Source organism: Erythrolamprus reginae, chromosome 5 (assembly GCF_031021105.1).
Source record: "Erythrolamprus reginae isolate rEryReg1 chromosome 5, rEryReg1.hap1, whole genome shotgun sequence".
In the NCBI taxonomy this organism is placed as follows: domain Eukaryota; kingdom Metazoa; phylum Chordata; class Lepidosauria; order Squamata; family Dipsadidae; genus Erythrolamprus; species Erythrolamprus reginae.
In genome coordinates, this window is record NC_091954.1 from 106,179,844 (window position 1) to 106,251,932 (window position 72,089).

The window sequence follows — 72,089 nt, forward strand, 5'->3', positions numbered from 1 at the left end:
GTCTCCAAGTCAATGACAGCTCAATGAAGATGTCAACCCAGTGCGCAGCAGCAGTTAAAAAAAAAAGCAAATTCCATGCTTGGCATGATTAGGAAGGGAATCGAAAATAAGTTAGTAAGTGTTGTATTGCCTCTGTACAAATCAATGGTGAGACCACACTTGGAGTACTGTGTACAGTCCTGGTCACTGCACCTTAAGAAGGATATAATGGAACTGGTTATGTAATCAGGTTGCAACACATTGGTCTCTTCAGCCTTGAAAGACAGCGTTTAAGGGGTGACTTGATCAAAGTGTATAAAATCATGCATGGGATAGAAAAGGTGGATAGAGAAAAGAATTTTTCTATCCCATGCATGGTTTTATACACTACTATTATACAATATCAGGATGAGGGAATTTATGGAATTCACTTCCAGAAGAAGTCGTGACAGCTGTCAGCCTTGATAGCTTCAAGGCAGGTTTAGACAGATTCATGGATGCCAAGTGTATCAGTGGTTATTGAAACGGCTGTCCATGTGCCGCCTCTATGTTGGTTAAGGCAGGCAGGATTCCCTTGAATACCAGTTGTTGGGGGTCAAGGGAAAGGGAGGGTTTTGCCTTTTCTTTCTACTCAAGATCCCGATGTACAATTGGTGGGCCACTGCGTGACACAGAATGCTGGACTCAATGGGCTTTGGCCTGATTCAGCATCTCTCCCCCTTTTTTTTTGCCCAGGATCTCATGTGACCCTATTCATCAATAAACCTTCTTACCAAGCAGCTTCAGTGTTTTTCTCCCCACTTGGAACTGAACTCAGCTGGCTATTTCTTCCGATAGTAACATCTCAACAGTAAGATGTTACCTCTTTTTAAATGCAGCAGGGATTCAATGCGGGCAGCAACAGAAATAAATTTGCAGTGATCTTAGCAGAGGTTTTTTTAGGACGCTGCATAACATTAAGTAAGATCCGTCTGCTGGATAAAATGCCTGAGGGATAATTGATTTAGAAGGATAAGATTGGAAAGAAAGGGATTTAAAAACACACACACACAAAAGTATAAAACAAGTGACTTTGCTGTGACAGCTTCATTCTGATGCCATTGTTGGAGGGCAAAGCATTGGGCTAGTAATCCTGGAGTTTCGAACAATCCATTTTCCAATTAGGATGTATCTTTGTCTATTGTTTTATTGTTTTATTATTGAGAGCTAGTTAGTTAATAATAGTTAAGGCCCTTGGCTAGAAAACAGGAGACAGTGGCTTCTAGTCTCACTTTAGCCGTGAAAGTCAGCTGAGTGACTTTGGGCCAATCACTAGGACAGTGTTTCCCAACCTTGGCAACTTGAAGATATTTGGACTTCAACTCCCAGAATTGAAGTTGAATTGAATTGAGTTGAAGTCCAAATATCTTCAAGTTGCCAAGGTTGGGAAACACTGCACTAGGAGATTGTGAGTTCTAATCCCATTTCAGGCATGAAAGCCAGTTGGGTGACTTTGGGCCAATCATTAGGAGACTGTGAGTTCTAGTTCTCTCTTAGACATTTATTTATTTTATTTATTTATTCTTTGTCCAATATACAATACATATGGAAGAGAATAGACATTACGTAATATATATAAAGATAGAAAGTAAAAAAGAAGAGAATATATATGATATAAGAGATATGGAGAGAATATATATATATATATAGATAGATAGATAGATAGATAGATAGATAGATAGATAGATAGATAGATAGATAGATATAGATATAGATATAGATAGATATAGATAGATATAGATAGATATAGATATATAGATAGAAAAGGAGAGAATATATATGATATATGAGATAAGGAAAGACAATTGGACAGGGGACGATAGGCACATCAGTGCACTTATATATGCCCCTTACTGGCCTCTTAGGAACCTGGAGAGGTCAATCGTGGAGAGTCCAAGGGAGAAATGTTGTGGGTTGGGAGTTGACACTATTGAGTCCGGTAATGAGTTCCACGCTTTGACAACTCGATTGTTAAAGTCATATTTTTTACAGTCAAGTTTGGAGCGGTTAATATTAAGTTTGAATCAGTTGTGTGCTCTTGTGTTGTTGAGGTTGAAGCTGAAGTAGTCATTGACCGGAAGCCAATAGGTGTTGTTAGTGGTCCTTGACCAACTCTGGTAATGATAGATTCTGAGGAGGATGAGTGAGGCCCATCTTGGTATACTGGGCCAGGAGCTTTGCCAGCTAATGCAGAGAATGAGAGTGAGGGAGAAATAGACAGAATGAACCTTAAAGACCACCAGTGGTGGCAGATATGTCAATGACAGTAGGGTTTGACTTAGAGGAAGAAGATTTAGACTATGAGCCTTTGTTAGATGCCAGCTTTAGAAGACTAAGAAAAAGACAAGAATACTTGTATGGGAAAAGGAAGTAGTCTGTAGTTTGTTAACTCTAGGGAATTCTTCTGCCGCACGGATTCTTCTGCCGCACAAACCCCAGTGACCGGTTAGGTCCCACAGAGTTGGCCTTCTCCTGGTCCTGTCGACTAAGCAATGCTGTCTGGCGGGATCAAATTGTTGGAAATGACAGATCAGTAGTGTTAGCGTGGTGTGGTCAAAGCAGCCAAGATGGTGGCTGTGACAGTGTGACTGAAGCGCTACCTGTTGTTTATCTGTGCTGCATATGTGATAGCACTAGCACTTAGATCTATATACCACTTCACGCTTTACAGCCCTCTCTAAGCAGTTTGCAGAGTCAGCATATTGCCCTAACAATCTGGTCCTCGTTTTACCAACTTTGGAAGGATAGAAGGCTGAGTCAACCTTGAGCTAGTCAAGATCAAACTGCTAGAAGTAAAGGGAGTCAGCTTGCAATACTGCATTCTAACCATGATGGCTTTGATGCACATAAAAAACAAACAGATAAAATTTTGCAGTTAATACATTTTTAAAAATTGTACATTGAAGACATATCTGGCAGAAATATAGAAACATAGAAGTCTGACGGCAGAAAAAGACCTCATGGTCCATCTAGTCTGCCCTTATGCTATCCCCTTAGAAATAATATGAAACATCCTCTTAGAAATAATATGATAAAGAATTAATTAAAGCTAAGAAAAAATTAGCAGTCCTCTTCTCTTCTCTCCTCCCCTCTCCCCTCTCCCCTCTCCCCTCCCCTCTCCTTCCATCTCCCCTCCCCTCCCCTGCTCTCCCCTCCCCTGTCTCTTCTCTCCTCTCTAAATTGATTGCCTGCAGAAGGCTTTTAAAATTAGATGAAAATCTCTTGAAATCAAGGTCCTCAAGCAGCCTTAGGTCATGAATTGACCACCCAACCTAATTCATTCTGCGTTTTATAAACTATTAGCATTGGATACACTGGCCTTCTCCCAGCTTTGAAGGCAAAAAAGAATGATTATCTGAGTTCAGACAATGACAACTGTAAAAGCTTTATTTATTTTGCTTTGATTTATAAGCCAACGGGGGCCATTCCTGGGGCTTGGGTTGGGACAGGTGAAAGAAATTGGACATTAAAAGATGGACCTTTGCTCCTGAAGGGGCTTACCCACACAATTAAATGGGACACAGGGGAAGCTGAGGGAAAGGAAGAAATTAAATTTTAATGGGTTGTATATCAGAAAAAATCCTAATCCTTCTCAATAATTTGAATTCTTTTTTTTTTAACCTTCAATTTACAACCTTTCACAGAGGAGCTGGAACAATTTTCTAACCTAGGATATGTTCTGCCGGGCTCTCTGGTAGGAGCCTCCCGAAAATTCAACGGTACAAATTTCAGACACACACCCGTTTGAAAATTCAAAACAATGTTCTTTATCCCAAAATTCAAAATAAACTAAGCACTCTTTTTGTATTGCAAAGAGCACTCATCCCAAAACAACCGGGTAGTCTGTACAATTAACCTTAAGCAGCCATTAAGTATTTAGCTAACAGCTGTAAAGAAACTTCACACCCCTTCTTCTTCCAACGAAGTGACACACACACACACACACACACACGTTGCTCTGCTTTGTTTTCAAAGGCGTGAAAAATCAACAAGCAAAGTCTAGAAACCAGCAACCCAGGATTCCTGACCAACTGTGTGCATGTGTGTTTGTGTGTGTGTGTATTCTTCCATATTTTCACCATATGTAATCTTTTATTTTCTCAATAAATAAATCTCTACTTCCATGATAAAGCAAAAGTTTATATAGAGCTGTTTTTGAAAAGCTTTCCTAAGAGACTTTTGTATCACACTGAAATGTCTTGCAAACATTGATTTTTCTTTTCAAGACAAATAACTGTTCCAGAAGTGAACGAAATGATTCCGTTTTTGTTCACATAAGGGAAAACCCCCCTATCATTTCAGTATTCAGTTTTTAGGAAGCAAACAAAAATGTGTCCACAAAATCAGCAAAATTATCTGAGCAGATAATTGTTGTGTCCTCCATGTTTTGCACAAAAATCTTTTTGTGAGATATGGAATAATTCTTAGCTTCTTGTGAGCTTACGATAGCCAATAATACAATTGCTCAAAGTATTACAAAATGCAAGATTAATTAGGGCTAATAAAGTTTCCTGAAAGTGGGAGGGAAAACACCAACAGTTTGAAAAGAAATATAAGTCAAATTAACATAATTAAGGAGCTGTTATTGCTAAGAAGATATGCAAAAGCTTCATAAAATGCTAAACCTATGGTGAGTGGGTGTGGGAAGCACTGCAACTGTTACTCATTTGCAAGTTGTTGTGAACTGATGATGGAAATTGAGATTTTTTTAAAAAAAACAACCCCATATTTTTGACAGGGCTCAAACTGGTGAACAGTGATGGATATAGATTTTATTCTTTGAGAGAACCACTGTGATTGCAATGGATAGATTAAATGGCCTTGATTTATCAGCTCCAGGAAATGATATTGTACCATTAAAGAAATGTTATTGGTTTTTTTTTTACAGAACAGGAAAAATAGTTCCAGAGAGGGGCATTAATTTATTTATCATATTTATAGGACTGTCTATTTTTCTAGTGAAGCTCTGGGCAGCGAGCAACAACTATGAAATTAAGAATTGTAACAACACAGGGATACACTGAGACAAACAAACGAAGGGCCTTCATGAAAAGTATCAGAAGACAGAATAGAATAGAATTCTTTATTGGCCAAGTGTGATTGGACACACAAGGAATTTGTCTTTGGTGCATATGCTCTCAGTGTGCATAAAAGAAAATATACATTTGTCAAGAAGATTCCTATGCCATACATTCATGGCAGTACTTCAATAACAAATAGTCTAACTGCAAAGTCTGGGTGAACAGTCAACTCTACAGATTCTGGTGAAATGATGGAAGAGATGGGATCATCCATATCTTTAGCGGGAGGCTGTTTTAAGGAGCATACTTCCTAGGAATCAGAATTGCTTCACTATGGGGACCTGTTGAACATAGAAATATAGAAACATAGAAACATAGAAGTCTGACGGCAGAAAAAGACCTCATGGTCCATCTAGTCTGCCCTTATACTATTTTCTGTATTTTATCTTAGGATGGATATATGTTTATCCCAGGCATGTTTAAATTCAGTTACTGTGGATTTATCTACCACGTCTGCTGGAAGTTTGTTCCAAGGATCTACTACTCTTTCAGTAAAATAATATTTTCTCATGTTGCTTTTGATCTTTCCCCCAACTAACTTCAGATTGTGTCCCCTTGTTCTTGTGTTCACTTTCCTATTAAAAACACTTCCCTCCTGGACCTTATTTAACCCTTTAATATATTTAAATGTTTCGATCATGTCCCCCCTTTTCCTTCTGTCCTCCAGACTATACAGATTGAGTTCATTAAGTCTTTCCTGATGCGTTTTATGCTTAAGACCTTCCACCATTCTTGTAGCCTGTCTTTGGACCCATTCAATTTTGTCAATATCTTTTTGTAGGTGAGGTCTCCAGAACTGAACACAGTATTCCAAATGTGGTCTCACCAGCATTCTATATAGCGGGATCATAATCTCCCTCTTCCTGCTTGTTTCCACCAGGAGGAGGAGGGGGGGAGGAGGAGGGGGAGGAGGAGGAAGAGGTAAAGAAGGAAGGAGAGGGAGAAGGAGAAGAAGAAGGAGGTATGATTCTGCTGTAGATATTGTGGAGTTCCTAGTGCTCTCTGAGCTTGGTTTTCTTGCAGATGTTTCATTACCCAATTGGTAATATCATCAGTACTAGAAGGGAAGGCATTTGATCTCCATTTATATACATCTTGTTTGCCTTGTCAGTATATATGGTGGTGTTCTTGGTGACTCCTTGATTAAACTGTTGTTTTCTCTTTGTTTGTGTTTGTAGTTCCTTGTGTTTGAGTCTTTTGAGAGGGACGGCATACAAGTCTAATAAATTATTATTATTATTATTATTATTATTATTATTATTATTATTATTATTACTATTATTGATTGGGGTATTGTTTACTGCTTGATTGTTGGTCTACAATTTTGTTAATCTCTGCTTATCTGATAATGATTGCTGGTGAAGAAGTGTTTGATCTTTTGTTTCCATATTCAAAAAGACAGGACAACCTTAACAGAAAGTTGCACAGGACTTTCTGAAACCTGGTAGGTTAAAAAAAATGCCCAAACGGGCAAACCGGAAGTTTGGAAAACACACTTCCGGTTTGCCCATTATGCTGGTTTTTTGCACTTCAGGGCTTCAGGAAGTTTCCCTGAACCCTCCAGAGTGCGAAAAACAGCAGAAAAAGGCAAACCGGAAGTGCGTTTTTCCGAACTCCCGGTTTGTCTGTTGGGGGATTTTTTTTTGCCTCTGGGGCTTCAGGGAAGCTTCCCTGAAATGTACGGAGGACGGCCTTGGAGATGAAACATGCTAAAGTCTTGCATGTCCTTGATATGTCATCGGGCATGGGGGAATTTAAATTTTCCCTTCCCCCTAGGCTTATAGAATTTATACATGGTATGCTTGTATGTATGAGTGGTTATTTAAATTGGGGTTTTTAAGATTATTTTTAATATTAGATTTGTTTACATTGTCTTTTTATATTGTTGTTAACCGCCCCGAGTCTTCGGAGAGGGGCGGCATACAAATCTAATAAATACAAATACAAATAAATATGTCTTCGCTTGCCGCAGGTTCGCCATTGTGGCTATAGTCTCTGTATTATATTATTATTAATAATAATTTATTAGATTTGTACGCCACCCCTTTCCAAGGAATATATTGCTTCTGTGAATACTACTTCTGCACTTCTGGATTCTGAGTTCTGGTTCTGCCTTCTGCTGTATGGTACTGTATTATAAAGAAGTTTCTTAGATAAATGAATCCTGCTGAGTTATTTAGTTGTGTGTTGGTGAGATGGCTGCAAACTCTGACAAAAGGTGACCTTTCTGTAAGATCTGATCTACTGACAAATCTGTTGTGATTTTAGCCAGATTAACACTGCCACTTTCCCCCCACCCGGCAGATGGGAGATGTATTGTTATCTCTCCCATAGGCTCACTGAAGGCTACAGTGTATGACAGTCATTTGGTTTGGGTGATGTGCTGGTCAACAGGCGAGAAGTCTCTCTTTGCCACTTATTAAGATGTATAGAACAGCTGCAGCGATACTGAGTAGTTAGCTTAAGGGCCAACACAGAGAAACACCTGCTGCCAGTCATATTGAACAGTTCCATCCTGACAGATCATCTTCATCTTAGCTAAGTTCTGCAATTCTTTGTTGAGAGCTTCTGTTTTTACAGCTGTAGGAAATGCTGGTTTGTTTTAGAGGGGTAATATTCCTTTGGCCCCTTCATCACATTGTTTTGTCACTGGTCAAAATGTTCCCAAAGGTGCAACAGCAAAATTCAGTGAAGACAACCAGTGTTTGTTTGTTTGTTTGTTTGTTTATTTATTCATTCATTCATTTATTATTTTATTTATTTTATTTATTTTATTTATTTTATTTATTTTATTTATTTTATTTATTTTATTTATTTTATTTATTTTATTTATTTTATTTATTTTATTTATTTTATTTATTTTATTTATTTTATTTATTTTATTTATTTTATTTATTTTATTTATTATTTTATTTATTTTATTTATTATTTTATTTATTTTATTTATTTATTGGCTTTGTATGCCGCCCCTCTCCAGAGACTCGGGGCGGCTAACAGCAACAATAAAACAGCATACAACAATAATCCAATACTAAAAACAGTTAAAAACCCATTATTATAAAAAAAAACCAAACATACATACAGACATACCATGCATAAAATTGTAAAGGCCTAGGGGGAAAGAGTATCTCAATTCCCCCATGCCTGGCGGCAGCTTACGAAAGGCAAGGAGGGTGGGGGCAATTCTAATCTCTGGGGGGAGTTGGTTCCAGAGGGCCGGGGCCGCCACAGAGAAGGCTCTTCCCTGGGTCCCGCCAAGCGACATTGTTTAGTTGACGGGACCCGGAGAAGACCCACTCTGTGGGACCTAACTGGTCGCTGGGATTCGTGCAGCAGAAGGCAGTCCCTGAGATAATCTGGTCCGGTGCCATGAAGGGCTTTATAGGTCATAACCAACACTTTGAATTGTGACCGAAAACTGATCGGCAACCAATGCATACTGCAGAGTGTTGGTGTAACATGGGCATATTTGGGAAAGCCCATGATTGCTCTCGCAGCTGCATTCTGCTCGATCTGAAGTTTCCGAACACTTTTCAAAGGTAGCCCCATGTAGAGAGTGTTACATTGCATGCATCATGAATTGGATTTGTATGCTGCCCCTCTCCGAGGACTCGGGGTGGCTCGCAACAAGTTTTGCAGGAACTCAGCAGAATGGCATGGAGGGGGAAATAGGTGATGGAGGCATTGCAGTGGCTGCAGCTTTGAAACTATGACAGTTATCCAGAAAGTAAGGTTAGAAGGCACGTATCTCTCATGAGGAATGTCCAAGAGGGAAGTTGGCATTACTATTGTGTAGTGGGAAGCCAGCGGAAGAGAATGAGCAGTGCCAATAGTGAGAAGACCATCAACTGGGGTTCGGGTGGAGATGGGCGTCCTCATTCCATTTCCCTCCAAGTGCGAAGTGTGGACCGTAATATGCTACCTGAATGTTAACGGCTGCGGTGGGTGCCCAATATTTTTCTCGCCAATCAATAAATTTTGAATTATTTTGGAGAATAAGGATGGTGCCACTGCATTGATTGATGTTTGGGTTAAGCCCAAATTTCATCTCCTGTCACTATACATTTGAGAAAAGCCTTGCCTTCAATCTCAAAATGGTAAAGAAATCTCCGGGACCGCCTTCTGCCGCACGAATCCCAGCGACCGGTTAGGTCCCACAGAGTTGGCCTTCTCCAGGTCCCGTCAACTAAACAATGCCGTTTGGTGGGACCCAGGGGAAGAGCCTTCTCTGTGGCGGCCCCGACCCTCTGGAACCAGCTCCCCCCAGATATCAGAGTTGCCCCCACCCTCCTTGCCTTTCGCAAGCTCCTTAAAACCCACCTCTGTCGTCAGGCATGGAGGAATTGAAATTTCCCTTCCCCCTAGGCTTATAGAATTTATACATGGTATACTTGTATGTATGAGTGGTTCTTTAAATTGGGTTTTTTAAGATTATTTTTAATATTGAATTTGTTTACATTGTCTTTTTATATTGTTGTTAGCCGCCCCGAGTCTTCGGAGAGGGGCGGCATACAAATCTAATAAATACAAATATACAAAATACAAATACAAATTCTCAGATGGCACTGACACTGTTGATTTTGTGCACTTCAGTAAGCATCTTGGGCATGCATCGCAACAGTGTTCATGCCCTTAACATTCAGTAGCATATTACAGCACACGCTTGACACTTGAAGGGAAACAGGATGAGGACAATCATCTCTAACCTTCACCACAACTCCGTCAATGACCACTGGCACTGTTCATTCTCTTCCGCTTGATTCTCACTAAATGATAGTAGTACCAACTTCCCCTGCAAACATTCCGTGTAAGAGCCTTGCAACCTTACTTTCCGGATAATTTTCGTCAGGAGCGGGCTACCATTACCAGCCCTGCCGGAATGGGCTGGGATTGTGCCCCTGCTTTCCACCCTTGCACACAGGTCCACGTGCATGCGCGAGCACAATTTCCACGTTCAATTTCCATGTTCAATTTCCATGTTCAATTTCCATGATCAATTTCCATGATCAATTTCCATGTTCAATTTCCATGTTCAATTTCCGGACATGGGCAAACAAGTAAGTGCCCACTCGCCACTGCCCACCGCTGTTTGCCCCCACCCACCCACTTGCCACCATTCACCTCACTCACTTCTCACTCTTGGGGCTCGCCTCTCACCTCGCTCACTTCTCGTTCTGGCTCCCCCCACCACCGACGCTGCCGCCATTCACCCCAAGAGTGAGAGGCGAGAGAGGCAAATGGCGGCAAATGGGGGGGGGGCAAACCGCGGCAGCCAGCGGTGATCAGGCACTTACTTGTTTGCCCATTTCCGCCTGGGTGGTAGGGGAAGCGGGTGCGAGAGGCGAGCAAGGGGCGAACGGTGGGGGAAAGCAGCGTTCGTGGTGGGGCAGGGCAGGCGTAGGTCCAAGGAAGCGCCGGTGGCACATGCATGTGCGCGCATGCCCAGCATCGCCACCAGAGCTAGGCTACGGACTACATGGCTGCCACCGGAACCGTGTTCTCCACCATTTAGGCTGGGGCCCACCACTGACCCTCGTAGATCATAAGTAGCTTTTGAAAAGGCCTGTTTTAACTTTGATCACTCACTAAGCGACTGGTTGTAAGTCATGGACTACCTATAGTTCCTTCCTGAAGATTACTTGTGGTTTGCGGTTAGTATTCTCCAAGCATGATTGATTGATTGATTGATTGATTGATTGATTCATTCATTCATTCATTCATTCATTTATTTATTTATTTATTTATTTATTTATTTATTTATTTATTTATTTATTTATTTATTTATTTATCTGAATGCCGTCCCTCTCCGGAGACTCGGGATGGCTAACAACAATAATAAAACAATGTACAATAATAATCCAATAAATACTAAAAATGATTTAAAAACCCATTACTATAAAAACCCAAACATACATACAGACATACCATACATGAAATTGTAAAGGCCCAGGGGGAAAGAGCATCTCAGTTCCCCCATGCCTGGCGGCAGAGGTGGGTTTTAAGGAGCTTACGAAAGGCAAGGAGGGTGGGGGCAATTCTAATCTCTGGGGGGGGGGGTTGGTTCCAAAGGGCCGGGGCCACCACAGAGAAGGCTCTTCCCCTGGGTCCCGCCAAGTGGCATTGTTTAGTTGACGGGACCCAGAGAAGACCCACTCTGCGGGACCTAACCGGTCGCTGGGATTCGTGCAGCAGAAGGCGGTCCCTGATGGCTTTCCTGCAAAACTTTTTTTACAAGGAATATGAACACCCAGCAAATGTCAATTTCCTGTATATTGATATTATGTAGCCTGATAACAACACGTCTTCAGTAGAACAAACAAGTTTAGAGAACCCAAGAACTCAGCAGTTCAACCCTGAGGTGCATATATTGTCTAGTGTAAAATACTCTTTTTAGAAAAAAACACATCTAATGAAATTTATCTTGAGCGTGCAGGTTTAACCAGGTGCTGTTCTCTGGTTTACAGCAAAGGCTCCATTGTATTCCAAATGATTAATCTGGCAACAGTCTACGCATTGTGTAGTTGTCATCTGGAAGGCCTGTTTTGTCCTCCGAATATAGATGGAATGGCTCTTAGCTCTGATTATTCAGCAATTTTGTTGTTCCATATATTTAAAGATAACCCAGTTAAGGGAGAATTTAAATCTAGCACATCCGTACCTATTTTTTCTGTTGAATGAGGCAGGGGGCGGACAGGATCACCGCCTCTTGGAAGAAACCAGTTCACAAAAGATACATCTGGAGTCAAATTCTAGCCCTTTAAGCAGGAATTAAGTCTTATACTTTGATCTCAGATGAAAAGGACTTTCATTGACTTCAGTTTTATTCCCTGGGTTCCATCTCAAGAGAATGCAGGCACGTGCAAATGTTCTGTAGGCAATTCTCTACCTACAGATTTTCACAAAGGTTACCCAAGTTGTACACCACCACCACCACCACTCGACAGAAAAACCCCACAGTTCCTATTTGGGTAGAATAACAATTTTAAGAATTCAGAAATCTCAGGAGACGTTTCAGCCACTCGATTGTACGAAGCTTCCAGTGCTGTTCTTTTGCATATTAAATGGATTCAGCTTTGAGTCTATGTGTATATGTGTATGAAAGAGTGCAAGACAGATGGTAATAATCTTTAGCCAATTTATTTATTTATTTATTGGATTTGTATGCCGCCCCTCTCCGTAGACTCGGGGCGGCTAACAACAGTAATAAAAAGCATCATATAAATCCAATACTAAAACAACTAAAAAAACTTTATTGTAAAACCAAACATCCCTACAAACAAACATAGCATGCGTAAATTGTAAAGGCCTAGGGGGAAAGAATATCTCAGTTCCCCCATGCCTGACGGCAGAGGTGGGTTTTAAGGAGCTTACGAAAGGCAGGGAGGGTGGGGGCAATTCTAATCTCCGGCGGGGAGTAGGTTCCAGTGGGCCGGGGCCACCACAAAGAAGGCTTTTCCCCTGGGCCCCGCCAAACGACACTGTTTTGTTGACGGGACCCGGAGAAGGCCCACTCTGTGGGATGGATCATGCTAGCTGGGAAATCAGGACTGGGGTTCCAGATAAATCCAGGAAGCATCAGAAAAGGGAAGAGGGATGCTGTTTTGTACCATGGGTACCATTCAGTGATGGGCTCCTACGAGTATGGTCAGATACGCAGAACCGGTAGAAAAATTTTGGTCAGCTATGCAGAACCAGTAGAAAAAATGATTTTTTTCTTTTTTTCCCCCCTGCTGGGTCCTGGGTATGCTTTTCCTATCGCAGTAAATGAGGTTGAGATATTGACAGCTTTCCATCTGACAAGCTCAGGGTCTTTTAACTGCTGAGATATCGCACCCCTTGAAAAGCCAAATATAAATAAATAAAAATAAAATAAAATAACCTATGTCTCTATCCAGCGGTCGGCTACGAGCCAGAACGCTAAATTGCGCTCGCCGTCGCAGGTCATAGGTTCTTGCGGGACCAGGGTGATTTTGCTGCTGCACCTGTGGAGGAAGCAAAATCGCGCACAGAATCACAGGTGCGCCCATGTTTCGACAAGGGTTTTTTTCTGGCATGATTTTGCTACCTCCACAGGTGCAGCAGCAAAATCGCGCTGGTCCCACAAGAACTTACGAGCCATGTCGGCGAGCGCAATTTAGCGTTCTGGCTCGTAGCCCACCGCTGTTTCTATCTCTGTCAAATGCCTAAAGGAATAGAATGATCAAGTATAGCCAATGACATTTTAGATGGATGGGGGGAATGGTACATGGTGTTGCGACCAATTTAAAAGTCGTCTTCAAGCAAGCTTTTTAATTCTTTGGGAAGAGTGATTAGCTGGTATCATCCCGAGAAAAAGAAGAATACCAAACAACAAAAATTTGAGGGGCTGCCACAGAGGGGGGTGGGTGTCAGCTATTTTCCAAAGCACCCAAAGGCCAGACAATTTTCCAAAGCACCCAAAGGCCAGACAAGGAACAAATGAACAAGGAGAGATTCAACCTGGAAATAAGGAGAAACTTTCTGACAATGAGAGCAATCAACCAATGGAACAGTTTCACCTTCAGAAGTTGTGGGAGGTTTATCACTGGAAGTTTTCAAGAAGAGATTGGACTGCCATTTATCGGAAATGGTGTGTTAGTACAGGGTACATGTGTGTTAGGGTTTGCCATTGTAAACTTGTACTATCACTTTAAACTTGTACTGTTACTGTAAAAGTGTACTATCACTTTAACTGTTAAATATTCTAGGCTGGTACATCATTAGAGGGCGTCAGTACTCCTTCCCTCAAATGAGCTGTGACACACATTTCTGCTCAGTCATTCTCTTTATTACTTTGCCTTGGAGGGGGAGTGTATTATGCTTTGTGCCTATTGTATTGTATTTGCTTAGTGCTTATTATGAATTGTTTCTATCTTTTGTCTATATGTAAATAGTACTGATTAAGCATAACTAAGTCTGTGTCTTTGTTTCTTTGGCTTTATCACACACCCACACTCTGTTAAAATTCTCTGCTCGGTGTATGTTGAAGGTCTCATAGCCTAGCTATACCGAGACATGCCAACATGGTGCATGGTGTCCTGTTTGGGTGGCGGGTTGGACTAGATCAGTGATGGTGAACTTTTTTTCCCCTCGGGTGCCGAAAGAGCGTGTACGCACACTATCGCACATGTGTGAGTGTCCATATGCATAATTCTATGCCCGGGGAGGGTAAAAACAACTTCCCCATCCCCGACAACCCTCTGGAGGCCAGAAACGGCCTGTTTCCCAACTTTGATAGACCCAGTAGGCTCGTGTTTTGCTATCCCCAGGCTCTTAAGGCTTATGTGGAGCCGGGGGAGCTTAAAAATGCCCTCCCCCATCCCCTGGAGGCTCTCTGGAAGCCAAAGATGCCCTCCCAGAGCCTCTGTGAGAGCCAATAATCAGCTGTCCGGCACACACATACACATTGGAGCTGAGCTAGGGCAACGGCTCATTTGCCAGCAGATATGGCTCCGCGTGCCATCTGTGGCACCCATGCCATAGGTTTGCCATTACCGGACTAGATGATCTACAATGTCCCTTTCAACTCTTTTAATCTGAAAGAATCTGAAAAAAGAAAGAGGTTTACAAAGAAACAACCACACATATAAATAGGAAGCAGCAGGGTTGACTTCACCACTGAATTGCAGCTCGCTATTATTCTTAAGGAAATTTATTTATTTATTTATTTATTCTTTGTCCAATACACAATACATATGGAACAGAATAGACATTGGGTAGTATATATAAAGATAATATGTAATATAGAAGAGAAAGTATATGAGAGGAAGAAAATATATATGATATATGACATAAAGGAAAGACAATTGGACAGGGGACGTTAGGCACACCAGGGCACTTATGTACTGGCCTCTTAGGAACTTGGAGAGGTCAATCATGGATAGCCTAAGGGAGAAATGTTGGGGGTTGACACTATTGAGTCCGGTAAAGAGTTCCATGCTTCGACAACTCGATTGTTAAAGTCATGTTTTTTACAGTCAAGTTTAGAGCGGTTAATATTAAGTTTGAATCTGTTGCGTGCTCTTGTGTTGTTGCAGTTGAAGCTGAAGTAGTCGTTGACTGGAAGGACGTTGCAGCATATGATCTTGTGGGCAATACTTAAATCGTGTTTTAGGCGCCGTAGTTCTAAACTTTCTAGACCCAGGATAGTTAGTCTATTTTCGTAGGGTATTCTGTTTCGAGTGGAGGAGTGAAGGGCTCTTCTGGTGAAATATCTTTGGACGTTTTCGAGGGTGTTGATGTCCGAGATGTGGTATGGGTTCCAGACAGATGACCTGTATTCGAGAATGGGTCTGGCATATGTTTTGTAGGCTCTTGTCAGTAGTGTGAGATTGCCGGAGCAGAAGCTACGTAGGATCAGGTTAACAACTCTGGAAGCCTTTTTGGCGATATTGTTGCAGTGGGCTTTGGCACTTAAAGTCATTTGAAATGTTGCAGAAAAGTTGCCTACAAACCATGAAAATTGTGCCAGGAACCAACGGTGGCAGTTATGTTACCCTATAACAATTTCAGCTTCCTTCCGAACATATCCAATGGCTGGGTATGTTGTTTACACTGCTGTTCAGAAAAAGACCATCTGAAGGAGCCGTTTTGCAGCTCTCCGGAGATATCTAAATTCAGCTCTTGCAGATTTCTCCAATTTTATTTTAGTAGTGCGAACAACACCACCTGCCCTGAGAGTCAGGTATTTAGCAGAAAAATCAATCCTTCTCTTTTTTTTTGCATGGCAGACTGGTGATGACTCTGACTTTTATTGCCGTGCCTAAATTGGGAATTCATAATCAGATTAAAATTTACAGTTTCAGCCACTGACAGATGCTGTTTTCTTCCAAGCCTCACTTCATTCCTGAAACTCACTCATAATTACAGGAATCGTTTGGTCTCTTCTGCAGTCTCTGCTTCCCCCAAGAAGATTTAACACACACCCCACCTCCCGCTTTGATAGATTTCACTGGTAATCATATCTTGGATACAAAGATTAATAGCATCTTTTTCAGTTGGAAGAAGAGGAAGGAAATAGGTCTGCAAATGTAGCCTTTGCAAAGAAGACTCTATTAGCCCGATTGTCCATGAATAGAGATTTAAATCATTTGGAGCATTTCAAGACTCTGAAAAGGAACGGAGGAGGTTCTCTTTTGATTTAGAAACACGTTCTTACTCCTTGCCTGTAGGCAATATGTCTGTGCACTCCACTGGCTTGAAATAGGAATGTGTGAGAAAATTCCATTTTAGTGAATTCCAGTGTGAAATCACCAGATCTATACCTCTTTATAGATGAATATGCCTTGGGGGAAAAACTCTTTAAATAACATGTATACTTGGTAAGACACACACACAAGCACACACAAACAAAACACATTTATTTCTATATGTATTGATGTTTATTTACATGTATTTACACACAGAGACACAAATTATATATTGTTTTGCATGTGCTTCTTCAAGGAAAGATGCACAGCACCTTGTAACTTCTCAGTAGTGGAAGATTATACAGTGATACCTCATCTTACAAACGCCTCATCATACAAACTTTTCAAGATACAAACCCGGGGTTTAAGATTTTTTTGCCTCTTCTTACAAACTATTTTCACCTTACAAACCCACCGCCGCTGCTGGGATGCCCCGTCTCTGGACTTCCATTGCCAGTGAAGCACCCATTTTTGTGCTGCTGGAATTCCCCTGAGGCTCCCCTCCCTGGGAAACCCCGCCTCCAGACTTCTGTGTTTTTGTGATGCTGCACAGCAATCCCAGCAGGGGACTCCCAGCAACACAAAAACGGGCGCTTCGCTGGCAACGGAAGTCCAAAGGTGGGGTTTCCCAGCGAGGGGAGCCTCAGTGAAATTGCAGCATCGCAAAAACACAGAGGTCCGGAGGTGAGTTTGCGATGCTACGATTTCACTGATGCTCCCTTCACTGGGAAACCTCACCTCCGGACTTCCGTTGCCAGCGAAGCGCTTGTTTTGCGATGCTGGGATTCCCCTGCTGGGATTCCCCTGCTGGGATTCCCCTGCAGCATCGCAAAAACACAGAAGTCCAGAGATGGGGTTTCCCATGGAGGGGAGCCTCAGGGGAATCTCAGCAGCGCAAAAACGGGCTTGCACGCATTAGTCGCTTTTCCATTGATTCCTATGGGAAACATTGTTTCGTCTTACAAACTTTTCACCTTAAGAAACTCGTCCCAGAACCAATTAAGTTTGTAAGACAAGGTATCACTGTATTTGTATAGATGTAATGCTCTCATGATCTGCTAATAGGGATTCAGTGTGTTGTGTTGGTGACTATGTTCAAACAAGACAGATACATTGGATTAAGAGAGGACAAATGGTCTACTCTAAAGTCACATTTTGAGCTCTCACAACTGATTATTGGTTCTAATCTAGTTTTTCTCATCATTCCTTTCACCCATTTCCTCCCATGTTGACTGTATGACTGTAACTTGTTGCTTATATCCTAAGATTTTATTAATATTGCTTCTTCATTGCTTATTTGACCCCTATGATAATCATTAAGTGTTATACCACATGATTCTTGACAAATGTATATTTTATTTTATATGCACTGAGAGCATATGCACCAAGACAAATTCCTTGTGTGTCCAATCACACTTGGCCAATAAAATTCTATTCTATTCTATTCTATTCTAATCCTAGGATACAATATGGATATTTTACATTGTAAACGTAATGGACACTTCATTGAATTTGAGCAGTCAAAGTAGCCAACAATCATATGTCTCCACAGGGAATGGTAAAAAAAATGGTCAAGATGATAGCCACAGTGGTGTAATCAAAATGCCACTCATTCTTTATATGGGTCACATATTAAAAACAGCACATTTTGGTTTCCATCTTGATTTATTTTTTACCACACCTGGTGGACATGTCTGCAATCAATAAATGCCAGTTTACACAAAATCAATCTTTAACAAACAAATTATAACCTATGCAAGGACTGTTTTTGTCTGCTTTTCTAAGAGCAGAGAGAGTGAGTTTGAAAGCATCTCCAACTGGAGTGTGTTTATTTATTTATCAAATTTAGAAACCACCCATCTCCCTCAGTCACAACCTGTGAGAAAACTCAACTCACTGCAAATGCATCACAATCGATACTCATGAGCACTGAAAAATATTCATCGCTGGATGTCTTGGTAAATAGAATTCAAGTTTGATCCAGCTTAGCGCAGGTATTTGGGAAAATTAGGTCCCTGGGTTATTGTGCTCTGTTTTTGAAATGCAGAATAGTGGCTGAGTCAGTTTGGGATTATTGACTGACTGCTGGATTTTGTAACCAGCCTGAATCTGCAGATTGTGGGCATATTGAACAAAGTAAAATGTAGCAGAGAGAAAGAAAATAGCATTAATAACGATAGCATCTAGGCTTATACACTGCTCGCATAGCACTTTAGAGCACTCTCTGGTCTGATTACAATATAGAAGCATTATTGGCCTATTACTCCCAACAACAGCAACGAAAGGCAAGGAGGGTGGGAGTAATTCTAATCTCTGGGGGGAGTTGGTTCCAGAGGGCCGGGGCCGCCACAGAGTGGGTCTTCTCCGGATCCTGTCAACTAAACAATGTCGCTTGGCGGGACCCAGGGGAAGAGCCTTCTCTGTGGCGGCCCCGGCCCTCTGGAACCAACTCCCCCCAGAGATTAGAATTGCTCCCACCCTCCTTGCCTTTCGTAAGCTTCTTAAAACCCACCTCTGCTGCCAGGCATGGGGGAATTGAGATACTCTTTCCCCCTAGACCTTTAAAATTTTATGCATGGTATGTCTGTATGTATGTTTGGTTTTACAATAAGGGTTTTTAACTGTTTTAATATTGGATTGTCATATGCTGTTTACTACTATTGTTAGCCGCCCCAAGTCTATGGAGAGGGGCGACATACAAATCCAATCCAATCCAATCCAATCAAATCTTGTAAGTATGGAAGACTGAGTCCACTTTGAGCCCCATCAGGATCGAACTCCAGGCTGTGGAGAGAGTTTGCCAGCATACTGTACTTTCACCACTCCTGAATAACACCCCTTCCAGCCCCAGTCACTATCAAACGTGGAACTTGAAGTAAAGCTCTGGTAAAATAGGTTTGTTTGAATGACTTTATGACATGTGAAAAAGGAAGAACTTACGAGCCTCTGTGAGTACTGAGGTTACAGCAGAAAAGGCCTACCTCTTTTTCTCCTATGGATGGGGCTTCTTCGGGTTTACAAAGCTGAATGTCTATAGATAACATAGTAAACCTCCAGGAAGCCTTAATGACTCACTAAAATAATGCAACCCCCCCCTAAAACCCATCACGTCATAAAAGCAAGGCACAATATAGGTGAACAGCAATAGCATTTAGACTTATATGCATTTAGACTTCATAGTGCTTTTGCAGCCCTCTGTAAGCAGCTAAGTGGTTTACAGAATCAGTGGTTTACAGAATCAGTACACAGTGGTACCTCTAACTAAGAACGACTCTACTTACAAACTTTTCTAGTTATGAACCAGGTGTTCAAGATTTTTTTGCCTCTTCTCACGAACCATTTTTCACTTATGAACCCAAGCCTCCGAAATTGTAACCAGAAAAGGCGGGGAGAAGCTTCTGTGGGGCCTTTCTAGGAATCTCCTAGGAGGAAACACGGCTGGACAAGTTGTGGAGAAGCATCTGTGGGACCTCTCTAGGAATCTCCTAGGAGGAAACAGGGCCTCCATCCTCCCTGAGGTTTCCCCAATCGCACGCATTATTTGCTTTTACATTAATTCCTATGGGAAAAATTGCTTCTTCTTATGAACTTATCTACTTAAGAACTCGGTCACGGAATGAATTAAGTTCGTAAGTAGAGGTACCACTGTATTGCCCCCAGCAATCTAGGTCCTCATTTTACGCACCTCGGAAGGATGGAAGGCTGAGACAACCTTGAGCCGGTGGTGAGACTTGAACTGCTGAACGTCAGCTGACACTTGTAGCACACTGAAAGATAGGGAGGGTGGGCGGGTGTTCGTCTGCTCGTTGCTGGGGCGAAAAAGAAGACCCAAGCCTGCGCAGCCCTTTATAAGGGCCAGCAGGCCAGGCCCCCAGCAACGTCATCGGACGGTGCCAATGACAGGCATGGCTGGGATCTCGTGAATCTTGCGAGATCCCGGCCATTACAAGATGGCGGCTACGCCGGGAGCCAAGTTTCCCCGGCCCCGCTGCATATCCGGCCGGGGATAACGTCTCCGGCAGGGCATTATAAGAGTTCTATACTAGTATGGTATGATAGTTTATTTAGAGAAGCAGTTTGATAAAAGGGAAGTAAAATATATATTTTACAAGAAAGCCTGCTACCGTGTTTCATTGAAGACTTCAATTAGCTATAGTGATTAACAGTGGCTACTTGGTGGGTTAACTTCCATGTGCGCAAAAATCTCTGCCCAACAAAACTCTTCCATTCTCCACCCTCCAGTCAGAGTTGAAGAAGTTTCTTGGGTGAGGAGTAAAATGTCTGCAAAGGAAAATCAGAAAGTCCAGTTGCTTCTTGGGGGAAAAAAAAGGACCTTTGGGACAAAGCTCAAAAAAAAATAGAGAGAAGCAATCCATTGTTGTTTTTAGTCTGACACAATTTCCAGGGTTTTATCAGCTCTACCTGGAGAACCCAGGACGTGAACTGGGACCTTCCCTGTATAGATTACCTGTCCTCCACCATTAAGCTGCAGGGGCAATCAGCCATGCCCAGCAAGCCTCTCTTCATCACTGATTATTTTCACAATATGATGTGCTATCAAATTGGATCCAGGGACTTTGAGATTAAGCTGCCTCTTTCCACAGAGCATCAGCACAATCAGGCTTCTGAGTAAACATAGTCAACACAGTGAGTCGCCTGCTGCTTATAACAACATTTACAAAACAAGCCTCGTTTCCAGGGTCTGCTGCTTAATGGATACTCTGAGTCTAATCAGCAAGAACTAAAGCAGACTGAGCAGATCTTCATTCAGGTGTCAATAATCCTGCCTTTTTATTTCATTTCCTAATGGGTTATCGATACCGGTAATTTGCCTCTGATAATGCGGCAAATTATAAAAGGGGAAAATTAAGCAGGTACTAATGGAGGAGAAAAATCAGCTTGACAAAACCATTTTGTTCTAGCCCCTGAGCTCATACGTATCTTGGGAATCAAGATCCTGCTGACGCCTGGCTAAGTGCTACTTACTGTGGATAGAAACTTGGATAGGGTTTGTCATCAAAGTAACAGCAATAGAACTTGTATGCCGCTTCACAGTGCTTTAGAGCCCTCTCTAAATACAGTAGTTTACAGAGTCAGCCTATTCATCTTCTTTTAATGACCCCATATCCCTAGCAGGATAGAGTCTGGGCAACTGAATGGAGTTGAGTGTTTGTTTATTTGGTTGTTTATTGATTTGATTTGATTTGGCTTGGCTTGGCTTGGCTTGGCTTGGCTTGGCTTGGCTTGGCTTGGTTTGATTTGATTTGATTTGTATGCCGCCCTTCTCCGAAAGCTCGGGGTGGCTCACAGGATACAGTGTAAAAAACAAAGCATAAACAAATCTAATACATTAAAAACTACAGCTAAAACCCCAATCTATTAATCAATCAACCAATTCAATCACAACATGCATCTTTTCTTCAGTTGATGCCGAACAGAAGAGGACCTTGGACTCTAAGAAAGAATTTTGTTGTGTCCTGCCTGTCGGCGACTACTTCAGCTTCAACCACAAAAACACAAGAGCGTACAACAGATTTAAACTTAATATTAACCGCTCCAAACTTGATTGTAAAAAATATGACTTCAGTAACCAAGTTGTCGAAGCATGGAACTCATTACCAGACTCCATAGTGTCACCCCAAACCCCCAACACTTTACCCTTGGATTATCTACGGTTGACCTATCCAGGTTCCTAAGAGTTCAGTAAGGGGCGAGTACAAGTGCACTAGAGTGCCTTCCGTTCCCTGTCCTATTGCTCTCCTCTATCTCCCATACCTTTCTTCTATTCCTATATCTCTTCTTCTATTCTTTCATTGATATGTTCTATTCTATATCTTCTTTTCTATTCTTTCATAGATATATTTTACTATGAGTATCTCCTCTATAACCTTCATCATGTATTTTACTATGTGTATATAGTAAACCCTCATTGTGTATTGGACAAAATAAATAAATAAATAAATAAATAAAATAAAATAGTAACTTTCCCTCTCATTCAACTACTCCTCTCATTTCCCCTAATACTGTGCTACTGTGGCAGGCCAAAGTCTCTAACTCCACATGATGGCTTCGGCCTGACACAAAAGGATCCTAGGTGATTGTGGACCACTCAACCAGCTGAATTTTAAACTTTTTATTGCCATCTTAGGAAATGGAGATGTTTTTATGGTATGACAGCCTGTTTTTTTAAAATATTATTTATTTATTTACTTTTTGTTTCATAGCAAGCTCTCCAGAAACTTTTATCTCCTCATGTTTTAATTAATTTTTCTACGGCTGCTTCATTAAATTGTTTAGATTGCTTATGAGGGGATGCACTTCTTATATCTCAACAATTGCTTGGGTATTATTAGAAAATGTATTCATCATTATGGAGAAATGAGCCTTGAAAGTCTTGTGTTGATGTTACATTCCATAATAGAGTTTCTTCCTTCTTGGTAATTTTACAGTAAGCATTAAATATCTGAGGTACAAGTCAAAGACTCCGGAATAAGTGAGAGAACAGTTAATGAAGCAGAAACACAATCATTCAGACCAAAAGGCTCTTAGCCCTTACCTCATATATTATATGCCTTACTGCACGGTTCCACAAAATCTCGGTAAGAATCTTACTATTTATGGGACTGTTTCTTGCTGCATACCTTCGAGAGACCAATAAGAGCACACAGAGTTGGCCTCCTGCAGGTCCCGTCGACTAAGCAATACATGTTGGCGGGGCTGCAGGGTCTTCTCTGTTGCTGCCCTAGTTCTATGGAATCAACCCCCCCTGATGTCTATACTGCTCCCACACTGCTGGTCTTTCGTAAGGCCACGAAGACGTGGCTTTGCCGGCAGGCCTGGGGGACCATGAATTAACAACTATCATGGCCAAATTGTATGAATGGTATGCATGCATGCTGAATAGTTTTAACTATGGGTTTTAATTAGGGTTTATAGTTTAAGATTGTTCCTTCTGCCGCACGAATCCCAGTGACCGATTAGGTCCCACAGAGTTGGGCTTCTCCGAGTCCCGTCGATGAAACAATGTCAACTGGCGGGACCCACAGGAAGAGCCTTCTCTGTGGCGGCCCCGACCCTCTGGAATAAACTCCCCTTGGAGATCAAGACTGCCCCCACCCTCCTTGCATTTCGCAAACTCCTAAAAACCCACCTCTGCCACCAGGCATGGGGAAATTGATTCCCCCTGGCCGTTCTGTTTTATGTATGGTTTGTTTGGGGTGTATGACTGTTTTTATATTAAGGGTTTTAACTGTTTTTTAATAATGGAATTTGTACTGTGCTTTGCTGTTGTGAGCCGCTCCGGCATACAAATCTAATAAATAATAATAATAATAATAATAATAATAATAATAATAATAATAATTTGCCTGGTATAATGTGTCCCTCCCAGCCTTATGAGTCTATGGTTCTATGAAAATAGTTTTATCAGTAATTTTTATAAAATGAAAGCAAGCAACCTTTTATTGTTTTTGTATTTTATATTGTTGTAAGCTGCCTTCAGGATTGAGCGTCATATAAATCAAACACACAAACAAACAAACAATTTAAAAAAGTTATCAGCCATCATATAATGACTAATGCCAGAGTGGGCAACCTGTGTGTCTAAAACATGTTCATAATATGTCAAACCATCTTAAGCCTTAATTTCAATGATATAAATATTTCTAAAAGCTAAAGGAGATGGATAGAAATTTGGACAAGAGACTACTGCAAAAATCCAACAGTTGGAGGCTAGAATGGGAAATCTAAAAAAACAACCTCAGATGTAAATGATAAATTACTTTCATACTGCTATCAAGAAAAATGCGAGCCGCGTAGTTGCCCAGTGGTGAACATACTGTACTTGCCTCCCATTTGGAAGGTCGAGAGTTCAATCCTAGGTATTTCTCTCCTAGGGTGCAAAGAAGAAATGTCTGTTGTGAACTCAGTGTAGTGGCAAAAAAGACAGCCAGCCAGAAGGTCCATCCAGTTGCTCAGACTCTACTCTGAATTAAGGGATTACAAGGCTGTTAAAAAGGGAGTTACAGTGGAACCCCGACATAAGAGCTGCTCGACTTAAGAGCTACTCGAGATAAGAGCTGGGAGAGGAGAGACATTTTTTTATTTTATTTTATTTATTACTTGGATTTGTATGCCGCCCCTCTCCGCGATACGAGCCGAGAAGAGCCGGGCTGGCTTACTTTCCTTCCTTCCCGCGCTGATGCAGAGCCACTCGAACAAAGCGTCGCGCCCCTCTGATGCTTTCGGCGGCTTCCGAAGCGACGCTGGGCTCTTTTGCCGCCAAAAGCGTCAGGGGGGCGTGACGCTTTGTTCGAGTGGCTCTGCATCAGCGCGGGAAGGAAGGAAAGTAAGCCAGCCCGGCTCTTCTCGGCTCGTATCCCGGCACTTGGTGAGTGGAGAGGCGGTCGCCTCCCCTGCCGCCCCACTCTGGGGGTCCTTGGCTTCTGCTGGGGGTGGGGGGATCCGAACGCTGTTTTGAATTTCACATTCCGAGTGGCCCAAACGCCAAAGGCGAACTTCCGCACCTCAGGAGTTAGCTCGCAAATGGCGCGGCTGTTTTAAAACATCGCTGCCGGCCTGGGGGGGAGAGGGAAAGGGGGGAGAGGGGGGAGAGAAAGAGAGAGGGAAAGGGGGGGAGAGGGGGGAGAGAAAGAGAGAGGGATAGAAAGAGAGTGAGAGTGAGAGATGCTCAGTGAGCCTTTCTTTGAAGTTGCCTTTCTTTCTTTCTTTCTTTCTTTCTCTCTCTCTTTCTTTTTCTCTCTTGCTCTCTTGCTCTTTCATTCTTTTTTCTTTCTCTTTCTTTCTTTCTTTCTTTTTCTTTCTTTCTTTCTTTCTCTTGCTTTCTTTCTTTCTCTTGCTTTCTCTCCTTCCTTCCCTCCTTCCATTTCTTTCATTCTCCCTCTCTATTTTTATTTCTCTTTCATTTTCTTTCTTTCTCTCTTGCTTGCTTTCTTTCTTGCTCTTTTTCTTTCTCTCTTTTACCTTCCCTTCCTCTATTTCTTGCTTTCCTTTTCCTTCCTCCCTTCTTTCCTCCCTCTACAGGATTGGGTGGCAGTGAAGTTACTCTCCCCTTTCATAAGTTTCCTTGCTTCCTTCCTCTGTTCCTGTCCCTTCACCCTTTCTTTCTTCCTTTCTTTCTTCCTTCCTTTCTTTCTTTCCTTCCTTCCTTTCCTCCCTCCATTTCTTGCTTTCCTTTTCCTTCCTCCCTTCTTTCCTCCCTCTACAGGATTGGGTGGCAGTGAAGTTGAATAAATAACTACAGTTTAATGAATAAAAATAAAAGTTTGCCATGTTGATTGTTTTGGGTAAAAAGAGGAAGGGAAGGAAAGCTCTCAGCTTATCATCTTATTAATAAGTAAAGTTACATTTATTCTTGCAATGTCTTTTTGCATAATTTAGACTAACTTTGTGAGTTTTTTGAGGGCTGGAACCAATTAAAATTATTTACATTAATTCCTATGGGGAAAAGTCGTTCGAGATAAGAGCTGCTCGACTTAAGAGCGCAGGTCCGGAACGAATTAAACTCGTATCTCGAGGTACCACTGTACTTACGAGCCTCTGTGAGTACTCTGTGAGGTGGTACAAGTGGTACAAATGGCTAAGGCAAAAAAAAAATATTTACCAACATTACAAAACACAACATTTCAACAAATCAATCTTCATTGAAAGATAAAATATTGTGACAAATATCTCATAAAACCTACATACAACAGTTAAAGACCAGAACTAACGACCCTCAACACAAATCAGAAATAAACTCTTTACGATGGGAAATAATATCCCAAATACACAATTGAAACAGACGTCATAACCAACTGCAATACTAGCTAAATGGCTAGACACTCTCTCTCATTCCAAAAAGGGAGTTACTGCTGTCAAGAAAACTACACAGACATTTCCATGTAGTCACCAGTAGTGATGGGCGAACTGAACCCGCACAATTCGGGTCCGTACTGAATTTTGTGGTGTTCGGGCAAAGTTCAGGGTCATGTTCAGCGTTCGGAGCTTTGACGTCACCAGCAGGTTGCTAAGGACACCAAGATGATCACTTTCTGGATTCCATGGAATCCAGGAAGTGATCACCTTGGCGTCCTTAGCAACCTTCCGGTGACGTCAAAGCTCCGCCCCAGGAATCTCTTCATGGGAGGGATCTCCGTTCAGGTTCGAGTTTGGGTTCAGTTCGGGTTCGGCTGAATTTTGCATACAAATCCAATAAAATAAATAAATAATAAAATAAATACTCTATCCTTCTCTACTCTACTCTACTTTACCCTACTCTACCCTACTCTACTGTACTCTATTCTACTGTACTCTATTCTATTCTTCTATTCTATTCTATTCTTTCAGCAGTTCCAAAAAGGCTCCACACCCATTAGCGCTCTTTAGGTGACTCGGAGGACACCGACAAACCTCCAAGTGGCCTCCATGACTCTCTAAAAGAATTAAAATGACCAGCTGTCTGCAAGGAGTATAAATCCTTCCATTCCCCACCATCCAGTCAGAGCTGAAGAAGCTTCTTGCATGACAGGTGAAACATCTTCAAAGAAAAATATGAAAACCCAGTTGCCTCTTTGGGACATCAGCTTTCTAATATGTTGTAAAACTTCATTCCTTCTCCTATACGCCGCTGTATATCTGTGATGATTTGCTTCGTTGAGTTCCTTTTGATTTTTATCCTTGTTTTATCCTTATAGCTGTTGGCTGGTCTCATCTTAAAGCAGCCCAACTGCTTAGAACAATCAATTTTGGCAGTCTGCCTTGCTAATGCTTCTATTGAGCCGTTTGTTATTTGAGATATTTTATTAATCATTTACTACATTTTATGAGGTTAGTCACCTGCATTGTTCTCTGCTGACAGAATCATTTGTCACGAGGAAGAACAGTTTGGAGGAGGAGAAAAACCAGCTGGGGGGTGGGGGAGGGAGGATATTTTACTGACAATTCATAAATGCTCGTATCAAGTTATCAAGTGAGGTCATGGGGTGATGCACCATCCAGTTTGTAACCTAAATGAAAAAAAGAAAAAAAACCTGAGGAAGGAGAGAGAAATTGGAGGAACAGCAGTAAGGCTATCTTAGACGATCAAGTTCAAGAAGAATTGCTCGATGATCAATTATTCAGAAATGTGTAAAAGTGCTAGATGTTGTTGCCGATTGAATTCTGAGGTGAATTCTGAGGTGATTGAATTATTGAGCTAGTCTGTTGGTGTATAGGAGGGTGGAGAGTTATTCCTTTTGTCTGCATTTTTATAAACTGTATGATGTGGAAGGTAATTTAAGATCACAGTTAACGAAGACTACAAAGAACCCACTACTAATGTTGTAATATTTGTTTTGAGAAGAAAACGATGTCTATATCCATAACCCTGGGGGGGGGGGGATTATTGACCCCCTCAGAGAGGGTCCGCAACTTGGGCGTCCTCCTCGATCCACAGCTCACATTAGAGAAACATCTTTCAGCTGTGGCGAGGGGGGCGTTTGTCCAGGTTCACCTGGTGCACCAGTTGCGGCCTTATCTGGACCGGGACTCATTGCTCACAGTCACTCATGCCCTCATCACCTCGAGGTTCGACTACTGTAATGCTCTCTACCTGGGGCTACCTTTGAAAAGTGTTCGGAAACTTCAGATCGTGCAGAATGCAGCTGCGAGAGCAATCATGGGCTTCCCAAGGTATGCCCATGTTACACCAACACTCCGCAGTCTGCATTGGTTGCCGATGAATTTCCGGTCACAATTCAAAGTGTTGGTTATGGCCTATAAAGCCCTTCATGGCATCGGACCAGAATATCTCCGGGACCGCCTTCTACTGCATGAATCCCAGCGACCGGTTAGGTCCCACAGAGTTGGCCTTCTCTGGGTCACGTCGACTAAGCAATGTCGTTTGGTGGGACCCAGGAGAAGAGCCTTCTCTGTGGCGGCCCCGGCCCTCTGGAACCAGCTCCCCCCAGATATCAGAGTTGCCCCCACCCTCCTTGCCTTTCGCAAGCTCCTTGAAACCCACCTCTGTCGTCAGGCGTGGAGGAATTGATATTTCCCTTCCCCATAGGCTTATAGAATTTATACATGATATGCTTGTATGTATGAGTGGCTCTTTAAATTGGGGTTTTTTGGATTATTTTTAATATTAGATTTGTTTACATTGTCTTTTTATACTGTTGTTAGCCGCCCCAAGTCTTCGGAGAGGGGTGGCATACAAATCTAATAAATAAATAAAATAAATAAATAAGCATCTGGACAAAATGACAGTAAGTGTGACATTTATTCACAACTGTACAGGTAGTACTCAACAGATGAGCACAATGGACCCCAAAATTTCTATTTCTAAGCAAGAGCAAGTTCTTGAGTGAGTTTTGACCCATTTTATGACATAGCTTTTAAATGAATCACCAGTGATGGTGAATCTATGGCACGGGTGCCACAGGTGGCACATGGAGCCATATCTGCTGGCATGCGAGCCGTTGTCCTAGCTCAGCTCCAATGTGCAGGTGTGTGCCGGCTAGCTGATTTTTGGCTTTCACAGAGGCTCTGGGAGGGTGTTTTTGGCTTCCGGAGAGCCTCCATGGACATGGGGAGGGCGTTTCTACCATTCCCCAGCTACAGGGAAGCCTTTGGAGCCTGGGGAGGGCAAAACACGAGCATACTGGGCCTACCAGAAGTTGAGGAGCAGCTTCCAGAGGGCCTCCGTGGGGTGGGGGAAGATGTTTTTGCCCTCCCCAGGCATTGAATTAAGGGTGTGGGCACTCGTGCATGTGTGATAGCACAAGCGCACACTCTTTTGCCCGAGGAAAAAAAGGTTTGCCATCACTGATCTAACCATTTGACACTAGGACATATTTAATACTCTAGGTTTAAAAATACAAAGATAACTTTTTGAGACTGGAGATAACCTGAATATGCATGAAGCTCAATACATCTCATTTTTGTAAAAAAAAGAAATAAAAATAAACTTTTTTTTGCAAGCAGCGTGGGTTTTTAACAGCAATTACTTTCTAAACACCACTGCACTACCCAGAATAATCAGTGTTATGAGAGTAATTCATTATTCGGCATGAGTAGCAAATAGGTGGAATAATTTATAATGCTTGAAGTTCTAAAAGGGCCTTATTTCCATATTAATCATGTTGACGATCCCTTGTGGCTTGCTGAGAAGACTTTTTCTCCTTTGCTTGAATCGTCACATGCTCCCCGTGTCTAAATTCATTCAACATACTTATCCAGGTCACTTGAAGACTGATGGTACATTTACATAACTGATTAAACTTGGTTAGTTTTAAATGTGGTTCATTGGGATGGAGGGAGGGGGCTTAGCACATTGTATAAATCCAGCCTGTTTAATTTGTGATTCAATTTATTGTACAAACTAAAAAAAAAAGTGCTAATTCAGTAACCAAAGTCAATAGCATTGTGTGCAAATCCAGGAAATGTTTTAGAAGCAGGGCATCTTGGCTGGTGTGATGTGGGCTGTTCTAATATTGTGGAACAATATGATTGTGGAGTAGTTTCACTTCTTTTTTTAACCAGCCAATACCTCATTATTACCTTTGTAATAATCAATGTTACTGGCTCAATCAATCACAGAGCAAGGTTATCCAGTCCTTGGAGACAACTGATTAATTAGAAATGGAAGGTCATGGATAGAACAAAAACATTCCATGTCTCTCTCTGCCCCCCTCTCTTGTCTTTCTGTCTGTCTGTTGATCTCTGTCTGTCTGTCAGTCCGTCCGTCTGTATGCATGTCTACCCATCCATGCACCCACGCACCCACGCACCCACGCACCCACGCACCCACGCACCCACGCACCCACGCACCCACGCACCCACCCACCCACCCACCCATCCACCCATCCACCCACCCACCCACCCACCCACCACCCACCCACCCACCCACCCACCCACCCACCCATCCATCCATCCATCCATCCATCCATCCATCCATTTATCCATTGCATTGATATCTTCTCTTTTCTCTAACACCTGAAGACAATAGACCCTACAATTCATCTTTACAAAACTGTCTAGAGAAAAAAAAATGAGACTCATTCACCTACCGGGATCTGTAGTTAAATGGGAACTTTAACCTGGCTCTCCCTGGTCTATGTCCAATGCCTTAATCACTACATTACACACATTCTCTGAACTGCAACAGGTCAATTTCTCTGCTTTTTCCACAACACATAGGTTAAATACATTTACCTTGTGTCATTTGTGAAATCAGATTGCAAATTCCCCTGCCCTCAGAGACAGCTAGGGATGTCGGCGATGTAGAGCAAACAAGGTGAACTATTTTATGTGATGTGCGAGAATGGAGATTTGCGCATTTTTCTAATTTCCAAGCAAGTTAAAAATCTCATTCAGTGGAGCACTAGTTTAATTCACATTCTTATCCTTGTTTCTTTTTACCCCTCCCCCATTTTTCTGCAGCCCTTCTTGATCCCCCCTTGTTAACATGAGATGCCCTAGATCAGTGACTACAGCCATATCTGCTAGCATGCAAGCCATTGCCCTAGCTCAGCTACAATAATAATAATAATAATAATAATAATAATAATAATAATAATAATAATAATAATTTATTGGATTTGTATGCCGACCCTCTCCATAGACTCGGAGCGGCTAACAACAATAATAAACACAACATGTACAATCCAATAATAAAGAGAACTACAAACCCCTATTATAAAACCAAACATACACACAAACATACCATGCATAACTTGTAATGGCCTAGGGGGAAGAGCTATCTCAACTCCCTCATGCCTGGCGGTATAAATGAGTCTTGAGTAGTTTACGAAAGACAGGGAGGGTGGGGGCAGTTCTAATCTCCGGGAGGAGTTGGTTCCAGAGGGCCGGGGCTGCCACAGAGAAGGCTCTTCCCCTGGGGTCCACCAAACGACATTGTTTAGTCGACGGGACCAAGAGAAGGCCAACTCTGTGGGACCTTATCGGTCGCTGGGATTCGTGCGGTAGGAGGCGGTTCCGGAGGTAATCTGGTCCATTGCCATGTAGGGCTTTAAAGGTCATAACCAACACTTTGAATTGTGACCAGAAACTGATCAGCAGCCAATGCAAGCCATGGAGTGTTGAAGAAACGTGAGCAAATCTTGGAAGCCCCACGATGGCTCTCACGGCTGCGTTCTGCACGATCTGAAGTTTCCCAACACTTTTCAAAGGTAGCCCCATGTAGAGAGCATTGCAGTAATCGAACCTCGATGTGATAAGGGCATGAGTGACTGTGAGCAATGACTCCCTGTCCAAATAGGGCCGCAACTGGTGCACCAGGCGAACCTGGGCAAACAATGCACATGTGCATGCTGGCTAGCTGATTTTCAGCTCATGTGGAGGCTTTGGGGGGGCAGTTTTGGCCTCCAGAGTACCTCTGGGGGACAGTTTTGCCCTCTCCAGGCTCCAAGAAAGCTTCTGGAGTCTGGGGAAGGCAAAAAACAGGCCTACCGGGCCCATCGGAAGTCTGGAAACAGAGGAGCAGAAGGGCGTAGAAGGCACATGCATGGGAGCTGGATAACATGGGGGGGGGGTTCCTCACATACACAGGGGCAGGGGCATTGAATTATGGATGTGGGCACTCATGGGAAAAAGGTTCACAATCACTGCCTTAAATATTCAAGTGATACTAGGAGAGGAGAATACCGATAGCAATAGCATTTTGACTTCATAGTGCTTTTACAAGCTTCATAGTGCTTTTACAACCCTCTCTAAGTGGCTTACTGATTCAGCCTATTGCCCCCAACAATCTGGGTCCTCATTTTTCCCACCTCGGAAGGATGGAAGGCTGAGTCAACCTTGAGCCGGTGGTGAGATTTGAACTGCTGAACTACAGCTAGCAGTTAGCTGAAGAGTGCTGCACTCTAACCACTGTGCTACCTCGGCTCTTCGTAGAACAGAAGGGAGGGGAGAGGAGGAGGGGAGGGGAGGGATTGAATGGCAGTTTCCCAATTGCTGTCCATCTCTTAGCATGTCCTGTGACCCCTCCACTGGGAGAATCTGCAGGATGGCCGATCTTTTGAATATATAAAATGGTGAATATATAAAATGGTGACTGTGAAGAACGACCACACAGAAGAACTCGGCACTGTGAATCACACAAATTAAATTTCCAAATGGAAATCCTATTATTATACATTCTCTGAGTGTTCATTTCTGAATAGCTGGGAATACAAACAAGCAAGCCCGTTTGGTTTAATTTTTCATTCTTCCCCATGTAAATGAAATCCCTCCTGTGGAAAACAGAAGCAGAATTAGACGCAACAGCTCTGTTTTCAGAAAACCTCTTCAGGGTTTGCAACAAGTGATGATGTTAGTCCTTGATTTATTATGAGTTGCTTAGCAACTACTTATTTATTTGTCTGTCTGTCTGTCTGTCTGTCTGTCCAGAAGAGCCCTTCACTCCTCCACTCGTAACAGAATACCTTACGAAAATAGACTAACTATCCTGGATCTTGAAAGCTTAGAACTGCGATGCCTAAAACATGATCTAAGTATTGCCCACAAGATCATATGCTGCAACGTCCTTCCGGTCAATGACTACTTCAGCTTCAACAGCAACAACACAAGAGCACGCAACAGATTCAAACTTAACATCAACCGCTCCAAACTTGACTGTAAAAAATATGACTTTAACAATCGAGTTATCGAAGCGTGGAACTCATTGCCAGACTCAGTGGTGTCAGCCCCCAGCCCCCAACATTTCTCCCTTAGACTATCCACGATTGACCTCTCCAAGTTCCTAAGAGGCCAGTAAGGGGCGTACATAAGTGCACTGATGTGCCTATCGTCCCCTGTCCAATCTTCTTTCCTTATCTCATATCTCATACATTTTCTCTCCTTTCCTCCAACCTCTCTTCTTTCTTACTTTCTATCATTATATATATTACTTAATGTCTATTCTCCTTCATATGTATTGCATATTGGACAAAGAATAAATAAAATAAAATAAATAAAAAAATATGCCACTTCTATTTCATGTTTAGCATTTTCTTCTGACTGTGTTCCATCTTTTCTGGCTTTTTTTCATTGGCCCCCTTTGTTCAAAGCCAAGGTGGGGAACTATGACCCTTTTATGACTTTTGGACTTCAACTCCCAGAATTCCTGAACCAGCTATGAATTCTGGGAGTTGAAGTCCACAAGTCATAAAAGGCCCATAATTACCCACCTTGGTTTAAGTTATAATAGTGAAGAAAAGTCTCCTCCAAACCAAGGCTCCAGATGAGTAAATAGAGCAGTGGTTCTCAACCTGGGGGCCGGGACCCCTTTGGGGGTCGAATGACCATTTCACAGGGGTCGCCTAAGACCATGGGAAAAAACAAATTCTCCATGGTGTTAGGAACTAAAGTTCTATTCTGGCACCTTGGAACATATTTTTACAATCCGACCAATCAGGTGTTTACAGTGGGGGTGTCCCGCTGACATTCCTGCCAATCAGCTTAAAGCTCTGTTGGGAGAATTGGCGCAGGACTTATGGTTGGGGGTCATCACAACATGAGGAATTGTATTAAGGGGTCGTGGCATTAGAAAGGTTGAGAACCACTGAAATAGAGTAAATACTGAATCCATGTAGTTTTCTTGTTCACAATACATAAGCCCATTTCTTCTCTCCCTCCAGTGCACATGTGTGCGCTAGCCAGCTGATTTTTGGCTCATGTGGAGGCTCTGGATATGTGCTTTCAGCCTCCGGGAGGCTGCCGGGTGGGCAGAAGAGGCTGTTTTTACCCTCCCCTGGTTCTGGAGCCTGGAAAGGGCAAAAAAAATGGGCCTACCAGGTCCACTGGAAGTCAGGAAATGGAGAACTGTGGGAGGGGATATGGGACAGATCAGCATAGGGTGTGTGTGTGTGTGACACACACTCATGCACAATGCCCCCCAGGGCGCGTGGAAGGCATTGAATTATGGGTGTGTATGCTTTTGGCACCTGAGGGGGAAAAGAGGTTTGCCATCACTGGGCTAGAGTGTCTGGTAGTTGAAATGAAAAATGGCTTCTGAAGGGTCAAATTATCATTTTTATCCTAAAACTACGCCAATAAGAGACTTCTGTCACACCTGGCATTGATCCTTTTTTGTTACAAATGTGGGTTATTCCTACAGGTATTTTTAATTAAATAGACTGGTTAATCTATGTTGTGGTTCAGCCTGGGACCCCTCCGGGAATGGCTGATTTGCTGTCGGTGTCCGGCTCAGAGGCTGAGGACCAGGAGGGGCAGACTGATGAAGAAGCTGAATCCCAGGCTGAAGATGAAGGACAGCCAGAGTTCCACCAGGGGGAGCTCTCCCCAGCAAGCAGCCTGGATTCCCTGGGGGAAGATGCTAGTGACTTCATAGATATGCGACAGAGGAGAGCTAACGAGAGAAGAACGCAATTGGCCAGATATTTCCAGCATTAGGGGTCGCAGCTGGGTTTGGGTGTGGTGCTTGGGAAAGGATAAAAGGCGGCCCCACCCTTCCTGGCTTGTGGAGTTTTATCTTGGAGATTCGTGAGACCTGTTTGTGAACTTTGGTGGCTACAATCCTGGTTTGTGCCTTGGACTCTTGAAACCTTGGGGGTGTGTGCCAGCAAGAAGCTTTTGGAATTGACTGGACATCAGGACCCTGTTGTAAAGTATTGTAACCTGTCTGCTGTGAAGACAGGTTTTCCTTTGTGCTTAGTTTTTCCTGCTATAAATTACTTTTGGATTTTACCAGAGTGTCTGGCTATTTTTCAGTGGGTGTGGAGGTCTGGGAAAACCCAGACAGAACAATCTATAACATATGTTATGCCAGTGAAATGACCCCTGAACTATTTTCTCTCAGGTTAGAACATTAGAACACAAGAAGAGCCATGCTGAATCAGACCAAAGCCCAGCAATTTTAGTAAGCTGCAATGGAATACAGGGTGGATTTTCCCCAATATTCAGGGCAATTCAAGCTGTACGGTAACCAGGTTTATTATTTTGACTATTGGGAAGAGTCCTAAGAATTTTGGCCCTGCCTTGGGGTTTTTTAAATTGTGGATTTTTAATACCTGGGGTTATCATGTGTGAGTTGGGCAGCCATCTAAATTTAATAAAATGAATGGATGGATGAGTAAATAAATAAATAACATATTCTAAGACAGCTTTCTCCAGTCTTGTGTCCTGCAGATATGTCAGATGTCACCTTATCTAACAGTTCAATAAGAAGCTTGATTAGATCCTTCGAAGGTTTTTTCCCCCCTTCTGCTTTGAAGAATCACACACAAAATGAAATTTATTTGAAGAAAAGGCTGGAGATGAATCAAAGGGAGATTTTTGGCAGGAAAAATAATTAAGTTAGAGAGACAAAATATAAGGAATGTGATTATTTATATTTCCACCCTCTCTATTGTAATAATTTTGGAATGCAACATAACAGTGTGTCTGAATATGAGTGTAATATACTAGGAGAATTCAACTAAATTTAATAAATTTAATAAATAAACTAAATGTCAGCTTTTGCAAACTTCTTTCCCATATGCCACTTCTATTTCATGTTTAGCTTAACGTCTAATTTACACTGCATTTTCTTCTAACTCTTTCCCCTCTTTGGCTTCTTTTCATTGGCTGCCTTTTGGGGTGGGGAGCTATGACCCTTTTATGACTTGTGGACTTCAACTCCCACAATTCATGGCTGGCTCAGGAATTCTGGGAGTTGAAGTCCACAAGTCATAAAAGGCTCATACTTACCCACGCTGGTTTAAGTGATAATAGTGAAGCAAAGTCTCCTCTAAGCCAAGGCTCCAGGTGAGTAAATAGAGTAAACAGTGAATCCATGTAGTTTTCTTGTTGGCAATACAGAAGCAGCTTGCCATTGTCTTTTTCTGGAGTGTCTTTTCAACATCCTAGACCAGTGATGGTGAACCTTTTTTTCCTTGGGTGCTGAAAGAGCATGCATATACGCTATTGTGCATGCGCAAGTGCCCAAACCCATAATTCAATGTCTGGGGAGGTCTCCTCACCCCCTGGAGACCGTCTGGAGGCTGGAAACGGCTTGTTTCTGAGCTGTCTGGAGTGAATAAAGCGTTTCCTTTCTCTGGGTGGTGAGAGAAGCTTCCTCCTACCAGCGCCTAGAGAAAGGAAATGCTTTATTTGCTCTGAGCCATCCAGAGTGAATAAAGTGTTTCCTTTCTCTGGGGGCTGGGAGAGGCTTCCTCATCCCAGCATCCAGAGAAAGAAAATGCTTTGTTTGCTCTGAGCCCTCCAGAGTGAATAAAGCATTTCCTTTCTCTGGGTGCCGGGAAGAGGAAGCTTCTCCCACCACCCAGAGAAAGGAAACACATTATTCACTCTGGGCAGTCCAAAGAAAGAAAAATCATGAATTTTTAAAAACCCTGCAGGACGCGGGACAAGTTATTAAGAATTGTGACTGCCCACTGAAATCTTATCTGTTGGCCAGCCAGCGGGGGGACAGACATCCTCCTGCAGCACCCTGCCAGCCAAAACAGGCAGTTTTCGCTAGCAGAGGCACCACGAGTTGGTCCTTTGCTACTTCCAGCCCAGCCCCGCGAGCCAATTCTAAGCACCTCATGGGCCGGACCTGGCCTAGGGGCCTTGAATTTTATACCTCTGGAATAGGGTCTCCTGCTTGAGCAGGGGGTTGGACTAGAAGACCTCCAAGGTCCCTTCCAATTCTATTATTCTATATTCTTCTATGTTCTATGTTCTATATTAGGACAAATAGGTAACTAGCAGTGCCTTTATGAAAATTACTCCCGGCCAAGGTATTAAATGAATATATTTATCTTAACTATAAAGTTATATTTCTTGTTATATTTGGAAATCTCCCTGGAAATTTATTTATTTATGTATTTGTTTGTTTGTTTGTTCATTCGTTCATTCATTCAATTTTTATGCCACCCTTCTCCTTAGACTCAGGGTGGTTTACAACATGTTAGCAATAGCACTTTGTAACAAAGCCAGCATATTGCCCCTACAATCCAGGTCCTCATTTTACCCACCTCGGAAGAATGGAAGGCTGAGTCAACCTTGAGCCGGTGATGAGATTTGAACCGCTGACCTACAGATCTACAGTCAGAGAAGGAGAAGACCACCAATGCATGTCCATATTCCAAATGTGTTCAGTTAAGGATTTTATCGCTGCTTCTTCCAATTTGTTGCACTGCTTAACAAATTCCATTTTTTTCTCTTCCTGTGCAGAGCAATGATTTGTTTTCCTACGTAGTTTCTTGTTTATCTCATGGTCTCCTCTCCTCCACCATTCTTTTTATCCAGGGGACATAAACTTAACCTTGACTTAGAAGCTAATGCTTTCTTCAGAATGTAGAGTCAGCTGAGAGCATAGAAGAAAAATCAATACAGAGCATATTACCGAAGATGACGCTGAGACATTAATGCTTGGAAGTCAGGCTGGAAATGGGTACAGCAGAGGTTGTTTCAAAAAGAAAGTATTAGTTTCTTTGCCAAAAATAAGCCAGCTATTCTTCAAAATGGACTTCTTTCCAATAGGTTTCTTCTTTTAAGTTTCAACATGGTAGAACATTTTATGGACAAAGTTCTAAAATGGAAGCCTAAAGCACTGGAGACAAACAAATCATCTCAAAATCAATATATTCAATACAATAGTACCTCATCTTACAAACGCCTCTTCTAACAAATTTTTCAAGATACGAACCCGGTGTTTACGATTTTTTTGCCTCTTCTTCTAAACTATTTTCACCTTACGAACCCAAGCCGCTGCTGCTGGGATGAAGGGGTTTCTTTTTTCCCCCTTTTTTGAAGAAAGAAAAGGGAGGGGCGGCTTGGAGGGGGAAAGACTTTGCATTAACAAAAGTAGGAGAGCAGTATGCTTGCAGAGGCACTGAAAGGGTGTCTTTTGAAGAAGGAAAAGGGAGGGGCGGCTTGGAGGGGGAAAGACTTTGTAGAGAACAGCGTGCTTGCAGAGGCACTGAAAGGGTGTCTTTTGAAGAAAGAAAAGGGAGCTTGGAGGGGGAAAGACTTTGCAGAGAACAGCGTGCTTGCAGAGGCACTGAAAGGGTGTCTTTTGAAGAAAGAAAAGGGAGGGGCGTCCCCCTTGCCTTTCTTCCTTCCCACTCACCCTTTAGCCTAGCCTTGCTTCTTCCACCCGCCCCCTTTAGCTGCTCCTCCCTGCCCTCTGTTCGCCTCCCTTCTAAAGTTTGGGATTTTCCTGAAGGATTTGCATGCATTATTTGCTTTTACATTGATTCCTATGGGAAACATTGTTTCGTCTTTCAAACTTTTCACCTTACGAACTTCCTCCTGGAACCAATTAAGTTCGTATCATGAGATACCACTGTATATGGAAGTGGAAAAATGCATCTTTGCCACTTTGAGTTATATATAACCATAGTCCTCAGTTAATGGCCATAACTGGGATTGGGAATTCATTCCTAAGCAATGCTATTAATGTTTTATGACATTTGGTATTATATCATAAAATGCTTTACGGTGATTTTATGTCATAAAAGGTTTTATAAAATTTACGAAAATTCAATGCCATCATGGGGCCAGAATTTTGAACGCATTCTGTAAATTAGCCAATTCAAGTTCTTGTTCAAACGTTTTGTTCTATAGCAATAGAAATAGCCTTTATACTTATATACCACTTCATCGTGCGTTTACAGCCCTTTCTAAGTGGTTTACAGAATCAGCATATTGCCCCTCAAAATCTGGGTCCCCATTTTACCCCAATCGGATGGACGGAAGGCTGAGTCAACCTTGAGCTGGTGGTGAGATTTGAACTGCTGAACTACAGCTAGCAGTTAGCTGAAGGAGCCTGCAGTGCTGCACTCTAACCATTTCGTCAGCCTGACTCTATGATGACTTGTTCCTTCCAATTTTAGTAATATGTAGATCAGAGGAGGGAAATCATGGTCCTTTTATCTCCTGTGGACTTCAAATTCCAGAATTCTTATGCCGTAGCTGCTCACCCCTAACATAGATACAATCCCTGAAATTGCTGGTGATGCTTAACCTGACTCTCAGTCAACCTTTCCTCCACATAATATTAAATATTATAATATTTTGAATCACAAATTAATTAAATGGATAGGGTTTGTAAATAAGTATTAAGCCCTAAAAACCTAGGTATATGTTAAAGGAGGAGCCGGGGTGGCGCAGCAGGTAGAGTGCTGTACTACAGGCCACTGAAGCTGACTGGTAGATCTGTAGGTCAGCGGTTCAAGTCTCATCACCGGCTCAAGGTTGACTCCGCCTTCCATCCTTCCAAGGTGGGTAAAATGAGGACCCGGATTGTGGGGGCAATAGGCTGGCTCTGTTAAAAAGTGCTATTGCTAACATGTTGTAAGCCGCCCTAAGTCTAAGGAGAAGGGCGGCATAAAAATTGAATAAATAAAATAAAAACTAACTAACTAACTAACTAACTAACTAACTAACTAACTAACTAACTAACTAACTCACTCACTCACTCACTCACTCACTCACTCACTCACTCACTCACTCACTCACTCACATTAACTTGGTTGAAACAAGGTTCCAATTCTCCCCATTAAAAATCAAATTGCCCCCCTCTAGGTAGTACCAGCATTGGAATGACCACATGCTACCCACCTACAATAACAACAACAACAACAACAACAATAACAATAACATATTAGATTTGTATGCCGCCCCTTTCCAAAGACTTGGAGTTCTAAATCAGCCCTACAAATATGATTAAAGAGCGCCAAAGGCACAGAACTAAAATGATGTAATAGCAATGATATAATTTGATCCAGCCAAAACAGTTCTTCTGTTCTTCTAATGAAGGAATCAGATGATATAAAATGCATTGTTAAGTGGGGTTAAGATCAACTACCCATTTTTACTGCAACACATTTTTGGGAGCGGGTAATTCAACCCTTTCAACCAGAAGCTTAATTTGCGGCTTTTCTCTGTAGTCAGCAAAAGTCCAAATTCATCACTTTTGCTCGGTATGCAAATGTTCTGGTTGGCACCGCTCACTGCCCTACTTCTCTCCTACCACCCCACCCCCCTCCGTTCTTCAAATAACCAACACTGCTGTACTAAAAATACACCTATATCTCAAACTAGTTCCCACCTACAGGGTAGGGAAGTGTCTAAAAAAGCTGCAACTGCTATAACTGAGCAGATTGTCAGTTTGATCCTTCTGTGCTGACTGCCTGGGTGAAAATTATTTACTGGTTATTTCAGTGGGGTGGAGGGGAGGCAACCACACTTTTCATTTCATTTCATTTATTAGATTTCTATGCTGCCCTTCTCGAAGCAACTCAGGGCGGCATATAATGTTGTAAATACTCGTAATATATATGAGAAATCCAATGATTTTAAAAAAGACATATGCAAAATTAATACAAACCTTAAAAACAAACAAACCCCATGCAGTTATCCAATTCAATCATTCATATTGGCCGGGGACAATCTCAAGGCTCATGGCACCCCTCCCTGCCAGCAGAGGTAGGTCTACAGAGCTTTATGAAAGACCAGAAGGGAGGGAGCAGTATATATCCCTATTTGGACCGGGAGTCACTCATCACCTCGAGGCTCGACTACTGTAACGCTCTCTACATGGGGCTACCTTTGAAAAGTGTTCGGAAACTTCAGATCGTGCAGAATGCAGCTGCAAGAGCAATTATGGGCTTCCCAAGGTATGCCCATGTTACACCAACACTCCGCAGTCTGCATTGGTTGCCGATCAGTTTCCAGTCACCATTGAAAGTGTTGGTTATGACCTATAAAGCCCTTCATGGCACTGGACCAGAATATCTCCGGGACCGCCTGCTGCCGCACGAATCCCAGTGACCAGTTAGGTTTCACAGAGTTGGCCTTCTCCGGGTCCCATCAACTAAACAATGTCGTTTGGCAGGACCCAGTGGGAGAGCCTTCTCTGTGGCGGCCCCGACCCTTTGGAACCAACTCCCCCCAGATATCAGAGTTGCCCCCACCCTCCTTGCCTTTCGCAAGCTCCTTAAAACCCACCTCTGTCGTCAGGCATGGGGGAATTGAGACTTTCCCTTCCCCCTAGACTGATAAAATTTATGCATGGTATGTCAGTATGTATGATTGATTTCTTAAATTGGGTTTTTTAAAAATTAACTTAAATATTAGATTTGTTTGCATTGTATTATTATTGTTGTTAGCCGCCCCGAGTCTATGGAGAGGGGCGGCATACACATCTGATTAATAAATAAATAATAAATAAATAAGTCCAGAGAGAGTTCTTTCCAGAGGACCGGGACCACCGCAGAGAAGGCCCTGCCAAATGACATTGTCTGGCTGACAGGACTTGGAGAAGGCCGACTCTGTGGGATCTAACCAGACACTGGGATGCGTGAGGCAGAAGATGGTCCCATAGGTAGTCTGGTCCTAAGCCCTGTAGGGCTTTGTAGGTCATAACCAGCACTTTGAAATGTGCCCGGAGACCAATTGACAGCCACTGCAGCTCACAGTGTTGCTGAAATATGGGCAGATGTTGGGAGCCCCACAATAGCTTGTGTGGCTGCATTTTGCACAATTTGCAGTCTCTGAATACTTTTCAGAGGCAGCCGCATGTAGAGAGCATTGCAGTAATGGGATTCACGGGCAAGAAGTACACGGGGCCACATTCTTTGGGCAAATGTACATCTAGCAGTAAGTGATTATTAACCAAAGAAATCTTCTCGATTTTCTACAAAGTCAGAAAATAATTTGCTCAGTATCCTAAAGGAAATCTAGAAATATAACCCTAAAGTCTTCAAGAGACAACTGGATATTTTGGTTTTTCTTTGAAGATGTTTCGCTTCTCATCCAAGAAGCTTCTATAGCTCTGACTAGATACAGTTCTGAGTTGAAGACATTTCTTGGATGAGAAGTGAAACATTTTTAAACTGTTCGGATTTTATTCTTTATTTATACTTGGGTTTTAAAAAAAATTGTACAGTGATACCTCTACCTACAAACGCCTCTAGTTACGAATGTTTCTAGATAAGAACTGTGTGTTCAAGATTTTTTGCCTCTTCTCAAGAACCATTTTTCACTTACAAACCCGAGTCTCCGAAACTGTAACCAGAAAAGGCGGGGACAAGCCTCTGTGGGGATTCTCTAGGAATCTCCTGGGAGGAAACAGGGCCAGAAAAGGTGGGAAGAAGCCTCCGTGGGGCCTCTCTAGGAATCTCCTGGGAGCAGACAGGGAGCAAACAGGGCCGGAAAAGGAAAAGTTGGGGAGAAGCCTCCGTGGGGCCTCTCTAGGAATCTCTTGGGAGGAAAAAGAGCCGGAAAAGGTGGGAAGAAGCCTCCATGGGGCCTCTCTAGGAATCTCCTGGGAGGAAAAAGGGCCAGAAAAGGCAGGAAGAAGCCTCCATGGGGCCTCTCTAGGAATCTCCTGGGAGCAAACAGGGCCGGAAAAGGTGGGGAGAAACCTCAGTGAGGTCTCTCTAGGAATCTTCTTGAAGGAAACAGGGCCGGAAAAGGCAGGGAGAAGCCTCCGTGGGGCCTCTCTAGGGATCTCCTGGGAGGAAACAGGGCCAGAAAAGGCAGGGAGAAGCCTCCGTGGGGCCTCTCCAGGAATCTCCTGGGAGGAAACAGGGCCAGAAAAGGCGGGAAGAAGACTCCGTGGGGCCTCTCTAGGAATCTCCTGGGAGGAAACAGGGCCTCCCCCCTCCCTGTGGTTTCCCCAATCGCACACATTATTTGCTTCTACATTGATTCCTATGGGAACAATTGCTTCTTCTTACAAACTTTTCTACTTAAGAACCTGATCACGGAATGAATTAAGTTCGTAAGTAGAAGTACCACTGTAGTTTGTATTGATTTTATTATGTAAGCCACCCTGAGTCCTTGTGGAGAAGGGCGGCCTAGAAACCCAAGTAAACAAACAAACAAACAAATAAATAAATAATCTTCATAGGTTAGTCTTTCAATAAAGATAGTCAACATTCATTCGGATTAAAATAATGGGAGCTGAGCTGCCAAGTTCTCAGAATCCTACATAATGGAGGCGGGGGAGAATCACCCAATGCCAAAACACAACAAATGTGATTACATTAGAAGCCAAGAACACCATAATTAGAGCATTACCATGGAAACTACCTAATTATATCAGAAGAGCAGGAAGGCTTGTGTCACAGTCATGAATAAGTTTCTGTTGCCATCTGTCAGGGTGGTGGCCTTCGGCTCGCTCTTTTTTCTCCCCTCTCCCAGTTTTGTAAAGGATTACAAGTAAAGAGCGCAGCACTGCAGGCTACTTCATCGAACTGCTAGCTGTAGTTCAGCAGTTCAAATCTCACCGCCGGCTTAAGGTTGACTCAGCTTTCCATCCCTCCGAGATGGGTAAAATGAGGACTCAGATTGTTGGGGGCAACATGCTGACTCTGTAAACCACTTAGAGAGGGCTGTGAAAGCACTAGGAAGCAGTATATACCATATTTTTCGGAATATAAGATGCAGCAGAGTACAAGATGCACCTTAATTTTTGGGAAGTGTTCTGGTTGGCTCTGGCCCAGCTCCTGCCCCAGGGAATGTGGAGGTAGATGCAGGGGAAAATTCAACATGTCACAGGCCAGTGTTATTGCCGACAGAATCAGTTCAGAGTTTAGTTTCCTCGGACGAAGAAGAAGGTGGGAGTGATTCGGCAGAGGGGGGCTTGGCACACAGCCCAGGCAGTCAATCTCCCTTATCTTCCATTGATTCAGATGATGACATTTTGGACCCACGCAAGCGCAGAATTATGCGTAGAAGAGACCAAGTAAGAACATATTACAGGAGATAAGTGAGGCCACCTGAGTTTGTGTGGGGCTCCAGTAATTAGGGCTGCTGCTATAAATAGCAGCATGTGGGTTTGGCTGTTGTGGAAGAATATCTGATCGCAGTTCATCAGGAATCCTGTGTTTTCTGGACTTTGTTGCTTTTTCATGCCTTTGAAAACAAAACAGAGCAACGTGTGTGTGTGTGTGTGTGTGTGTGTGTGTGTGTGTGTCTCACTTCGTTGGAAGAAGAAGGGGTGTGAAGTTTCTTCACAGCTGCTAGCTAAGTACTTAATGACTGCTTAAGGGAAATTGTACAGACTACCCGGTTGTTTTGGGAAGAGTGCTCTTTGCAATACCAAAAGAGTGCTTAGTTTATTTTGAATTTTGTGAGAAAGAACATTGTTTTGAATTTTCAAATGTGTGTGTGTCTGAAATTTGTACCCTTGAATTTTTGGGAGGCTCCTATCAGAGAGCCCGGAAGAACAGGAAGGAAAATATGGAAAAGAATCTGTTTATCAGGGATTCATCTGGCTAATGTCCTTAGTCTGGTAAGCTTCAGCACATTATTTTATCCCCTTTTATTTGTTTGTTTATTTTATTAGAGTTGAAAGGGACCTTGTTAGGTCATCAAGTCCAACCCCCTGCTGAAGCAGGAAATCCTACACCTCCCCAGCCAGATGGCAGTCTTGCAAATGTCCAAAGTTGGGTCATTCACAACCTCCGCTGGCAGGCCATTGCACTGGCTGATTGCTCTGACCATCAAGAAGTTCTTCCTTATTTCCAGGTTGAATCTCTCCTTGGTCAGCTTCCATCCGTTGTTCCTTGTCTGGCCCTCTGGTGCCTCTGGTTAGGGCTTAAAAAAACCTTTATTCGGAGAGAGTAACAATGAAAGAGCTTCCCCAGATGTACCAAGATGGCTCTAGGAATAAATTGGAACATTGAGGAAATCTTTGCCTCGAAATCTGATTTAAACTTAGATGTTAATTGGAACATTGAAATGGAGTATACAAAAATGTCCTTCAAGCAATCATGCCCTCCAGTTGTATTTTCTTTCATCCCATTCTGCACATGCTTCTGAATAAATTTTATGCCTCAGAATGGTGACAATGCAATGGCATGGTTAAATTTTTGCAGTACAATTTAGGGATGTGATCAGAAGGCATTCTAGGGGCTGCAATAGAGCCTTAAGCCTTCTTCAGGTGTCCTGCTGTTGTTAAATGAAAAAAAAAATCCTTTTTTTGTGTAGCTCTTCCTCTTCTTCCTTAGTCTCTTCTTTCTCCTCGTCTTCCTCTTTCTCTTTTCTAAACTGGGATAAACGGTGACAGATAAACCACAACTTTTACCTTATGGGATTGAAAAAATAATGCTCTTTTTTCCTAATTGGAGTCATCGCCCAGTTTAGCTCCAGATTTTCTTAAAGGCATAGGTGGGAGATGCTTCCTTACAACTTGTTAATAAACCCATTTTCTGAGTTCACATAAGTCAGTGATCCATAAACCAAAACAGCCACTAGATAATTACGGAATCACATACTTTAAATCGGGCCACTCTGTATATTTTTATTTTTTTATTTATTCATTTGTCCAATACACAATACATATGGAAGAGAATAGACATGAAGTAATATATATATAAGGATAATATGTAAAAATAGAGCAGAAGATATATGTAAGGAAGAAAATATATATGATATATGAGATAAAGGAAAGACAATTGGACAGGGGATGAAAGGCACACTAGTGCACTTATGTACGCCCCTTACTGACCTCTTAGGAACCTGGAGAGGTCAATCGTGGAAAGTCTAAGGGAGAAATGTTGGGGGTTAGGGGTTGACATTATTGAGTCCGGTAATGAGTTCCAAGCTTCGACAACTCGATTGTTAAAGTCATATTTTTTACAGTCAAGTTTGGAGCGGTTAATATTAAGTTTGAATCTGTTGCATGCTCTTGTGTTGTTGCGGTTGAAGCTGAAGTAGTCATTGACCGGTAGAACGTTGCAGCATATGATCTTGTGAAGCTGAAGTAGTCATTGACCGGTAGGACATTGCAGCATATGATCATATTAGATGCCGCCTGCTGTTTTTTTTTATGATAGAGAAGGAAAAGTAGCCACTGCTAATATTAACACAAGCGTGGAAATCGGTCCTGACAACTTTGCAGAATTAAATGAATGGCTTATAGTATTTCATCCAGCTAGTGAATGGATGCATTCAGTTCGGAAACTCCCACCAATGCAAAACTCAACAGCCCAATTTGTCTCTGGAAAAACTCAGAGGGGCTCCATTTTGCTCGTGTGGAAAAGCATTACCGTAGCTGCCAGTTTCTTTCCAATTGGAAGACAAAGTATCGGTGCATTATTTAAAAGCCTAGTTTCTCATCTAACCATTTACTCATTCCCTCACCAATTTAGTCTACTGATACAACTCTGAGTGGCTCATAACAAAATAGGTCCATGCTACTTTAGAGACTGGTTCTTTCTATATGATACCTTTCCTTTTACCCTATAGGAAGAGTATTGATACTTTTGAACTTTTGACTCCTGCCAATTATTATTATTATTATTATTATTATTATTATTATTATTATTATTTATTAGATTTGTATGCCGCCCCTCTCCGCAGACTACAGCAGCCAAGAAAACAAAGAAATGGATCATCAGAAAAATTAAACACAAGTTCTCAGCCAAGGCAAAATGATCAGGTTCATTAAGGGAGCATGTTGGTTCATGTGGTTCGGGTGAGTTCGCCAAACCCAAACAGTAGCAGCGCTGCTGCGGCGTCCTTTTCCGTAAAAATAAACAAGGAGGTGGGGAATTCCTCACCTCCTTTTGCTTCCTTTTATTTTTATGGAAAAGGATGCCGCAGTAGCGCTGCAAGCAAAAGGAGGTGGGGAATCCCACGATGGGATTCCGGGGGCCGGGCTTTGATGTCACGGAGACTCCTTCCTCCCTGTTTTGGCTGGCCAGGAAGGAGTCTCTGTGATGTCAAAGCCCTGCCCCCAGAATCCCTTTGAGGGATTCCCCACCTCCTTTTGCTTGTAGCGCCGCAAGCAAAAGGAGGTGGGGAATCCCATGATGGGATTCCCCACTCTCCTCCCGGGCGGTGGTGCTTCGCGAAGTTCGGGTTCGGCATGCCAAACACTGCAAATTTCGGCACGAACCCGAACTTTGCAAGTTCGGTTCGCCCAACAGTACTGGCGACATAAGTGAATATTAAGACTCTTGCAAAAGGCGGGGAGAGTGGGGGCAGTGCGAATCTCTGGAGGGAGCTGATTCCAGAGGGCTGGGGCCGCCACAGAGAAGGCTCTTCCCCTAACTCCCGCCAGATGACACTGTCTGGTCAACAGGACCCAGAGAAGGCCAACTCTGTGGGACCTAATTGGCCACTGGGATTTATGTGGCAGAAGGCGGTCCTGTAAGTAATCTGGTCTGATGCCATGTAGGTCTTTATAGGTCATCCTCAACACTTTGAATTGTGTTCAGAAATGAATCGACAGCCAATGCAGGGCACGGAGTGTTGGAGAAACATGGGTACAGTATATCTAGGAAGACCCATGACCGCTCGAGCAGCTGCATGCTGCACGATTTGAAGTTTCCAAACACTCTTCAAAGGTAGCCCCATGTAGAGAGCATTGCAGTAGTCGAATCTCGAGGTGATAATGTGTTAGATTTAGACAAAGCAAAAAATATGAAAAAAGATGGTGGTGCCCATAGGACTGCCACTGGAGCAGTTGCACACAAATTGTGCCACTAACGGTGTGCAGTCCTCTATCGCACTGGTAGTAATTCACTACTGCTTATATCTAAACTGACAATAATACTGTCATCAAAAGTGCTGCATATTCAAGCAGTTGTAACTTTTGCTTTAGACTATGTTTGACAGGAGTTAAGCATACATTAGAATCCATAGGTATTTCTCATAATGTATTGCATTCATGAACAAACATAATGAATTCATCCCAGTGCATTTACTAGTAGTAAGCTAAATATCAGGAAAATATCCATAGCGCTGACATCAAAATGACAACATGTGTTTGATAGTATAATCATGACAACGCCACAATTAAGGGATTATATCGTACCATTAGTGGCATTTTCATTAAACCTGCATGTAGCAAAAACAACTGCTGTACATTTTAATAGATGCACTATGGAAGTAGTATATGAAACAACTGGAGGGTATTTTTTTGTTGTTAAATTTCTAGTAAGTTTCCATTGGAAATTACGCCAGAGTGAATAATAAATCAAAATGATGATGTCAGTAGAACTTGGAGTTTGGTTGATTTACAAATCTCTAGATCACAGATATCTGTAAACTGGGTTTCCATTTCAGTATTTCATTGATTGATTGTTTGATTTAATTTATATCCCATCACAATCTCACAGCTCTCAATGATATACAAGTTCCAAAAAGAAAAATAAATTGCAACGTACAAAGTAAGATGGAAAGAGAATCAAAATAAAAAAAACCAAAACCAAATTGATAGCTGTGCCCACTGAAACAGTAAAAATGAAAATTATAAGAGGGTATAGGGGGTAGTAATTACATTTATTCCCACTTGATTATATTTGTGACGAGTGAAGGGGAGCGGAGGAAGAGGATGGAGTAGGAGACAAAGGAGGAAGATGCAATGACAATAAACTAAACTAGTCATTGCATCTTCGTCCTCTCTGAATCTCCGGAAAGGGGCGGCATATAAATCCAATAAATAAATAAATCTTGTACAACGAAATTAAATGCCATCTTCCCTGTACATTATACATAAAAATAAAACAAAAACAAATACCCGTCACATTTGATTCAACTGAATTGAAAACCCCTAATGTTGCATTAATATTACACTATACAGTAGAATTCAATATAGTTACTGTTCTGGGATAGAAGTTATTTTTCAGCCAGGAGGAAGAGGAAGAGAAGGAGGAGGAGGAGGAAGAGCAGGAGGAGAAGGAAGAGGAGGAGGAGGACAAGGAGAAAGAAGAGGAGGAGGAGGAGCGTAAATAAGTGCACTGGTGTGCCTTTCGTCCCCTGTCCTTTCTTTTACCTATCTTATATATTCTCTTCCTTTCATATATCCTCTCCTCTAAGTTCACTTTCACCCTCTTTTATATTATCACATGTCTATCTTTCTTCCTATGTATTTGTGTATTGGACAAATGAATAAATAGAATAAATAAATAGAAAGGAGAAGGAGGAGGAAGAAGAGGAGGAGAAGGAAGAGGAGAAGGAGAAAGAAAAAGAGGAGAAGGAGGAGGAGAAGGAGAAGGAAGAAGAGGAGGAGGAGAAGGAGAAGGAAGAGGAGGAGGAGGAGGAGAAAGAAGAGGAGGAGAAGGAGGAGGAGAAGGAAGAGGAGGAGAAGGAAGAGGAGGAGAAGGAGGAGGAAGAGAAGAAGGAGAAGAAGAAAGGAGGAGAAGGAGGAGGAGAAGGAGAAGGAAGAAGAGGAGGAGAAGGAGAAGGAAGAGGAGGAGGAGGAGGAGGAGAAGGAGAAAGAAGAGGAGGAGAAGGAGAAGGAGGAGGAGGAGGAAGAGGAGGAGGAGAAGGAAGAGGAGGAGGAGGAAGAGGAGGAGAAAGAAGAGGAGGAAAGGGAGTAGGAGAAGGAGAAGGAAGAGGAGGAGAAGGAGAAGGAGGAGGAAGAGAAGAAGGAGAAGAAGAAAGGAGGAGGAGAAGAAGAAGGAAGAGGAGAAGAAGAAGGAAGAGGAGGAGAAGAAGGAAGAGGAGAAGGAGAAGAAGAAGAAGGAAGAGGAGGAGGAGGGAAAGAAAGAGGAGGAAAATGAAGAGGAGGAGGAGAAGGAAAAGAAGAAGGAAGAGGAGGAGGAGGAAAAGGAAGAGGAGGAGAAGGAGAAGGAAGAGGAGGAGGAGAAGGAGAAGATTCAGTCCACCTATAGCACTGACAAAATGGAAATGAAATAAAACACATTTTTAAATCTCACATTTGCACAGAAACTCCACCCAAGGGCAGAGATATTTTCTCTCAAGGCACGGAGAAGAAACAAAGGTGTTTGTTAGAAGTTATTTGATCAGGGTTGCCATGGCAATAGGAAACTCCTGGGGAAAAAAAATCAATTAAGTGACTTAATGGCAAAAAGCCAAGGGGATAAAAAAGGCTAAATTCTTCTTCTGGGTTACAAAGAGAGTTTAGAAGAATAACAATGCTCAAATAGCTGAGGCTATTTTCCTCCTTTTGAAAGCAAGACGACCTGTTTGATCTGCATGCATTGGGAAAAATAGAGCTGTCTTCCAGGTCTGGAATAATGCAGCCCGGCCAGTGATGGCCAACCTTTTGGGTTCCGCATGTCAGAAATTCACACAATGCCTCACCTGAGGTCTGTTGGCATGTCACGCACCTCTGAACAAAAGAGAAACAATTCTCCATCCTCTCACACCCCTTCTAGGCCACCCCGAATAGTGGCATTTGACACCTGGCATGAAAAGCAGACAATTTACAAGGTCACAATGCACCAACTTTCAATGACTATTGTTGTGAAAACAGTTCAGAACAAAATACAAACCTCTCAAAAAGCCAGATAATAATTGATTTTAAAGCTGGACAGAGGCCATGAGGACAAAAAGGAGGACAGGCCTTCCTTTTTCTAGACACCTGGTCACCCTACTCCTAAAGTTACTCCTGGCACGAGGGTCACTCAGAAAGTAATGCGCCACTTTCTTTTCTTGTATTTATTGAATACAATGAAATTTACACACAAGAAATTGAATGGGTCCAAAGACGGGCTACAAGAATGGTGGAAGGTCTTAGGCATAAAACGTATCAGGAAAGACTTAATGGACTCAACCTGTATAGTCTGGAGGACAGAAGGGAAAGGGGGGACAGGATCGAAACATTTCAATATGTTAAAGGGTTAAATAAGGTCCAGGAGGGAAGTGTTTTTAATAGGAAAGTGAACACAAGAACAAGGGGACACAATCTGAAGTTAGTTGGGGGAAAGATCAAAAGCAACGTGAGAAAATATTATTTTACTGAAAGAGTAGTAGATCCTTGGAACAAACTTCCAGCAAACGTGGTTGGTAAATCCACAGTAACTGAATTTAAACATGCCTGGGATAAACATATATCCATCCTAAGATAAAATACAGAAAATAGTATAAGGGCAGACTAGATGGACCATGAGGTCTTTTTCTGCCGTCAGACTTCTGTGTTTCTATGTTTCTAGAAAGAATGATGTTTCTTCTACACTCCCTATTTTTCTACGTAATCTCAGTCCCATTCTATGGCCTTCCTCCAGCGAGACGCAAGGGCGTGTATGTCCTGTCGGTACCACTCCTTGTTCTGGTCACGAAGCCATTTCTTTTTTTCTTTTCCTTTTTTTTACATATATAAACAAATACACAAAGACAATACAAACATGCAAAATTAAAACTCACAATGAAATGCAGGCGAGTGTGCAACAAGTCTGTATAATAATATTAACTAGGTGCATTCTCTATAGCAGGGGTCCCCAACCACCGGGCCGCGGACCAGTACCGGGCCGCGGGGCATGTTGCACCGGTCCGTGGAGTCAGCAGCTGCCGGCCCTCATGCCGCCACCCCCTCCCTCCAGCGCTTCGCCTCCCGCCGGGCAAGAGGCCTCGGGAGGCAGGTTCTGCCGGCCACAGGACGATGGATGGGACAGAGGGGCGGGAAGGACCGAGAGGCTCAAGCCTCTTTTGGCTTCTGCCGCGGGGCGCTTTTGCGTTTTTGGCTGGGGGGAGGCAGGAGGGCCAGCCTGACCCCCTCTCTCCAGCGCTTAGCTCGCACTGGGCAAGAGGGCTTGAGAGGCAGGTTCTGCCGGCCACAGGACGATGGTGGGAAAGAGGGGCGGGGAGGACCAGCACCCCCATGCTTAATCCCGCCCCCAACCACGCCCCTTTCCGCCCCCACTGGGCCATAGAAAAATTGTCTTGCTGAAACTGGTCCCTGGTGGAAAAAACGTTGGGGACCACTGCTCTATAGCCTATCCTATAGCAATAAATACTATTTAGTACTATTAATAATAATTAAATTGACAAAAAGTAAACAGACAAAAGATGATAGTCTTAATATGATAGTCTTATTAATATGAATATCTTAATAGCTTGAAAAAAGGCCCAAACCTTCATAATATATTAGGTAAAAGAAAATCACTTGGTGATAAAGTTTAATGCTTAAAGGAACGGGTGCCACAGGTGGCACATGGAGCCATATCTGCTGGCATGCGAGCCATTGTCCTAGATCAGCTCCATTGTGCATGTGTGTGCTGACCAGCTGATTTTGGGCTTGCACAGAGGCTCTGGGAGGGTGTTTTTGGCTTCCGGAGAGCCTCCCCGGGGGGTATGGAAGAGGGCATTTTTACCCTTCCCCGGGCTCCAGGGAAGCCTTTGGAGCCTGGGGAGGGTGAAACGTGAGCCTACTGGGCACACCAGAATTTGAGAAACAGGCCGTTTCCAGCCTCCAGTGGAGCTCCAGGGGGGAGCTGTTTTCGCCCTTCCCAATCATTGAATTATAGATGCGGGCACTCGCGCATGATACTGTGCGCATATGCTCTTTAGGCACCCGAGAAAAAAAAGTTTGCCCTCACTGCTGTAGGCTGATGGGGGGGGGGAAAGTGATGCATTACTTTCTGGGCGACCCTCATACATTTCATCTTCCCACATCATGTACTTCTCTAACGATCCTGGCAGCTGTTCATTTCATTCCCCTAAATTGGGTCTGAAGAAACATTTGGCCTTTGGGATCAGGTAAAAACTAGATGTGATTGAGTTTAAGTATAATTAAGCATTCATTTAATTAAATACAGTTAATATAATTAACCTCCGTCTACGCAGTTATTTTCTTCCACTGTTACCTTATAAAGGAGTATTCATTGGTAGGGAGTCTTTTCCATAAACCCTCCTGCAGTAGCCTTGATTATACCGAGCAATCTCCAAGTCTGAACTTTCCCCTTCTGGGAAGTCAAAGCGGAGAGTGACACATCTGTTGAAAATGGAATTTGGAGAGAAGAAAACTGTGAAGGAAGAGAAAATGAAGAAATAAATACAGAAATAAATACACCTTTCCCCCAGGCTTTTTAAAAAATATTTATGTTTGGATATGTATGTGTTGTTTGCTTTTTAAATATGATAGGGTTTTTAATGTACTTTTTAATATTAGATTTGTTTTCGCTAGAATATTGTTTTTATTGTTGTTGTGAGCCGCCCCGAGTCTTCGGAGAGGGGCGGCATACAAATCTAATAAATTGAAATTGAATTGAAATTGAAATTGAATGGAGAAATAAGGTTGTCAGATTTGAGTGCTCTGAAAAGTGGAATTTACTTCTTTGGGACATGGTCAGTAGAATTCGAGACCAAGCTATAAATAATAAATTGAAATCACTTTATAATATGTAAATAGATATATGGCTCTTGAGTTAAAACAATATATATAAAATATGCCCCCGTTTTGGTGGAGGAGTGTTAATGTTATCGGGTGGTGGGTACTTAAAACACTGGGCACATTGTTATATGTTGTGTGTATGCAGTAACAGGCAGCCAAAATTTTTACTGCCACAATGTGGGTGTGGCTTATTTTGTGGGTGTGGCTTATTTTGTGGGTGTGGCTTATTTTGTGGGTATGGCTTGATGGTCATGTGACTGGGTAGGAGTGGCTTGCCGGCCATGTGACCAGGTGGGAGTGGCTTGAACGATCATCATTGTTCAAGTGAACTGTTAAGTCCTCGACTTACAATCTTACCAGTGTTGCTAGCTGGGGTGACAATTTGCTTTGTGTTTCCCGTGCTCTCCTTCCTGGGTGCCCCCCCACCTCAGGCTGGGTAGCTAGGTGAATGGGTGCTGACAGAAGTATAAATGCTGCCAGCGCCACTTCCACCCACGCCTTCTGCTTGCACCTCAGGCGGGAGATGACCGCGTGAGGCTGGAGGGGAGCCATGCAGGAGAGAGGGAAGCTCTTCCGAGGCCAGGAAGGAGGAAAGAGGAAAAAAGCAAAGAGTGCAGATGCAGCAGCACAAACAGGGAAATAAAGGAGAACCGAGCCAAGACCAGTAATCCAGGAAGTGACAGCCGCCGATCAGCTGGAGCTGTGCACACATCTTCATTTCCGCAGGTGGAACTGCGTTCCTCCCCAATCCTGCCTGCTGTCCACCCCTGCTAGTAGGTTTCATCTGCTCAGTCCACCGGAACTAAGAACCCAACTATACACCAAAATTCATATATTCTCTGCTATTGGGATACATGACATTTGGAAAGCATTTTGCAAACCAGAAAAAAATGACAATGCTTTAATAATTTGATATAGGGTTATATAGAAGTGTAGAAAAAAAGGAGATGTTTTTGCTATAAGGTGCAGCAGAGAGGAAATGCCCTTCAGCAAGCTCCAAAATGCTTATTTGCACAATCTTTAAAACATAAACAGCTCTGCATGCAATGAAAGAAAAACTGCACGTCAGAGCTTGCAGTTTTCCCTGTAAAGGAAAGGAAAATAAAGGAAAAGAAGTAGTTTGTTCCCTGAGGACAAAACAAGCTTCAGTGGAAGCCCAAATGCTCTTCCAATCAGGAGAAAGCAGAAAATCATAGAAAAAGAACAAAGATGGGAGTCCCTCGCTTCTTCACTCTTAATGTTCTTGGTAATCAACAGAGTATATATAAGCGTCAGAGTACCATATGTTTCGGACTATAAATTTGGACTTTAAATTTTAATATTAGATTTACACATAATGTTGTGAGCTGCTGCGAGTCTTCGGAGAGGGGCGGCATACAAATCTAATAAATTATTATTGTTGTTGTTGTTGTTGTTGTTATTGTTATTGTTATTGTTATTGTTATTGTTATTGTTATTATTATTGTAAGATGCACCTAGCTTTTGGGGAGGAAAACAAGAAGAAAAATCTGCCTCTGCCTCCCAGCAATTTGCAAATAGCAAATAGCAGCCTGATTTAGCACAAGCAGCTGATTGGTGGTTGGATCGGTCTCCTGGAATATCACTTACCAGCTGTTCCAGGCTGTGGGGATCACCACTGCCCATTGCTACTGTCACCGCCCATCATCTCTGCTACCTATCGCTGCCTCTGTGCACCTCATTTTCTACATGTCCTATTTTTGGCCTGTTCCAGTTGGCGGGGATAGGCGGCGGCAATCCCTGCTACCTGGAACAGGCCAAAAATGGGGTACGCGGAGGCTGAAAATGGGTTGTGTGGAGGTGGCAATAGGCAGCAGTGGCGATGGGGGGCAATGGCAGCAATGGGCAGTGGCAACCCCTATAACCTGGAACAGCTTATAGGTGGTATTCTGGGAGGCAGATCCAACCAACTATGGGTTGCTCATGCTCAATCAGGTTGTGCCGAAGCTGACCAGGCTGTTTGCTCTTTGTTGCAAGGAGGCAAATTGCTGGCATGCAGAGGCCAAAAGTTGCAGGCTGGTGGGTGGGCAGGGCTTCAGCAACATATCTACGAGACCGCCTTCTGCCGCACGAATCCCAGCGACCGGTTAGGTCCCACAGAGTGGGCCTTCTCTGGGTCCCATCAACAAAACAAAGTTGCTTGGCGGGGCCCAGGGGAAAAGCCTTCTCGTTGGCGGCCCCTGCCCTCTAGAATCAACTCCCCCCAGAGATTAGAATTTTCCCCACCCTCCTTGCCTTTCGTAAGCTCCTTAAAACCCACCTCTGCCATCAGGCATGGGGGAATTGAGACATTCTTTCCCCCTAGGCCTTTACAATTTATGCATGGTATGTTTGTTTGTATGGATGTTTAGTTTTAGTTGTTTTTAGTATTGGATTTACATGATGTTTTTTATTACTGTTGTTAGCCGCCCCGAGTCTACGGAGAGTGGCGGCATACAAATCCAATAAATAATAATAATAATAATAACATTAACTGTATAAGCCATACAGACATTTTCACCCGCTTTTTTTTGGGTGGGGATGCATCTTATACTCCAAAAATACAGTATATATAAGCAAGAGCTGTGGCGCCCTCTGTTTAGAATGCAGTACTGCAGGCTACTTCTGCTGACTGCCGGCTGCCAGCAATTTGGCGGTTTGAATCTCATCAAGCTCAAGGTTGACTCAGTCTTCTACCCTTCTGAGATTGGTAAAATGAGGACCTAGTTTGTTGGGGGCAATAGGCAATAGGCTGACTCTGTAAACTGCTTGCTTGGTGCCTTGTTTGGGTAGCTATGTCTTGCGGCTTCTCGTGATTCAATTAAGCCTCAGGGAAAAATCACATATTGTGGGAAGAAACAGTTCTACAAGCATACACAGAAATGTTAAAACAGCTGTTGTATTGGGTATCTACAGTATATTATGATAATTGTTCTGGGTATTGTAGACAGTTCCCTAATCAAGGAGGACTGTAAACAAAATACAAGATACAAGTTATTAAATACATTTACAAAGATAAAACTTTCATTATCATATCTAAGTAGAATATAACTAGCATTGGGTCAGTGTTGCCAATTCAATTAAATGTTCTTTAGATATTCTACCGGTATAATGTAGAAAAAGTTGTTTCTTTGAATAAATTTATGTGTTGCCAGCAATCTTGCTAATATTAAAAGCTTTTTCCTACTCACAGATCATGTTTTATCTAATAGCTAAAAGCTCTCTAACGAAGAGGGGACTTCTGCAAATGCTCTTTAGTACATTTAAAAATGTTCAGTGATGAAAGATTGTGAATTTCCCCAAAACTTTAAAGCAATAGTGAAACATTTTTAAAACAGAACATTACTCAATTAGGAATTAGAATAGAATACCTTACGAAACTAGACTTACAATCCTGGGTCAAGAAAGCTTAAACATGATCTAAGTATTGCCCACAAGATCATAGGCTGCAAAATCCTGCCTGTCAACAACTACTTCAGCTTCAACCGCAATAACACAAGAGCATGCAACAGGTTCAAATTTAATATCAACAGCTCCAAACCTGACTGTAAAAAGTATGACTTTAGCAATCAAGTTGTTGAAGCGTGGAACTCATTACCAGACTCCGTGGTGTCAACCCCCAACCCCCAACATTTTTCCCTTAGACTTTCCATGGTTGACCTCTCCAGATTCCTTAGAGGTTAGTAAGAGGCGAGCATAAGTACACTAGTGTGCCTTCCGTCCCCTGTCCAATTGTCTCTCCTATATTTTATATATCTTTTCTCTCATTCATATATCCTTTCCTTTACTCTTCATTGACGTATTCTATTCTCATATCTCTTCTTCTATCCCTTTCCTGATATTTACTACTACATGTTTTTATTCTCTTTAACTTTCAATTTGCATTGGACAAAATAAATAGATAAAAATAAATAAATTAAGGGCATAATCTATGGTGCGATTCATTTCTGTTAAAATCTAACATTGCATTTGGCCCCTTTCTAAGTAATTTTTCAATCTTTACTTCCCAATATAACTATAGAGGTTATTTACTGTATTGTCTGCACTTTCATATCTTTTGCATGGACAACATTTTACTGTTGTGGTTCTTTGACTGCCAGAGGAAATGGAAAGGTAGAAAGTATGCTGATGACAGCTATACATCTCCACCATGTGTCCACTCAGTGAAGCAGTGGAAGTAATGTGCTGGGGTCTGGAGACTGTTAGACTGGAGACTGGATGGGTGCTAAGCTCAATCACAACAAGATGAAGTAGCTGTGGGTTCTGCCTCCCAAGGATACTTTCATCTGTCCATCCATCACCCTGGGTGGGGGAGCATTTGACCCCCTCAGAGATGGTCCACAACTTGGGCATCCTCCTCGATCCACAGCTGACCTTGAAACATCATCTATTCACTGTGGCGAGGGGGCCATTTGCCCAGGTTTGTCTGGTGCACCAGTTGCGGCCCTATCTGGACAGGGAGTCTTTACTCACAGTCATTCATGCCCTTATCACCTTGAGGTTCTACTATTCCACTGCTGTCTACATGGGGCTACCTTTGAAGAGTGTTCGGAAACTGCAAATTGTGCAGAATGCAGCCGCCCGAGCAGTCATGAGCCTGCCCAGGCATGCCCATGTCTCTGCAACACTCTGTGGTATGCATTGGCTGCCAATTGGTTTCCAGATGCAATTCAAAGTGTTGGTTATGACCTACAAAGCCCTGCATGGAATTGGACCAGAATATTTGCGGGACCACCTTCTGCCACATGAGACCCAGCGACCAGTTAGGTCCCACAGAGTTGGCCTTCTCCAGGTCCCATCAACTAGACAATGACATTTGGCGGGACCTAGGGGAAGAGCCTTCTCTGTGGGGGCACCGACCCTCTGGAATCAGCTCCCCCAGAGATTCGTACTGCCCCCACCCTCTTCGCCTTTTGCAAGAGCCTCAAGACCCATCTGTGTCACCAGGCATGGGGCAGTTAGATTATGCTCCCCCCCTTTCTGACCATTAAATGTTATGTGTGGATGTGATTGACTTATTGACTGATTTTTAATGTAATGGGATTTTAGCTTATGTTTTTTAATTATTAGATTTGTACACATATTGTTTTTGTATTGTGTTCTGAGAGCCGCCCCGAGTCTTCAGAGTGGGGCAGCATACAATGACAATGACAATGACAATGACAATGACAATGACAATGACAATGACAATGACAATGACAATATTTATTTATTTGTTTGTTTGTTTGTTTATTTGTTTGTTTGTTTAATTAGTTAGTTAGTTAGTCCAATACACAATGAGGGTTTTAGTGGGTATATATATATATACACATAGTAAAATACGTGATAAAGGTTATAGAGGAGATACTCATAGTAAAATATATCTAAGAAAGAACAGAATAGAAAAGAAGATATAGTAATAGAACATATCAATGAAAGAATAAATGTAAGAATAACAATAACAATCATCCTCCTCCAATAAACAAACAAATAAATAAACAATAAAAACAATAAACAAACAAACAAACAAACAAACAAATAAATAAATAAATAAATAAATGGAGGGAAGGAGAGCTACCAATTTCTCATTACACATAGAGATCCAGTCCTACTGGATTGTGCAGGATTGTCCTCAGCATTTTGTCAAAAAAAGTCTAGGTGGTAGCTGCCATGGTGTAATGAAAGCTGTTGTGTGTCACAGTGGCTACCACCTTGAACTTTTGACCATATCCCGCAGACGGCCCACGAGATTAAATTGACCGAAAGTGATAATTGAACTGTTTCTTTACTGACCAAGTCAGGCCATAGATCAAATACATCTCTGATGGCCTCCACTTTCCTCACTCCAAAGAAACCATCTTCAATCCTTCCTACCGGGCCGGCCTGAAAGAAAGCATTCATTTCCAGAAGGACAACTTGAGAGGCTGTTAAATGACCAAGAAGGTTGTATAAAGATCACTTTCCCTTTGGGCTTGCTCAAATTAAAACTGACAGAAGGTAGCATTAGCTTACAGGCTCAAGATGGCCCTTGTTCATCGGATAACATTAACAGAGCAATCAATACTGCCAGATAATTGCAACTAATAGGATTGCTAAGTGTGCCTTTCCAGGAATGTGGGGAAACAAAAGTCTATTTCACTGTGGTTTGCTTTGTTTCATCTACTTAATTGACAACTTACAAAAGCCCAGTGAACGGAAATCCATCCATAACACGATTCCCTTTATCCACATAAAAGCAGGTTCCATCTATAGTACTGCACGTACTAATGTAAGAGCTATGACATGTACGATATCATTGAAGGACCAGATGTTAATCCATTCATTTGGGTTATGAAATGTTGCAGAAATAATAATCATTAAAAAAAAAACCTATAGCAGTGATGGCAAACATGCCACAGGTGGCACACAGAGCCATATCTGCCAGTACATGAGCCGTTGCCCTAGCTCAGCCCCAGCATGCATGGTTTTTATTTTATTATTTATTTATTTTATTTATTTTATTTATTTTATTCCCTGCCTTCTTAAAGTGAAGCAGGCAGTTTAAGAAGGCTGAGGCAGCCGGGCTCCGCTCAGCATCCTAGTACAAAGTTTCAGACGCCCTTCCTGTTTTTCCTGCCCCCGTTGCCAGATCGGTGCGGCCCCGGGAAAGGCAGCAGAGCAAAATTCCTTTATGGAGCTTTTCCTCTGTGGAAATTTCCCTGGCGCGACCTTTACCTGCCATTCGATTCCCGGGCAACTTTCCCAACCGAGCACCTGAGTCCTTCCACCCCCCACCTTCCACCCCACCGGGAGAGCACAGCCGTTAAATTGCTCGGCATTTCCTTGCTTTCGCACATGTGCAGAAGCAAGTAAAAACATAGAAGACTGACGGCAGAAAAAGACCTCATGGTCCATCTAGTCTGCCCTTATACTATTTCCTGTATTTTATCTTAGTATGGATATAATTTTATGCATGGTATGTCTATATGTATGATTGGTTTTTATATAATGGGTTTTTAACTGTTTTTAGTATTGGATTTTGTTAAATAATGTTTTATTGCTGTTGTTAGCCGCCCCGAGTCTGCGGAGAGGGGCAGCATACAAATCCAATAAATAAATAAATAAATAAGTAAGTAAGTAAGTAAGTAAGTAAGTAAGTAAGTAAGTAAGTAAGTAAGTAAACAAACAAACAAACAAACAAACAAACAAACAAATAAAATGTTTATCCCTCTGGAGGCTGGAAATGGCCTGTTTCCCAACTTCTGGTGCGCCCATTAGGCTCATGTTTCAACCCCTCCAGCCTCCAAGGGCTTTCCTGGAGCCCGGGGAGGGTACAAACACCCTCTCCGTTCCCTAGATTTTTTCTGGAAGCCAAAAGCGCCCTCCCAGAGCTTCTATGTGAACCAAAGATCAGCTGATCAGCACACACATGCATGTTGGAGCTGAGCTAGGGCAACAGCTCATGTGCCAACAGATATGGCTCCGAGTGCCACCTGTGCCACCCATGCCATAGGTTCTCCAACACTGCCTTATGTTGTTGGACAGGAGAAGGACAGGGAAGGGAAAGGAAGGGAAGAGAAGGGAAGGACAGGGTAGGGAAGGGAAGGAAGGCCACTTAAAGAGGGTTAATTCTACCTGCCACAATTTGTACTGACTCACGTAAAATGTTTGGCGGCGTAAGAATCTAATATGAAAAACAAAGACTATAAAATCAGTGATGCTCTTTGGGGAAGTGGTTCCTGCTAATTACAATTTCTCCAAATAACAACAACAGCCGCAACAAGCAAAGCACTAACCGTAATTCTCTTTCGGGAAGCATGGAAATGAACCTCGACCTTCATAGAAACATCAGAGGAAAGAAGCCCAGGCTCTTCAAAATAGACCGCAGAGAGGCAAAGTAGCATTTCTGTTAGATTTCCCACATTGATTTTTCTGCTTAATGAAGAAAAATGGACTGGAAGTGGAGGAGGAGAATAATCCCCAATGGGGTTTTATTTTGCCTTGTTTGTCTCTTTGTTTTCCCTGCACAGAATAAATTAGCTGCAGCTAAGTCTTCTTTGAAAACGAACCATCGTGCAAATGCAGAAGATACATTGGAGCACATGAAGGTTGTTGTGGTTAGCTCTGCCCCAGCTCCTGCCCCAAGGACTGTGGATGTGGGGGAGACATCCACATGCTGCAGGCCTGTTTTGCCCCCGGTGGAATCTGCTGATGAAGGCTCCTCTGACCAAGAAGACATGAATGACAGGGAGGAGGAGAGTGTGCCAGACAGCTCAGAAGGAGATCAATTATCTAGCTCCTCCTTGGATTCAGAACAAGAGTTAATGATACAGCCACGTATGAGGAGAGCGATGCATAGGCAACAACAACTGAGAGATTATTATCAGAGAAAATGAGGCCACCTGTGGTTGGGTGGGGCTGTGGTAATTAGTGAGGCTGTTATAAATAACGGCCTGTGGGTTTGGTCATTGTGGAGGATTATCTGATCGTTGTGTTTTGTGACTGCTTTACTGACTTTGACCTTTTGTGTGCTGATTTTCCCGTGCTTTGAAACTAAACCAGAGCACAGTGTGTTTCACTTTGTGAAAGAAGAAGGACTGTGAATTACCTCACAGCTGCAATCTAAGTATCACAGAACTGATAAGGGACTTGTACAAATTACCAGTTTGTTTGGAGACCAGTGCTCTTTGCTATACCAAAAGAGGGCTTGGTTTAAGTGAATTTTCATTATAAAGAACATTGTTTTGAATTTTCAAACGTGTGTATATCTGAAATTTGTACCTGTGAATTTTTGGGAGGATTCTACCAGAGAGCCCGACAGAACAAAGGTGAGGTTTTCTTGTACCTATTTGCCCTTTCAAAAATGTTGATCCAACCCCCAGCCCCCTCAACACTCCTAAGACTCTTTCTGGATGAAACCATGTAAATTTCATTTTAATATCAATGAGATGAAATCAAATCAAATGTAGTTCTCGTCCTGGCCCATCTCTACAAGCTTTGGCCATGACCCATGGGCAGTAGCGGGTTGCTACAGGTACAGATAAGGCAGTGATGGGCTACCAATTTTTTTACTACCACACTGTGGGCGGTGCTTATGCATTTTGTTTCAACATCTTTCAGTGCAAATTGGGTGCTCTTGGGTAGAGCTCCAAATTTTGCTACCGGTACTGCATACCTGACCGTACCCATAGGAGCCCATCACTGAGATAAGGGCACCACACCAGTAGCAAAAATTGAGCTGTGTGCACAGCTTTGCATCCCCAGTGTGTGCAAGATTTTACTTCTGTGTGTGCGCAGGAAGCAAAATATCACAAAGGGATGCGGGCGCGCAAGAGATTTCTGCATTTTTTTTGCTTCTGTACATGCACAGAAGGAAAAAAACCCCACCGAAATCTCATGTGTGTGTGCGACCCTTCATACATGCACAGAAGCAAAATCTCACTCAGATGTGCATAGGTGCACGTCAGAGACACAAATCTGTGTGCACAGCACACCAATAATAATAATAATAATAATAATAATAATAATAATAATAATAATAATAATAATAATAAATAATTTATTAGACTTGTATGCCGCCCCTCTCCGAAGACTCAGAGCAGTAGCAGTAGGAGCGGCAAGCATTACCTGCCCATAGGTATCATCAGTATGCTAATGATGCTCAGCTGTACATTTCCATCCCGTGTACACTCAGTGAAGCAGTGGAAATGATGTGCTGATGTCTGGAAGCTGTCAGGGTCTGGATGGGTGCCAATAGGCTCAGGCTCAATTCAGACAAGACAGAGTGGCTGTGGGTACTGCCTCCCAAGGACACATCCATCTGTCCGTCCATTACCCTGGGGGGAGGGGAAATTTCTTACCCCCTCAAAGAGGGCCTGCAACTTGGGCATCCTCCTTGATACACAGCTGACTTTAGAACACCATCTTTCGGCTGTGGCGAGGGGGGCGTTTATTATTTTATTTATTTATTATTTAGATTTGTATGCCGCCCCTCTCCGTGAACTCAGGGCGGCTCACAACAGGCATAAACAAATCGTACAAATCCAAATAGTTTCAAATAAATTTAAATATTTAAAAAAAGTTTTAAAAAGAACCCCGATATACTAACAAGCACACACACACACAAACATACCATACATAAATTGTACATGCCCGGGGGAGATGTCTCAGTTCCCCCATGCCTGATGACAAAGGTGGGTTTTAAGAACTTTACGGAAGGCAGGGAGAGTAGGGGCAGTTCTAATCTCCGGGGGGAGTTGATTCCAGAGAGTCGGGGCCGCCACAGAGAAGGCTCTTCCCCTGGGGCCCGCCAACCGACATTGTTTAGTTGACGGGACTCGGAGAAGGCCCACTCTGTGGGACCTAATCGGTCGCTGGGATTCGTGCGGCAGGAGGCAGTCTCGTTTGCCCAGGTCCACCTGATGCACCAGTTGCAGCCCTATCTGGACAGGGAGTCTTTGCTCATGGTCACTCATGCCCTTATTACCTCGAGATTCCACTACTGCAATGCTCTCTACATGGGGCTACTTTTGAAGAGTGTTCGGAAACTTCAAATCATCCAAAATGCAGCGGCGCGAGTGGTTATGGCCCTTACAAGACATATCCATATTTCATCATCACTCCGCGAACTGCATTGGCTGCCAATTAGTTTCCAGATACAATTCAAAGTGTTGGTTATAGCCTACAAAACCCTACATGGCATTGGACCAGATTACCTCTGAGACCACCTTCTGCCACATGAATACCAGCGTCTGGTCAGGTCCCACAGAGTTGGCATCCTCAGGGTCCCATCAACCAGACAATGTTGATTGGCAGGACCTAGAGGAAGAGCCTTCTCTGTGGGGGTCCTGGCCTTCTGGAACCAGCTCCCCTTGGAGATTTGCAATGCCCCCACCCTATTTGCAGCCCTGCAAGCAAAGGGAGGTCCTTTCATGTAAAAATAAACATGTTTATTTTTACGTGAAGACCTCCCTTTGAAGGAGCTGGGGAATCCCTCCCACGAAGAGATTCCAGGGGCGGAGCTTTGACATCACTGGCAGGTTGCTAAGGACGCCAAGCTGATCACTTTCTGGATTCCATGGAATCCAGGAAGTGATCACCTTGGCATCCTTAGCGACCTGCCGGTGACATCAAAGCTCCGAACGCTGAACACAACCCTGAACTTTGCTTGAAGTTTGAAAACATTTCGGGCTTGTGTTCGGCATACCAAACACCGCAAAATTCAGTACAGACCCGAATTGTGCAGGTTCGGTTCACCCATCACTATTTACAACACAAATAGGCTCCAGACTTTCTTCTAACATGTAACAAAAGAGATGAGTTTTGTAGATATACATTAACCAAAGAACGATCTGATCTGCAATGCATCTTATGAAGTGAGTCAAAGCTTCCAAACGTTTATGCCGTTTTAAAAAGTCTCTCTCTTTTTTTGCTATCATAGACTAACATGGTTCTCCTACATTATTTAAGACAAAATGGGTTCACGTGATTTTTTTTCAAACCAGAGAAACATCTGTAAGTGCATTTGATGAGGGGAACTGCAGCTCTGGAAAGCTCATGCTTTTTATTAAAATGTCTGGATTTTGCTAACATAGAGTAACAAAGCTCTCCTGCCATACCAAAACCAAAATGAATTTATGTGCGGTTTTTTTTTAAACCAGGGAAAGCTAGATGACAGTGGGTTCATTTCAGCCCTGTTCTCTGGGTTTCAGCAGTCAGAGTTGATGACTCTGGAAAAAATTGCTCCCACAAAAAAAATCTGTGGTTAGTTTCTTATACCTTCTTAGCTAGAAATCACCACTGTTGCTCCAAATCATTATTGTTGCTCTTCTCAACACACATGCTCCTATTTTAGCAAAAAGGGGGAAAGTCATTTATTTATTTATTTATTCAATTTTTATGCCGCCCTTCTCCTTAGACTCAGGGCGACTTACAACATGTTAGCAATAGCACTTTTTAACAGAGCCAGGCTATTGCCCCCACAACCCAGGTCCTCATTTTACCCACCTCGGAAGGATGGAAGGCTGAGTCAACCTTGAGCCGGTGATGAGATTTGAACCGCTGACCTTCAGATCTAAAGTCAGCTTCAGTGGCCTGCAGTACAGCACTCTACCTGCTGCGCCACCCCGGTAGTCATGATACGTCATGTGACACTGCTGTGACAATGTGAGTTTAACACCCTTGTTCTAGAGCCTCAACCTCTCTTTTACTCCATGGCAGCCAAAATAAAACCAGTTGCCAATCATATGACTTTTGATCATATGACTATGGGGTTGCTACAATGGTCATAAGTGTGAGAAATGGTCACAAGTCAATTTTTTTCAGTGCCTTTGTAACAACAAGACTCATTTATACCGCCAGGCATGGGGGAGTTGAGATATTCCTTCCCTCAAGGCCATTACAAGTTATGCATAGTATGTTTGTGTGTATGTTTGGTTTTATAATAAGGGTTTTTAGTTGTTTTATTATTGGATTGTTACATGCTGTTTTTATCATTATTGTTAGCCACCCCGAGTCTATGGAGAGGGGTGGCATACAAATCCAATAAATTATTATTATTATTATTATTATTATTATTATTATTATTATTATTATTATTATTATTATTTCTGAATGAAAGCCAAGGACTACTTGAAAAGGACACATTCAGTTCTTAGTTAAACAGATCATTCTCCCTAATCAAGATATTTTTCTTTTTTAAATTTTTAATAAACATCAAATACACATGTCATAACTTGGGTTCTCCCCCCAAAGTCCACAAAGATAAATTTCTTCAGTGACTATTTTCTCACAAGGGTTGTTAACTTAGCCATCATTGCAAGTTCTGTCATCTTTACTACCTCTGAGAAAAATCCACTGACTAACAAATTTAATGATTTAAAATTCCCAGTTTGGGTTCAGTTGAAAATGAACTCCCACCCTCACAATAAGTTTTGTCTCTGTGTAATTACTTGGATATCATAATCACCATCCATCGCCCACCCACTTGCAATTCTTAGCTATTGTATTATTTTTTTTAAAAAAAAATACATTTCTTTGTAGCACTTTGAGTTTTGCCATCAACATTCTTCATTTTGCCTGCTGTGAGTTGCCTACATGGAAAGTTACTGGCATGAATACATTATTGAATATGAGTAGAATGATCGATGTACATAAGCGTGCATTCAGTAAATAAATCCTTTGGTGGGGGACGACTGCAAAATGTATATATCACGCATTCAGTAAATAAATTGTTTTTTGGGTATGCATTGTAAAGCAAATGAAAATGTAGGCAGTCACTGCACAGGATGGTACTGGAGGAGACAAATAGCTTTCAGAATAATGATTTTTGCATTTGAATGCAAAGGTATTTCAGCTGGAAAACCATAAGGGCCAATTCCCTTTGGATGGAAATGTGGGATCAAATATTTCAGAATGTAACAGAAGCAAATAATTTATTAACTTTTGAACATGCATGATAAAAATAATATTCAAAACCCTACAACTTCATTTGGAAAATACAGCTGCTTAATCCTTTTAGAACATGGCTTATTGCTTTGTTTGGGCTTGTATTTGAAATATGTGTCCTTTTAATGTCTACTTTATCTCTTGTATCAATACTGCAGTTACTTTTAAAGACAAGGCAGAACCAACGATGGGAAACTAGTTCATTTTTTATTAGATTCAGATATAAAAATCCTGTGATCTTTCCCCACCCCCAAAATGATTCAGTTTGATGTGTTTTACGCCTATCTGTTTCCCAGAACTCATAGCAAACAAAGGTACAATTAAAGCCGAGTTTGTGTACATTCTGAAAACATAGCTTAGCTTTTAACAATGATCCATTACAGTTGAAACCAAACTTAGACATTTCCAAATTACTTAATACATACTGATTGAATTTGCGTAACATTCTGAATGGGGCTACTGAATTAACCCACATGGTGCTTTCATGTTATTACAGATTAACAGAGTTGGAAGGGACTTTATAGATTATTTCAGCATTTAAACTCCATAGTGCTTTTACAGCCCTCTCTAAGTGGTTTATAGAATCAGCATATTGCCCCCAACTTTCTGAGTCATCATTTTATCCACTTTGGAAGGATGAAAGGCTGAGTCACCCTTGAGCCAGTGGTGGGATTTGAACTGTTGAACTACAGCTAGCAGTTAGCTGAAGCAGCCTACAGTGCTGCATCCTAGCTCTTAGTCCAACCTAACGATCAAGCAGGGGACCCTATATTATTTCTGACAAATCTCAGTGCAATCTGATCCTACGCAGCTTCTGCTCAGGCAATCTCACACTACTCACAAGAGCCTACAAAACTTTTGCCAGACCCATCCTAGACTACTGCTCATCTGTCTGGAACCCATACCACATCTCAGACATCAACACCCTTGAAAATGTCCAAAGATATTTCACCAGAAGAGCCCTTCACTCCTCCACTCGAAACAGAATATCCTACGAAAATAGACTAACAATCCTGGGCCTAGAAAGCCTAGAACTACGGTGCCTAAAACACGATTTGAGTATTGCCCACAAGATCATATGCTGCAACGTCCTACCGGTCAATGACTACTTCAGCTTCAACCGCAACAACACAAGAGCACGCAACAGATTCAAACTTAATACGAACCGCTCCAAACTTGACTGTAAAAAATATGATTTCAACAATCGAGTTATCGAAGCGTGGAACTCATTACCGGACTCAATTGTGTCAACCCCTAACCCCCAACATTTCTCCCTTAGACTCTCCACGATTGACCTCTCCAGGTTCCTAAGAGGCCAGTAAGGGGCGTACATAAGGGCACTGCTGTGCCTTTCGTCCCCTGTCCAATTGTCTTTCCTTTCTCTCACTTATCATATATATATTTTTTTCATTCATATATCCTCTCCTCTAAGTTCACTTTTACCCTTATATATATTACTACATGTCTATTTTTCTTCCTATGTATTTGTGTATTGGACAAATGAATAAATAAAATAAAATAAAATAAAGCTGTTCCATTGGTTGATTGTTCTCAGTGTCAGAAAGTTCCTCCTAGATTATTTCTAGATAGAATCTCTCCTTGATCAGTTTCTAACCATTATTCCTTGCCTGACCTTTGGGTGCTTTGGAAAATAGCTTGACTTCCTCCTCTCTTTGGCAGCCACTCAAAAAACCTCATTACATTACGATCTAATGGTTTATATGTGTCTATCAAGCTAAGTTAATAAAAAACTATAGTGAGCACTAGGCCAGGTTAAGCATCTTTTGTGAATACAGTGAACCCTCGAGTTTCGCGTCCTCAAGGATCGCGAAAGGGCTATTTCGCTAGTTTGCAACCCGGAAGTAAACTCCACCATCTGCGCATGCGTGCCCTTCCACGCATACGTAGATGGTGGAGTTTCCCCGCCGGGCAGAGGCTTCCCTGGGTCTTCCCCCTCTTGCCCCGTAAGACCCCAGCGGCGGTGGGCTGGAGCGAGAGCTTGGGGCACCCTAGCTCCGCTTCCCAGCTGGGAAGCGGAGCCGGCAACAGCGTGGGCGGGCGGGCGGCGCGCGCGAGCTTGGGAACATCCCAGCTTCGCTCCCAGCTGGGGAGCGGATCTAGGGAGTCCCCACCGCACGCGCGTTGCTGGGGAAAGCGCGCGCGCTTGGGAACATCCCAGCTTCGCTCCCAGCTGGGGAGCGGATCTAGGGAGTCCCCACCGCGCGCGCGTTGCTGGGGAAAGCGCGCGCGCTTGGGAACATCCCAGCTTCGCTCCCAGCTGGGGAGCGGATCTAGGGAGTCCCCACCGCGCGCGCGTTGCTGGGGAAAGCGCGCGCGCTTGGGAACATCCCAGCTTCGCTCCCAGCTGGGGAGCGGATCTAGGGAGTCCCCACCGCGCGCGCGTTGCTGGGGAAAGCGCGCGCGCTTGGGAACATCCCAGCTTCGCTCCCAGCTGGGGAGCGGATCTAGGGAGTCCCCACCGCGCGCGCGTTGCTGGGGAAAGCGCGCGCGCTTGGGAACATCCCAGCTTCGCTCCCCAGCTGCCAGAAAATTAGACAAAGAACTTTCTTTCTTTTTTTATTAATAGTCTTTATGAAATATACATTAAAAAGAGGGTAAAGGGAGGGAAAAGTTAATCATGACAGAATGGAAAAACAATGACAGTACAAACAGAATAATAAAGAAAAATATACAGTTTCCATAATGGTGAATAATAAATACATGATAAAAGTATGAAAAGAAAAGGGTACTTTAAGGCTTTTTTCTTTGCATTCATAGAGTTGATTCTTAATACGTTAATCAATTGTATCGATTTAATCTCTGTGTGAATCTCATAAAGTCAATATTCATACTTTTTGGTTTAATCTTAAATATATCACATTTTTAGAATTTTTTAACGAGGAAAGAAGAAGAAGAGAAAGGAGAAAAAAGAAAGAAAAAGCAGAAAGGGGAAAGAAAAGGTGGAGAAGAGAGGAGAGAGAAAAAGAGACTTAGTGTAGTAGAAAAAGAAAGTAAAGTAAAATAGAGAAAAGGTGAGGAAAAAAACACAGCGAAAGGCTGGTGCATCATTATCATACGACATTAAGTCCGCATTTATCATTAGTATATTATTCCCTTTCTTAGAGTAGTTGTAGTACAGTATTCTATTGATTGGTTTAGGGTTGTGAGTGTGAGTTATTCCAATGTTACATATGAGTTGTAGCCAAAGAACTTTCAAAGAACCCTTCAAATTTCTAGGTTCTATCATATCTCAAGACCTAAAATGGTCACCTAACATCAAAAACATCATCAAAAAAGCACAACAAAGAATGTTCTTTCTGTGCCAGCTCAGGAAGCTCAAATTGCCCAAGGAGCTGCTGATACAGTTCTACAGAGGAATCATTGAGTCTGTCATCTGCACCTCTATAACTGTCTGGTTTGGTGCTGCAACCCAACAGGACCAACACAGACTTCAGAGGACAATCAGAACTGCAGAAAAAACAATTGCTGCCAACCTGCCTTCCATTGAGGACCTGTATACTGCACGAGTCAAAAAGAAGGCGGGAAAAATATTTACTGACCCCTCGCATCCTGGACATAAACTGTTTCAACTCCTACCCTCAAAACGTCGCTACAGAGCACTGGACACCAAGACAACTAGACACAAGAACAGTTTTTTTCCGAACGCCATCACTCTACTAAACAAATAATTCCATCAACACTGTCAGACTTTCTACTAAATCTGCACTTCTATTCTACTAGTTTTTCTCATCATTCCTTTCACCCATTTCCTCCCATGTTGACTGTATGACTGTAACTTGTTCCTTATATCCTAAGATTTTTATTAATATTGCTTCTTCATTGCTTATTTGACCCCTATGACAATCATTAAGTGTCGTACCACATGATTCTTGATAAATGTATATTTTATTTTCTGTACGCTGAGAGCATATGCACCAAGACAAATTCCTTGTGTGTCCAATCACACTTGGCCAATAAAAATTCTATTCTATTCTATTCTATTATTGAAGCTTTTCCTTCTAGGAGAACTACCCAGCCCCTAATTATTATGGTTTCCTTTATTTTAAATCCTTCTTCACTCAGTAAGATCCTTCTTAAGGTATAGTGACCAGAATGGTGCACAATATTTCAGGAATAATTTCCCAACAGATTATTGTATCTTTAGTGTTATTTTCAGCTCATTTCTTAATGATTCCCTCTATACTATTTTTCTTTTTAAACCAGCAGTCGCCTCTGGTTTATACCGCTGTTCTCTTCATTGTGGTGCTACTTTTTCAATCATTCCCCCCCCCCCCTATCTCACTATTCTCAGCACAAGCAGCTCTTCCGTGTCCCAGGTGGATTGTGATTGCAAACAAAAGATATTAAAAAAAGAAAGTAAGAAACAAGACAATCTAAGTGTAGTAAACAGCATAATCATTCTATAATAGGAGCCCAGCATTTCTTCCAGGCCAGTAATCTTTTTTGAATGAAAGAAAGAAAGAAAGAAACTCTGCCAATGTTGTCTTTAGAGATGGAAAGAATTAGCTTTTCAATGAAAAACACAAACATTCAAGAAGGGAGATAGGAAATTTCAGGAATGCCTGATTTTATCATTTATGGGAGGATAAGTTGCTAGAGCTCCAATTGCCTTTGAAACTCACTTGCATTCCTTTTCCTCAATGGAGAATATTAAAAAATGCATAATGTATTAAAGCTACTTCCACGGAACAAACAACTTCTTAGAATGCTAAAAATCTTGACTTTCATGTATCTAAATCAGTGTTTCTCAGTCTTGGGGACTTTTAAGATGTACAGTATAGACTTCAAGAAGTCAAAACTTTTGCCAAACCAATCCTTGAATACAGCTCATCTGTCTGGAAACCAAACACTATATTTCAGATATAAACACTCTAGAAAATGTCCAGAGATACTTTACTAGAAGAGTTCTTCATTCCTCCATTTGCAACAGAATACCCTACGCAACTAGACTTACAATCCTAGGTTTAGAAAGCTTACAACTACGTTTCCTTAAACACGACCTAAGCATAGCCCATAAAATCATCTGTTACAATGTCCTTCCTGTCAACGACTACTTCAGCTTCAACTACAGCAACACATGAGCACACAACAGATATAAACTTAAAGTAAACCGCTCTAAACTCGACTGCAGGAAATACAACTTTAGTAACTGAGTAGTTGATTCATGGAACTCACTACCAGACTCTGTAGCATCATCACCTAACCCCAAAACTTTACCCTTAGACTATCCACTGTTGACCTCTCCTGATACCTAAGAGGTCAGTAAGGGGCGTGCATAAGTGCACCAGAGTGCCTTCCGTCCCCTGTCCTAATGTTTCTCTTTTACTAGTGTCATGT